At 55.0% G+C, this 70,081-nt stretch overlaps 3 protein-coding genes across 5 annotated transcripts; 1 reads left to right on the plus strand and 2 right to left on the minus strand.

Annotated features, from left to right (window-relative positions):
• Nucleotides 1–3,968: 3,968 nt before the first annotated feature.
• On the plus strand, nt 3,969–29,369 carry LOC122370299 (repulsive guidance molecule B-like). Of its 2 annotated transcripts, none has more exons than XM_043345768.1 (4): nt 3,969–4,316; nt 10,048–10,169; nt 25,572–26,080; nt 28,170–29,369. In XM_043345768.1, the coding sequence occupies exons 2-4, from the start codon at nt 10,079–10,081 to the stop codon at nt 28,839–28,841; spliced, it is 1,272 nt and encodes a 423-aa protein (XP_043201703.1). In that variant the 5' UTR covers nt 3,969–4,316; nt 10,048–10,078; the 3' UTR covers nt 28,842–29,369. The 2 variants fall into 2 exon arrangements, with proteins under 2 accessions (XP_043201703.1, XP_043201704.1); XM_043345769.1 differs by having other exon boundaries at nt 3,969–4,247.
• Nucleotides 29,370–58,050: 28,681 nt separating this feature from the next.
• On the minus strand, nt 58,051–59,003 carry LOC122370300. Its single transcript, XM_043345770.1, has 2 exons — nt 58,532–59,003; nt 58,051–58,458 (listed from the first exon to the last, which is right to left on the minus strand). Exons 1-2 carry the CDS (start codon nt 58,938–58,940, stop codon nt 58,175–58,177), a joined length of 693 nt encoding a protein of 230 aa, XP_043201705.1. The 5' UTR covers nt 58,941–59,003; the 3' UTR covers nt 58,051–58,174.
• A 1,821-nt stretch (nt 59,004–60,824) lies between these two features.
• LOC122370301 (TIMELESS-interacting protein-like) lies at nt 60,825–68,748 on the minus strand. 2 transcript variants are annotated; one of them, XM_043345771.1, is made up of 5 exons: nt 68,616–68,748; nt 67,907–68,068; nt 64,330–64,604; nt 63,057–63,263; nt 60,825–62,759 (listed from the first exon to the last, which is right to left on the minus strand). In XM_043345771.1, exons 2-5 carry the CDS (start codon nt 68,058–68,060, stop codon nt 61,788–61,790), a joined length of 1,608 nt encoding a protein of 535 aa, XP_043201706.1. In that variant the 5' UTR covers nt 68,061–68,068; nt 68,616–68,748; the 3' UTR covers nt 60,825–61,787. The 2 variants fall into 2 exon arrangements, with proteins under 2 accessions (XP_043201706.1, XP_043201707.1); XM_043345772.1 differs by having other exon boundaries at nt 68,585–68,736.
• Between the last annotated feature and the right edge of the window lie 1,333 nt (nt 68,749–70,081).

Here is a 70,081-nt window from a genome sequence, read left to right on the forward strand (position 1 = left end):
GGGTCAAGGTGGGATGGTCACCTTAACAGACGGGTTTTAGTCTCGCAAAACACTTCCATGGGCGTCCAATATTAAAATCAGCTTGAAACAATCACATAAAATGTGTTATACTTAACAGTAATGGAAATAATTATGTCACGTCCAAACGCGTCTCGCCGCGGTATCTAATAATCTAATATGTAAGGAAGGTTGAAAATGCTCGCTGAAATCGAATAGTGTACGAAAATATGTGTGTAGGCATTAAAAAAAAAAACAGTCGGAAAAAATAATAACAGTGGAAAAATAATAAGCACAAACGAGACAAAAGAATCTTAAACGGTTCAGCGAGCGGAATTAAGACCATGGGCTCCACCACCGGGGGGGGGGGAAGGGTACGGGGGACGTGTCCCCCAATATTTTACATTTTTAACATTGTGCCTATGGATGCTGCATGGAAAGAATCGACTTCAAACAACCTTCGCCCCCCCCCCAAAAAAAAAAACATCGGGTCGTGACGGAGGTAAAAAGGGTCAAATGAACGTTCTTTTAGGATAAGGACAACATTTTCCCACAAACATGTTTTTTTTTTCATTTAAATATAACATAACTCACCTCTTCTTTTTCGAACTATGCCGGGTAGGTATCCCTCAGTTTCTCGATCGATCTGCTCCGCCGTTCACGGTTGGCACCGACCTCCTGACGCCGGCGGGGAATGTCTGCTGGTCCATCAGTTCACCTCCCTGTTCTCCGCGGCGCATGCGATTGATAAAAGCTTCATCGACAATCACCGAGCTCTTCACAGATAACTTACCCGTCCCATCCTTCGCTGCACGCCTTCCCCGCTCCTGCACTCTCCTGCACAATTTCACAATAGCCTCAACAATTCAATGTGAACTACGCGAGTCACCGCGCCACAACGGACTGAAGCGCGCGCCGCGGTTTTCGAACGCAACGGCTATAATACTCATCACGCGAACTCACGCATCACGCAGGAAACTCACCCTGCCGCGCATGCGCGCCTCTTCAAGCCGGGGGTACCTCACGCACAACTGCACGTGAATTCGCGAGAACTCATGCATTGCGCAGGAAACTAGATTTGCCCAAGGCCCTAAAACATAAGGTTGGACGAAGTTTCCTACCAACAAGGTACTAGAATTTGTCGTGATATTTCGTCCTTGCAGTTGTTTCTTTACAAATATAGAGCAAACAAGCATGTTTTCTAATAGTATGAAAATTTGAAAGGAAATAATAAGTCACTTTACATTTGATTCACAAAAAGCCATTTCGAAATCAAATTCAGTGTAGTTTTGACCAAACTCTAGTCGACTTATCCAGTATCTACTTAATTTTCCAGATGCGTGGTTCAGACAAACACGTTGCTATGGGCGGTTGCTAAGGACGCTATCTCGTATTTGCAGATAGTTTTGTTGTTATGAAATAGGGTAAAACAAGCTCTTTGGATAGTTTCCTGTATTTCGGGGCTCATCTAATTTAGCTAGCTTTGGCATAATAACTTATACGGCCTTGGGCATAATATTTTTACTTTATCATATCATGGTTCCAGACACAGGTGGTTAATTTCAGCGCGTAAAGAAATAAGAATAAAGACTTATTATGATATACAGAATGCAAGTCGCCAGTCCCTGGTGGTAAAGTGAATGATACACAGACTATCTGTTTTTATCCCGGTAGAAGCATCCTTGTGATCTAAGTGTGATCGATCATAAATTGTCTGAGAATCAGAAGTTTAGCTATAAGTCAAGAACCTTGAAACAACCAGCTTATAGCTGGTGGAAGACTGAAGAGCCGCCACTCAGAAGCTTTCAGAAAACCGTGAACGGTTGAGACAGCCGACAGGTTGAGAAATCAAGAGACCTGAGGCGCCAGAGAACCAGAGAATGCCTGGGAACTTTAAGGAACCGCTGGCTACCAGATCTTGACTAGAAACCAGAAGCCATGAAATGACCATTTCACGATCTAAGATGCAGATTCTGGTGCCTGAAAATCGTGTGAACACACTTGACATTCCAACAGCAGCTCATTTCGGTACCGTTATAAGTCCAGGGCTGCGCAGTCGATGGATTTTCGGTGACTCTGACTCCGACTCCGACTCCGGCTTCCAAAAACCAACTTCGACTCCGACTGCGGGCATACATTACCTATCGACTCCAGCCGACTCCATTTCCGACTTCGACTCCGCAACCCTGCCTGGTCTGCGGAGTCGATTGATTTTCGGTGACTCCGACTGACTCCGGCTCTGGTTTCCAAAATCGACTCCGACTCCGACCCCGGTCAGAACTGTGGTTATAAATAACATGTCTGTGAATAAAAGCAGTTTCGGGTGCAGCCACCACCCCCCCCCCCCTTTGCTTTTCACACTCAAAAGCTCGTCCAAAACAGGAAGATGAACAGGAACTCAGCTTAAACATCGGTCTTGGAAAGGTCACCGAACGTAATATTTTTCCGCAAACAGACGAAGATCACGAATTTGAGCAATGACATGTCGATTAAGACTCTGAATCCGGGCAAAACTGTCGACGGGCGATCGACTCCGACTCCGACTCCGCAGACCTAAACTTTATTCAACGGATTTCCGTGAGACTTTACGCCGGCAAAATGCAGATAAACGTGCTCCTCTCGTCAATACGCGTCAAATAAACTTTGAATTGACCACAAAAAGTCATTTCGACAATTTTACCTCATTTCCAGGTCATGTCCTGACCGGAAAATGCCGTAATGCATATCAGTCGATCTGTACCTTTGGGCTGAACACATCTAATGTATTTTTGTTGCTGTTTAATCAAGAATCATATCTCTGTCAAAGGTTACGGTAAAACAAAAAACTGCTGGAGACCATTCTTGACCTGAAATGACCTTAGGGACAAAAAGAGGGGTCACGGGTGCAATGCTGCGCCTCTTGGGGCACCATATGCGATGAGATCGATGCGTGGCGACTGGCGCACACCTCGCTGTTTCTGCCTTTGAACAATTTTTGTCTGCTTTATCTGCTAAAAACACAATTAGCACATTATCGAGCGTAGAAGCATGACTCTTTTGTTACGTACAAGCTTTGTTCAGTTTGTCTGTAAGCACCATCAAATATTGCAAGCTTCAAGGGGTCAATGCCCTGGGGCTGTGACGTCACGCTGGGGATCGTGACGTCAGCCGTGGGGTTGCCAGTCTAGTATGAACTAGACTTCGACCCCCCTGGATTTGCCCAAGCAAAACTCATTTCGCTCATTTCCGACTCAGTTCGAATCAAGTTCGAATTCACGAAACTAAGCACTCAGAACTCACGCATACCGAAGTCACCCTGGTGATGTGAGTTAGATCAGCCAATAAGTGAGCACCACTATCGTATTCACTGAGTTTCTTCATGAGTTATTACTGAGTAATGCCTGGCCTGAGTATTTTTTTTTTTTTCAGTGCAGTCCCCAGCTGTCTGGCCGGCCGACAGTGACACTGACACGCCGCCCCGCGCCGATAGCCGGGCCTCATGTGCCGCGCCAGCAGTCACGCTCGCCTCATTTACATCGGCCGAGCCAAACGCTACAAATGTGCCAGTCCGGCCGGCCGGCCGCGCCGTACCGCGCCGAGCGCTGGTCAGCACAGCACCGTGCACCGGCGCCAGGTGCCAACCCCACTTTGTTATTAAACCAGTAATCCGACTCATAATGACGGGCGCGGGCACTGGGGTGCGATCCAATCTCCGCGCGCCGTGTTCTTGCACGTAAACAACCAGATGATGGGCGCCGGTCCGCTCCCCTCCCCTCGGCGCGGCGCTGGCCCCGGTGCGCGCTCCCCTGTTGTGAACACCGGCGAGGTGCCGGCGCGCGGCCCTCCGCCCGCCCCACCAGCCTGTTTTTCATCTTGAGCGGGCGTAGACTCGCCGGCGCGGCGGCGGCTCTAGCGAGCGGACCGCGGTGCGCAGCTGGCGTGGGGCCGGTCGGGGCCGGCCGCCGGGCGGCAGCGGCGGCGGCGCCGGCGCCGGCGGCAGTGGTCGACCGACTGGCGCGGTGGTGAGAGGGTGTCCCGCAGCTCCCCGACAGTGTTTTGTGAAGCCCCGGCCGCTGTTGGCGAGGCGCCGCTGCTGTGCGAGTGTGTGATGTGCGGCTGATCGCCGCGTGGTGAGCGGGTGTGAAGTGCGCTGCCGCTGTGAGAGCGCTGCTCGGCGGGAGAGTGTTCTCACCTGGGACGGCGGACCGGCCGGCGCGCACCAGTCACCTCCGCGCGGCGGCTGGAGTTCGCGGAATTGGCCGCCACTATCAGTAAGGAGCCGACTGGGGCCTGGGCGGCCGGCGCGGCTCGCTCCGCGGCCACACGCGCTCTGTTCTCAGGTGAATAAACATCCCACTGGCCCTGGATCACCAGGCCTCAAAGGATATGCTTAGCCTGGCATCTCACTTTCGCCCGTCACGAGTCCGTTTTCTTCTCTCGGGCGTGATTTCAATGGGCTCATTGAATAGTATCTCCCAAAGAGCTCAGTTTACCGAGTGTGTTTTTCTAGCCTGGCGGCTGTTAATGTTTCCGATAGCGTTATCTGGCTGCCACTGACCCGGCCCGCGGGCTATGCGGGGCCGAACAGACGGGCAGACGGAAAGACTAAAAGACGGACAGACAGACAGACAGACGAACAGACGGAAAGCCGAACAGACGGACAGACGGACAGACGGAAAGCCGAACAGACGGACAGACGGCTCGCCAGCTGGGGCATTCCACGTCAAATCAAACACCGAAATCCGTCATCCCCTTCGATTTTTCTGAAAATTTGTAGGCAGACTGGGCATGGTTCAAAACTGAGTTACGTATAATATTTTCAGAATTTGATAACGTATCGCTGAGATATAGGTCATCGAATATAGCGAAAAATGCCACACATCAATTTTTTAAATGGCTATAACTCTGGTTCCTTTTCTGATATCAAAATGATATTAACAGGGTCTTATAGGCAATTGATAAGGCTTTGATTTTTAATTATAAAATTAAATTGAAGTGACCTTGAAATGCATTTGACCTTGAATTAAAACAGAAAAATTTAAATAGCAAAAAACACGTCACCTTCGATTTGGGTAATTTTTACATATTATGTCCGTCACAATGTTCCTAACCATCTGTGAAAAAATTGGAGTGGGCCATTCATAACTTTCGCGGCAAACGCCGTTTTCATGCATCAACATCACGCAACCGCGCGTGACCTTGAAAGACAGAGTCAAGACATGCTTGCTTGTGTACACTTTCTGAAATGAATGATTGCTGATTAGTGATATCACAAACTCTGCGAGAATGGAAATGCATAGTCATCGTAGTCAAGCATTCACGTTCCATAGTAAAAGTGTCTCAGGCAAACGGTATTTTGCGGTGAATTTTGAGCCGTGTGGAAATGCATCATGAAGTAAATTCAACGAAAACATTATCACGCTACGATATTTTCACGTCTTTTGATCTGCACTTTACGAAAGAACATACATTTTTTAGTATGTATGGGGAATTTCTAGTTAATCCAATAATAAATATGGCAGTTAGAGGCCTGCTAAGAGTAACATGTCGCCGGCTGAGGCGGGCTCGGCCGATGCGGGAAACGCAGCAATCACAATTTTGTGTTTACACGTTCATATTTCAATTGTTTACCAACCGATTTTCAAAATTCTTTCACCATAAGATTGCCTGTACATTTCTTAGTCTTCTCACAAAATTTGACGCGAATCGAAAGTAATCAGCGGTAGGGAGCGCGATGTAAAGACGGAACCGTTCCGTTCCGTCCCGGCACAGTCTACAATTCAGGCGGCGCGTAGCGGTCGGCGCCGGCTGCCGAGCCGCCGCGTTGCTGCGGCGACAGGATGTTCACTTTACACCGCTATTACTAGAACATTTGTGAACCGATTTTCTTATTGCTTGCACGATGAGATGCCCAATTCAATTCTTGACAGGTAGCCATAATTAATTTCGCATCAATCTTATGAGATATTGGCGAAAAACAGGAGGGGTGGGCGAAATTCGTTCTTCCCCCTCCACTGCGCGTGCTAACATACGTTTGCATATGTGCAATTTTCTTCAAAACTTATGAATGGCCCACTCTAATTTTTTCACAGGTTGTTAAGAATATAGAAGGCAATAAAATATATGAAAATGAGCCAAATCGAAGGTGACGTGTTTTTTGCTATTTCAATATTTGTGCTTAAGAACAGAGTTAAGCAAATTTCAAGGTCATATATTTAAGTTAGTGCAATTCTAAACAAATGCTTAAGAAATTACCTAAACAGTAAGGTTTATTTCATTCAAATCAAACAAGTACAACCAAAGTTATGGTCGTTCAAAAATATAAAGATGCAACATTTTGTAAAAATTTTATGCCCTATATTTAGAAGACCTGTGGTCAGAATGTGCAAAAAAACATCAATGTAATGTCCGGGGCCACACAGGAACTCGCTCACAAATTTATAATGAAATCGCTGATGGTAAGGTGCAAAACAGCCGATTTTTGTTCGATTTGACGTGGAATGCCCCAGCTGCGCCGTCTCCTGGCCCCCGCCCGGTCTGCCGGACCCCGGCTGTTTTCAGCAGACATGTTGTTGAGAGGCGTGTTGTCGAAGCGCGTGTTGATTGTTTTCTTGCGCCGCCTTCTGGGCTAATCTGCGGCCCTCGTGTTGATGCGCGTCGGTGCCGAGGAGAGGGCGGCAAACCGTCGCGTCGGGCAGCTGGGTCGGGGCTTTTGTGATGGCCCGCCGGCCACCGATCCGCCGTGCAGCTGGGTCAATGGCCCTGACCTGAGCCGCCGGATCCCTGACCTGACCGCCGTGCACCTGTGTGGGGGCCCCTGTGATGACCCGCCGGGCAGCTGAGTCCAGTCCCTCCAGTCCTGTGCCCGGGCAGCTGGCCGCGCCTCTCCATTGACGAATATGTACAGCACCCGCCGGCACTGACCACTGTCCATCGATTCAGCGGATTCCGGGAAGGTCCGAAATGTATGCATCGAACCAACACATTGAGGCGGATGGCGCCGGTGTGCCTTTCCGGGAACCTGGAGCTATTCGTGACGGCCTGTTGTCAGTTTGGGTGCACCTGCCGCCGGCCGGACGGATGGTGCAGTGATTTGCGACACGAACCGACGGCACTGTCCTGCTCCACTCGGCTCGGCCGGAGCCTCCGCTACAGACGCTTGCGAGTTCAAACAATGCCATTGCGGGACATTACCAGTGACGCAGAACACGGGACGTTCGGTAGCTCCTCCGCTGCCGGCCTCCGTCCCCGCCCGGGGAGCTCCGCGCTCCGGCGACGGGCCGCCGGCCGGCGTCGAGCCGTCGGGACCGACAGAGGCCCGAGCGACGTCCGACGGAGCCCCGAGCGACGTCCGACAGAGGTCCGAGCGACAACGTCCGCGCGCCACGCGGTCGCCAGCTGTGCTGGGCCGCGGGACGGCGTCCGGCGCGCACTGTATAGCACAGGGCCGCCGCTGTGCGACCCCGCGCCCCCAGCCTCCGTCGGCCCGCGGCGGGATGTAAGAAATAGCCTCAGCTCAGCAGCCCTATATGACATGTGTGTGCCGTGCGGTGTGGTAAGACGCGGTGGGATCTAATGTGGCCACCCTGTCAGTGGGGTCAGCGCGGTGCACAGGCTGATCAGGCCGGCCGATCGCCCTGTTAGGGAATTCAGCTGCTGGACCGGCCGAGGCCAGACTGGCGGCCGCTCCGATTCCCAAACAGACGCCTTGTGCGCAGTAATTAGCGCAGTGAGAGGTCGCGCACTTAGGCGGTGAGTCACCTCATTAAGCGCCGAGTCGCCACCGCACTGTCCCGGCTCCACGGCGCAGGTACGCTCGGCCAGACTTTCCTGGGACGTGCCATGGGAGTTTCTGTTTACGTCAGCTGAAAGATACTGCGAAAGCCGGCCTAAATCAGAGTTTTCTGTTTCGTTTTGTTATCGACGCTGGGTAAAAGTGACGCGAATCTGATAGCGCGCTAGTTTGGAAGGGCTCCTTACTTAGCGAACCCACTCTTGTCCGAACCGGGCCGGTGAAATCGCTCGCGCCTGGCCTACCAACACAGCCAGCGCTTCGTCCGGATGCATTCCATCGGTGACCGGGCTCTGGCTATCGGAATAGATTCATGTGAATATTCACTATCCAGTACAATGGTTTGGCCGTAATCCTGACACGGGCACTATGGCCTTACATATTGATGAGCGCTTTAGCTATACATGAATAGGTAGTATACGTTCTGAGACGCATTCTAGGGCGGTGAGGTGAGGCCCATGCCCGAGCCGCCTGGATCCCATGCTGCCGTGTTTTGAGTGTGTAACTCCACTCGTATTTCCCCCGACATGCATACCTCGCCCGGGACTAGCTCCAGTTGCCCGGCAGGTGTTTTGTGTCGAGCACGGTCGAGCGGGGCCCCCGGAGCTCACCATCTGCGGTCGGGTGGACCGACATTGGACTGTGCCCAGTCATCGGGCCTACGTTCTCTATCGCTGCACGGTATTGGTTACAGCACCGCGGGTCCAGTCTGTCACATTCCAGTCCGCTCTGTGTCATATTTCAATCTGGGCTGTGTCAGATTGAAATATGACACAGCCAGTCAGATTCCAGTCAGATTCGCATCACATTCCAGTCCGGTCTGCGTCACAGTCCATTCCGATCTCTACCAAATTCCAGTCCGGTCTGCGTCACAGTCCATTCCGGTCTCTACCAAATTCCAGTCCGGTCTGAGTCTCATTCCAGTCCGATATTTTTTTATATTTCAGTATGGTCCGTGTCACATTCCAGTCCAGTCTGTCACATTCCAGTCCGGCCCAGGCGTCACAGGGCGTCACATATGGCAGTCACAGGACGCTGTCATATTGCGCTGTCACAGGACGCTGCCATATGGCACAGTCACAGTGTTACAGGGCGCTGCCATATCGCACTGTCACAGGGCGCTGCCATATCGTTTTGTCGTGCTGCTGCCTGCCACACAGGACCGTCAGCCCGGGGACACACGGCCACCCGTTATGGGGCGCGCCGGGCTCAGTGCTCCGTAAATCTGATTTAGACCAGCTGACGGGCCGGACAAGGTGCCCGAACAGAACATCCGTCATGTATGGTCGGGCGGACCGAGCCGATTCACATCCAGCATACCGGGCATGCCTGCAGCGGCGTATTCAAATCGCACTCGGCGTACTCGCTCCGCAGTTTATGCTAACAAGTTATGAACTGGATTTTACTGCGCTGGGTATGGTAACCAGTATCCGGACACTCGCTTTAAATAGCTGAGTGATGTTTAGTGGCCATTTTGTAGCCATTTGTTCCATTCAGCCACCATATATCCATCGACAATGCATGGTAATGTTGGCTGCTAACATGCGCTCAAAGTCGGGGAGGGAATGACGATTTGATAGTTGCAATTCTGTCCTGTATTCTCTTTGACTCAATACAGTTTTCCTAAATTGGGTTTTCGACATCCTATTTTGGCGCGTTACTTCTCTGTATCGTTCCTTTGTTGTGTAGTGCGGACTGATGACATTTTTAGGTGACCCGCTCCGCTCAGCCAGACCCACGATAAGCGGATCCGTCTGTCCGTAGTAACGTCTATCCATCTGCCCGTCGCTGTTTGTCTCTGTTGACGCGTTTGATCGTCTCTGTCGTCTTACGTCCGTTTTACCCTCCGACGTCTGACCTTCTGTCCGTCTGTCTGACCGTCTGTATATGTGACCTGGCCGTCTGTACGTTTGACCGTCTGGCCGTCTAACCGTCTGACCGTCTGACCGTCTAATCGTCTGACCGTCTGTGTGTATAACCGTCGCTGACTTCCTGTCCGTCTGTTTTCGCCTGACCATCTGACCGCCTGACCCTTCGTCCGCATCTGTCTGACCGTCTGTTCATCTGGCCGTCTGACTGTGTGACCGTCTCTGTCTGTCTGTCTGTCTGTCTGTCTGAGACCGTCTGACCGTGTGACCGTCTCTCTCTGTCCGTCTGTCTGTCTAACCTGTCCGTCCGATCGTCTGCCCGCCTGTGTCCGCCTGACTGTCTGACCGCCTCTCTATCTGGCCGTCTAGCCGTGTCTTTCTGCCCGTCTGACCGTCTGTGTCCGCCTGCAGGCGAGCTGGCGCACGCGGACGGCTCTCTGCCATGCAGTTTCTGAGTCCGTTCGACCCGGGCATACGGGCCGCACCGCTGCTGCTGCTGCTGCTCTCACTGCTACTCACCGGACTGTCTGCAGGTGAGCTCCATCTCACAACGCTCACCCGGCGCGTATAGCTCACAGCTCACGGCGCCTCCTGAGAGCCTGACAGAGGTTGTCTGTCCCATTGAGAAACATATCATCCGCGTTATCTGACCGCGTACAGTTGCGCGTCATTGTATCATGTGCTGGACCGCACGGACCAGTCTAACGCCGGGGATGGACAATCCAAACCCCGCTCGGGCACCTGTGTCCCTGCGCAGTGGTGGAGCTCCGGAGCGGACAGCAGCTCTGAGGCTCTGCTCCCCACTGATGTGCCGTCCCATTCGGCCTTTGAACGTAACCCGGTGGCCAGTCAGCCGGCCCCGCGGCAGCTGAACGCCATCATTATCGTCACCCTTATACCGGCCCTCGATCGAATCACAGTGATCCCAGCCGGGGCAGAACGCGGGGCAGTGCGCGCCGCACCGCACCTCTCAAAACCAAATATCCGCCCAAGAGCCCAATACGGCAGCGTCAGTCAGTGGCTCGCAGCTACCGTCTTAGCTGTAATAATGTGATATAGCTGAACTCCGTCGAAGGGCTCGCGGTGGTGTTCCACGGACCGTCCTGTAACTGCTGCAGGCCGCCCTATAACTGCCCCGAACCACGCTCTGACTCTGCCCCTGACCGCCCTGCGGCTGCACGGACAGTGTGGAGTGGAGGTATGCCCGTCGTCACCGGCGGCGCGGCGGCCACTGCCGGCCGCTGACGGTCGGGCCCAGCCGTGGGCGGCATAAGTGGCATGTCCTCACCTGGCCCAAATCCGGCTCACCACCTGGTGGTGCATCAATGGCGGCCGCCGCCGACTCGGTGCACCCTAATCGGATGATCCTAACGGAGAGCCGGCGCCGGGCCCGCGGCCCGTGCGGCCAGCGGCCAGAACCGCACGGCCAGCGCCAGCGGTCAGCGGTCAGCGGCCAGCGGCCAGCGGCCAGCGGCCAGCGGTCAGTGGCCAGCGCCAGCGGTCAGCGGCCAGCGCCGTCAGTGGCCAGCGGTCAGCACCGCGCGGCCAGCGCCAGCGATCAGCGGTCAGCACCGTACGGCCAGCAGTCAGCGGCCAGAACCGCATGGCCAGCGCCCAGCGGTCAGCGGCCAGCGGCCAGCGCCGTCAGTGCTGAGCTGAGGAAGCACAGGACACTGAACAGTCAGTGCTGGGGAGCCGTCAGAGTCTGGACGGCTGGTGCTGAGGGGCTTTCGGAGTCGACAGTCTGCTGAGGGACTCCCCGAGTCGGTGATGGCTGCTGAGAGGCTCCCTGAGTCGTTGCTGAGGGGCTCCCTGAGTCGTTGCTGAGGGGCTCCCTGAGCCGGTGGTCGTTGCTCAGAGGGTCCCTGGTCCTGAGGTCGCTGCTGAGGGCTCTCTGGGTCAGTCGCTGGCTGCTCCGTGCCACCTGATGGCGTGCCGCTGCCGGGTTCAGATGAGGACGTGACGAGTTGCATGGTGTGCTTCATGCATGCGGTTTAGGTATCGTGCTTTATAAGCATATGCGAATACGTCATTCCTCCTCGTCCACAAAAAAGAAGGAGGCCCACAAGAGAAATTCCTGTTGACTCAAGCGCTTGGATTCTTATGCCATTGACTAGCTCTACGTCATACTTGCGGCTTTCAGCAGTCCATCCTTTTACGGTTTGAGTTTTTTGTTTTAGGTAGTTAACAGTTATGAAGAATTATTGCTTCATAATAGCTCAAGCCAAGTCACCAATTATAATCTAACGGAGCAAAAATATTGTAATGATGATAAATTACTGTCATCATCACGGTACTGGTTAAAACCTGCATCGACACAGAATAAATACCTACCTACCTAAACGGCAATGGCCATGGGCTGTCCCGTCAGCCCGAAAGAAGACTTGGATGATAAGTTGGTATGATGGAGGCTGGAGCCCGATATGGTTGGGCCTGGTATGACCCGCCCCTATATCGGCTGTCGGCCCGGTATGACCCGCCCCTGTATCGGCAGTATGATTCGGTACGAACCGCCCCTGTATCGGCTGTCGATCCGGTACGATCCGCCCCTGTATCGGCTGCATGACCCGCCCCTGTATCGGCTGTATGACCCGCCCCTGTATCGGCTGCATGACCCGCCCCTGTATCGGCTGCATGATCCGCCCCTGTATCGGCTGTATGACCCGCCCCTGTATCGGCTGCATGACCCGCCCCTGTATCGGCTGCATGACCCGCCCCTGTATCGGCTGTATGACCCGCCCCTGTATCGGCTGCATGACCCGCCCCTGTATCGGCTGTACGACCCGCCCCTGTATCGGCAGTTCGATTCGGTACGACCCGCCCCTGTACCGGCTGTATGATCCGGTATGCACTGGCCTGTGCCGCTGTTGCCGGCCGACCGGCCGCGTGCGTCCGGTCACGTTCGGTGGACTGCGCGGCTGTGCCGGCGCCGCGCCCTGTCCGCGCCAGTCCATTGTGTCGGCGGCGGCGGATCAGCTTTCACCGCCGACACCGAGCAGAGAGCTGAGCGGGCAGGGGCACCTCGGACCAGCAGCGCTGGACAGCTGAGCGGGCGCCCCGGAGCAGCAGCCGACACCGAGCAGAGAGCTGAGCGGACACCCCGGAGCAGAGGCCGGAGAGCTGAGCGGGCGCCCCGGAGCAGCAGCGCTGGACAACTGAGCGGGCGCCTCGGACCAGCAGCCGACACCGAGCAGAGAGCTGAGCGGGCGCCCCGGAGTAGCAGCCGACACCGAGCAGAGAGCTGAGCGGGCACCCCGGACCAGCAGCCGACACCGAGCGGAGAGCTGAGCGGGAGCCCCGGAGTAGCGGCCGGAGAGCTGCGCGGGCGCCCCGGGCCGACACCGAGCGGAGAGCTGAGCGGGCGCCCCGGAGTAGTGGCCGACACCAAGCGGAGAGCTGAGCGGGCGTCCCGGACCAGCAGCGCTGGACAGCTGAGCGGGCGCCCCGGACCAGCAGCCGACACCGAGCAGAGAGCTGAGCGGGCGCCCCGGACCAGAGGCCGGAGAGCTGAGCGGGCCCCCCGGACCAGCAGCCGGAGAGCTAAGCGGGCACCTCGGACCAGCAGCCGGAGAGCTAGGCGTCCCGGACCATAGCGGCGCGCCCCGGACCAGCAGCAGCGGGCCAACTGAAGGGCGGGCCTCACGGCGCTGACCCGACCGCTGACGGCCGCCGGCCGACCGGACCGCTGACATTGTGAATCAGCGCGGTCCGTGCCGAGCCCTGAATCACGACCGTCCGTCGGCACTCGGCAGCCACCTGTGCAGGCCGCGCCTTAGTCACAGGTGGGCGAGTGCTCCGATACCCGGCGCGCCTATCAGCACGGCGCACAAAGGCCCGATTGCTGACAGCTCTCGAGCTGAAGCAGCTCTCCGGTGGTGGCCGACTGCCCATCGACTGTTCTAGTTGTGCTGCAGTACGCTCCGAATGGCAACCGCCTGGGAAACTCGGACCCGGGGCCGATCCTTGCACGGAATCAGGCGATCGAAGCACGCTATTCAATTTACACTGCCCTCTGCCGCCGAGCTCCCATTTCCGTGTTGTATAACAAACCGCTCCCGAGTGCCCCGAGCATCAAGCCACTGTCCGTAACAAGCTGACCGTTCGATTCGCTATCGACGCCCGCTGATTCACGGCCATCAACGGCCGGCTCGATCACACGCCAGAGCCGCGCGATCGACCGCGCCGGGCCCCGGCCGTGCTGGGAGCCAGGAACCGCCCCCGGCGGGGCAGGGACGGGATAGGCACATCGCCGGTGCCCTCCGAGTTGCAGCTGCTGCTCTGTTCACACCACGCCAGCGCACCTCACGCGTCCGCTCAGGTCAGGTCGCGTCAGGTCGCCGCTGCTCAGGGCAGGTCACGTCAGGTCGCCGCTGCTCAGGTCACACCACGCTAGCGCCCCTCCGACGTCCGCCGTCACTTAAATGGGTGTGTCCGTGGCGGACGAGACGCCGAGCTGCGGTACGCGTGGCCTGACCTCTGGGACGACGCGCCATGACTATCTGCCCGGTAGGCCAAACCCACCCGTCGCCGCTCCTTCGCTGCCGTGTGTGCAGCGGAGGCAGCCCGAGCCTCCTGATATCCCTGACATGAGATGTAGCTCCTGTTTAACCGAACACGGACCTGCCCTCATAAAACTGAGATGCATGACGATTGACGATCGCCGCGATTGAAGGCAGTGAGCTGCAGTGCGGCTGGTGCCGCCTCGGCTGTCTGCTGGGGCGCGGCTGTCCAGCGGGCGCCGCTGTCCAGTGTGCGCCTGTCCAGCGGGCGCGGCTGTCGGTAAGAGCGGCCTCTTCCGGGTTCCGCCCGCCGGCTGAGTGGCCAGAGGTGCGCTCGCGGCCGCCCGCATCTCTGATTGTGCTCAGCTGCAGCGGCGGGCGGCGGGCGTGGGCCGGCTGCAGGTCCGGCCGTCTCCGCCCGGTGACGGTGCGCCGCCGCCCGCCGCCCGCCGTAGCCCGCCCGCCCAGTGTGCGTGAGAGCCCGCTGCGGGCTGCCACCCGCCCGGCGTCCTTGAGAGGAGCAGGAAGGTGAGGCTCGGGCGGGGGCGGCGGCGGCGGCCGACCCGGCTGATCACCGCCAGACGCAGCCCTGGGTCCGCGCTCCCCCTCAGCTGGGGGGGGGGGGGGCGCCGGCGTCAGTGCCACCTTCGACAGGTGTCTGGGAGGCGCGCCAAGCGGACCGTTGGCCGGCCGAGGCCCGCGGTGGTCCGGACGCGGCGCTCCCCACTGACACCGGCCGCCGCTCCGACCCGCTGCCAACCAGATCCGACACGGCCAGCGCCAGGTCAGCTCCGACAGCTCCGACACGGCCAGCGCCAGGTCAGCTGCGGCTGCGCCATCGGGCGCGGCCGCTCAATGGAAGACGGCGCAGCAGACGGGGCCAACTTGGGCCCGTTTGTAGTCAAACCCCCGCCCGGAGCGTTTCGGGCGACCCGGCGGTGGAGCGAGCGGGCCGATCTTTACGGGCCGGCCGGCCGGCCGGCGGCGGCCATTGGTCGGTGCCGGTCACGTGACGGCGGTGCCGGTCACGTGACGGCGGTGCCGGTCACGTGACGGCAGTGCGGCGGCGCTGGCCCGCGCCGGCCGCCTGGAAATAGGATGATTGGCGCGGCGGTCGAAGCCGCTCATTATGGGGCCTGTTACATCGATTGGTCGCCGAGGGCCGGTGGTTTGCGGGTCGGGCCGCGCGCGCCGGACGCCGGCTGTGGGTAGGGCCAGGAGGACCGCTCGATCCACCTGTGCCACCGCGCGGCGCGGCGGCTGACAGAGCGGGCTTTGTGCCGGCCGTGGGAACATCACGGCATATGTACACCGCCAGACTGTTGTCGGCCTACTCCACCAGGGCTGCAGCGAGAGACTTCTGTCGGCACAGGCGACCATGGGCTGCAGCGAGAGCCTGCTGCCGGTCTGATCCACCGGGACTGCAGCGAGAGACTGCTGCCTCTCCCTAGAGGCTGTTATTTATTGACTAAATCACAAAGGTGCAATGGCATAGGTAAACCGGCACTGATGAAATTATTATGTATTGATGTCATTAATTGTTACATCGCCTCCCCGTCATTACCCCTATCGTGGTAATATTGTATGGATCATGGGTAGCGACTGGCCTAGGTCAAAGCTCTGAAAGTGACTGGCGCTTTCTTTCTTTTGTAGAGTAGATATGTGCTGTGGACCAATGACTGGAATTTTGTCATTTAGGTATTATTTTATTCAAATGGTCCGTAGGTTTTTAAGAGAGGAAGTAGGTCGCTATTTGTTCGCGAGGCGCGAGCCGACCCTTGCACAGTCGCGCGGGCGCTGACGTGTAAAGAAGTCTGGTATACGTGCCAGAAGTCTGTGACAGAAGGTTCATACTTACCTAGTAGGCATATTAGGTATCGGTACATAGGTAGGTATATTTAGGTACATATGGCCGCCTTTTTTTAGCAATTTGTGACGAATTCAGAAGTTTGGGTGACGTTTTGCTGAAGCAGCCTTCGCACGAGACTTTGACCATCGATTTATTCGATTTCGTTTCTAATTACCATTCTGTCTCCTAATAACTATGCAGATGATCAATGATGTCCGTTTGGGCTCCTTTATCGGTTCTCGCGTCAGCCGCATCCATGGCATGGGATGCTTTGCGGCGCAGTATAACTTCAGGCGTTTTACAGCTATTGCCATCTGGTGGCAAAGAATGTCACTGTCAGCACCGGAGGATCCAGGGGCCGGGGGAGCATTCTGGGCAAATCCTCCCCCGCAGCGCCCGAAATCGACGAAAAATTGCGGTATTTCGAGAATATAACGAAAACTTATCAACTTTTATGAGGAATTATCAACTTTTATGAGGAAAAGTTTGTTTTAAACTGCACAACAGTGTGTAAGGAATCGAAGGAATTTTTAGATACTTTTTTGAGGTATGCCCACCTCAGCGTCCAAGACCGCCTTTCTGGATCGCCAGTGAATGCGAGCTGTCAGTTTTTCAACAGTAATCGCTAAGCAGCAGCCACTGTCTAAACACCGATGTGGCAAACGAACCTGTACTGAGCCTGTTTTTCGAGCCAGTCTATCGAGCCTTTCGATCAAGTCTTTCTATCGAGCCTATCTAGTGTCTATCGAGCCTTTCTATGGAGTCTGTCTATCTCGGTCCAGCGTCAGTCAGGGAGGAGGGTCTCTGGTCGGCAGCCGCACATAAGCTGTCGGTCCTTGTGCCAAGCGCGTGTGACCCACACACCTGACCACATCATTCCCTCGGCAGTCCCGAGTCCGGCTCCGGGTCCGGCTGAGTCCGGCTCCGGCTCTGTGCGCTGCAACACCGCTGTGTCGCCTGCCGCCTGTCGGCCTCGGTCGACTGACGGCTCGCCTCGGCGGTCCGACGGGACGCACAGAGACTCCCTCCTCGGCGACCCGCGACTCTGCTGAGCTCAGCTCAGCAGAGCTTCTGCTTGGGAGCTCAGCGGAGCCACTGCTCTGGTGCTCAGCAGGCTCACTGGTCCTAGTTCAGCAGTCTCACTTCTCTATTATTCTGAGCTTAGCGTACTCTGTTCTTAGTTCTATTATTCTGAGATTAGCGAACTGTTCTGCTGTACTGGGCTCAGTTGTGAGACTGTTTGCCCGGGCCATGTGCTGAGCTCATATGTGTGCCGAACTCATCTGTGTAGCCGGCGGCCGGGCCGTGAGCTGAGCTCAGCTGTTTGCCCGGACCGTGAGCTGAGCTCAGCTGTTTGCCCGGACCGTGTGCTGAGCTCTGCTGTTTGCCCGGGCCATGTGCTGAGCTCTGCTGTTTGCCGGGGCCCTGTGCTGAGCTCAGCTGTTTGCCCGGGCCGTGTGCTGAGCTCAGCTGTTTGCCGGGGCCGTGTGCGCTGGGGCGGCGTGGGCTTTGATAGGCGTGTGAAGTGGACGTTGATCTGTAACGGCTGTGTTTCCGCTGCCCGCGCCTTGTTCCCTACAAATGAAACATACAAAGGTGGAAGTCAAACGCGATGAGGTACAAATTACCCTAGCGGCCCGTTTCCTCCCATTGTCAATTGCTAATTGCCTTCCATCACTGAAGTATCACATTTCGCTGGGCAGCGGCGGCTCGGTTTCCTGGCAGTTCCACCCCGTTAAATCCCAGTGAGCGCTGAGCACCGCCTTCCCGCTGCGGCGGCCAGGTGTGCGGCCGAGCCGGTCCGGTCCCACGGCCGTGGCCGCGCGGCGGGCCGGCCGGCCGGGCGCGCACCCCGCCCCGCCCGCGGCCGCCATCATAGCGCCCACTGCGGTCATCAGCAGCCGCCATACACGGCGCCGACCGCCAAACCAGCGCCCTGATTGATGCCGGCCGTGGCCCGAGGTCGACTCGCTGTCTCGCCGGCAAACTGGGAGCAGGCTGCAACGAGAGTCGATTGCGCCGGGCGGGCCGATGGAGCGCCGGTCGCCGGGCGGGCCGCGGCCAGTGGCGACTGGCCGGCCACCGGACCGGCCGGCCGGCGCGGCGGCTCGGCCGCGCCATTTTTGTCGCCGGCGCGCCGTTCGCATGACGGACTCGGGCGCTGCGAGGACGCGGCGCCGCCAAAAATGCGCCGCCGTCCAGCGGCCCGGCTGCGGGCTGACCGCAGGTGCAGCGGCGCCGGCCCGCCGCATACTTGGATAGTAAGTTTTACCGGCGCCGTTCCACGAACGCCGGCCGACTGGAGGCGCCGGCTGCAGCCAGGCCTGCGCCGCGGGCCGCCGCCGCTGCTGGCAGTCATAATGGAGGCGCTGGGCGGGCGAGCGGGCTCCGCTGCCACTGAGCGACCGGGCGGCCCCGCTGCCAGCTACAGCCGCTGAGCGACCGGGCGGACCCGCTGCCACTGAGCGGCCGGGCGGGCCCCGCTGCCAGCTACAGCCGCTGAGCGACCGGGCGGACCCGCTGCCACTGAGCGGCCGGGCGGACCCGCTGCCAGCTACAGCCGCTGAGCGGGCGGGCGGACCCCGCTGCCGCTGAGCGGCCGGGTGGACTCCGCTGCCACTGGGCGGCCGGGTGGGCCCCGCTGCCAGCTACAGCCGCTGAGCGACCGGGCGGACCCGCTGCCACTGAGCGACCGGGCGGGCCCCGCCGCCAGTACAACACGGCGTCCGGGCGGACTGAGGAGCGGCACTAATGGGAGAGCAGCAGTCACCTCCCGGCTCCGTCCGGTGCGGAGAGCTCCCACCCCCGCCCGGTGCGGAGAGCTCCCGGCTCGCCCGGTGCGGAGAGCTCCCAGCTCTGTCCGGTGCGGAGAGCTCCCGGCTCGCCCGGTGCGGAGAGCTCCTGGCTCGCCCGGTGCGGAGAGCTCCCACCCCCGTCCGCTGAGCTGACGTCGCTCCGAGTCTGACATGGGCCAGCACGCCGTAGCCATACAACCACCTGATGACAAATGAGGTATTATGGAGCTGCAAACCCAAACATTAAATAAACGGGAAGCTGCAAACACAAACTTGCGCACCAACCAATTCATCATAATAATCGCGGTAAGACGGATGCCCACGGTGTTATTTGGGTATAGCTCATTAACGACACTAGGGTCGCATTAATCAGCTGCCCTTGTGCAAGTAAGATTCTAAAAGTCATCGTGCTGCTCCCTGTATATGTCCCATTAAGTTAACAGCCCGCGTCACATCTCCGCTCGCTCCCTCCAAATCTAAACAGAATGTGCACGTGGAATTAGGCGGCGCCGCCAACCGTGCCTAATCTGCTGCGATCCTGATCGACCCAGCTGGTGTGTGGGAGCCAGCCGGCCGGCACTGGGGCGGGGCGGGGCGGGTGTGTACTGTATATCGACCCGATCCCGCCGTCCCGCTGTCTGCAGCGGGACACCCCTCCCCCTCCCCGCCCCACCCCAGCTGCTCCCGACCCACCGACGGAGAGAGAGGGGGAGCGAGAGGCTGAGAGTCGGAGAAGGGTAGCAGTGAGCGAGAGCGGTGCCGGCTAGCAGATACCTTCAAACGACAGATCAAGGGGCGTGGCTGCGACGGACAGACCTGTAGAGGGGCGTGGCTCATACGGACAGAGTACCTACCGGGGGGGGGGGGGGCTCCGACGGACATATCTACAGAGGGGCGTGACTCATACGGACAGAGTACCTACCGGGGGGCGTGGCTCCGACGGACATATCTGCAGAGGGGCGTGGCTCAGATAGATAGATCTATAGAGAGGCGTGGCTCAGATAGATAGATCTATAGAGAGGCGTGGCTGCGACAGGCAGATCTTCAGAGGGACGTAGCTCCAATGGACAGATTTACTAAGGGGCGTGGCTCCGATGGATAATGCTACTGAGGGGCGTGGCTCCGACGGACAGACTTCAGAAGGGCGTGGCTCCGACAGACAGATTTACAGAGCGGTGTGGCTCAGATAGATAGATCTACAGAGGGGCGTGGCTCAGATAGACAGATCTACAGAGGGGCGTGGCTTCGACGGACAGATCTACCAAGGGGCGTGGCTTGGATAGAAAGATCTGTTCAGGAGCGTGACCGAGACGGAGGAGACGAGGCTCAGATGGACGGACCCAGGTGTCTCCGCGGGACCGGTCACCCTGGCTCGGGGGCACGATTACGGCCATCATACAGCCTGGTCTGCACCTGTGACTGGATCCGAATACCTGCCGGCCGCCGCTGTTTGTTGGGACGGTGATCCTCGGTCTGAGCTGAGCCGCTGAGCCGCAGACCGCGGTGGGACCGACTGGACTGCGGTGGGACCGACTGGACTGCGGTGGGACCGCTCGGGCCGCCACCAGGTGCGGCCGAGCCACCTGGATGTGGCCTGAGCTGCGGTCGGTGGCAGCTGTGACGGCAGGTATCAGTGGGTGCACGGCGCGCCCCGGCCCGGTCAGAGCCGCCCGCCGGGCTGGGCAGAGCCGCTCGGGCCGCGCGGCGGGGAAACTGTGAGCGGTGCAGGCCGGCCGCGGTCCGGAGAGCTGCCCCGCAGTGGGCCGGCCGCTCCATGTTTGGCCGTGCCCCGTATCTGGCCGGCCGGCCGAGCCAGGTGACCCGGCGGCCGCGGCGGCCCGTTGCCGGCAGCGCGACTCTGTGTGCGGCCCGCGTCGTCGGCGACAAAAACTGGTCCGTCGGCCGGCCGGGCCGAGCGCGCCGGCCTCGCGTCGCTGCCGCTCCGGTCGTCCTAATTGACATGATACCAATGACGCGGATCTGGCGGCGCCGGACTGCGGAGGAGGCAGCGGGAGGCGGGGTCACTGGTGAGCGGTGACCTGAGGTCACACCCACGGACCGGACAGGTCACCGGCTACCGTGGGCCGCCGTTCCGCGGTGATATGTGGATGGGCCGTGCCGTCGGGACGGGGTGTCTCTCGCAGTGATTGGGGCCGCCGGACGGACAATGGGTACCGGTCGCAGTGACCGCCGGACAATAGATGTCGGTCGCAGTGACCGCCGGACGGTGGGTGTCGCAGTGACCGCCGGACGGTGGGTGTCGGTCGCAGTGACAGCTCGCGCTCGGTAACCGAGTACCATCGGGTGCACTGCCAACAATGGCGATCGAGTGTGCCGATATGAGCGTGCGTGTCGTGTTACAGCGTTTGTTGGAACACAATTTTTGTCGCATCACACGTCTGTTAGCCTTATGGTGCGGTAATGAGGGAAATTATACGAAACTGGCTCCGATGTTGTTGTGTCAAACGTTTGAAAACATCGTGTTCCCTGGAAGCCACAGAGCCCAACTGCGCCCTATTTGTAGGAATCTGATCCGTTTCGTGCCTCACAATGGCACGCATTGCTGGTCACTGTTCACAAAGGCATTGTGTGGCGCCGGCCGGGCGTGCTGTATTGAGATGTGACGCTACCTGCGCCCCCACTATCGCCTCACCATCTCTCCGCCGTGTTTTGCGCCAATGAAAGGTTACAGCCGGGTTCCTCTGGTACAATTTACCAGCTGCCCGTCCACCGGCTAAAAGACCGTGGAAGAAAATCGTAAAGCGACGGTCGTTAGGGCGCGTTTAACGGTCGACAGAGAGGCGCTGGCTGAATCCAGTGGTACTTAGAGCCGCAACTGCGCCGCCCAAATCTTGGGTACGGGGGGGTGGACCGCGACGACCGGGCCCAGAACTACGGGAGCTGTACCGCGGCTGACGCCCAAATTCAAGGTTGCAGCAGTTACGGCCCGCGCCGACTGCTGATCGACGATCTGCTGATTGACCATGACCTGATCGACTCTCTGGCCCCCGAACGCACATCTGTCGGCCGTCCTCCCGGAGCTAATCGTTGAGATAAGCTCGTTTGGTGATGAAGTTGCAATAGTGGCTATATGTTCGGTGGACCTGCCGACCTGGCGTTCGTTTGGGAGGGACCTGGCGTTTGCTCCGGCCGGCCGGCTGTGTCGGCGGGTGGCCGGCTGGCAGACTGTGTCGGCGGGTGGCCGGCTGGCAGACTGTGTCGGCGGGTGGTCGGCTGGCAGACTGTGTCGGCGGGTGGCCGACCGGCCGACTATGTCGGCGGGTGGCCGGCTGGCAGACTGTGTCGGTTGTGCTGGTCAGGTGGCCGGCAGACTGTCTGGGACGCCTGGCAGCCGTCCTGGCCGCCGCACACTGGTCGGAAACGCCCTCACGAGAGGCCACGGGCGATTCCGGAGTTTCGGATTATTTTTTATATAGATCGATTTGAAATTGATCAAATTATTATACTTAGGCCAAAAAAACTAATCCGGGTGACCAAAAATAGCTGTAATCAGCCCCCGAAGATGGGGTATCCCAGAACTCGGAAACTGACGCGGAGCAAGAGGTTTCTTGAGCCGGATATTCAGAGTCTTATTGCTGATAGACACCAAATTGAAATCCCACATATTATGCATCAAAATGTTCGTTATGAAGTTGCCGACTGGTCAGTGCAAAATTTTTGGGATACTTTTTCCCTAACTAAGATGTACTATAGCTTTTTTATGAAGGCTCTCCTACAGTGATTCTGGAATATAACTGCAAAGTTTAGGTAAGGAAACAACAGGTAGTCCCATCTAGTTCCACTCTGATTTTTTGTGAGATGAAGTAGGATTTAAATTCACACCAGGGCAACATAAAAGCTAACTGCGCATATTTGCGCAAAATTTGCAGGAGCCGCTCTTCCTACCCAACTACCGCCCGCCCCGCCCCAGTTTCGGCTCGGCCGCCGCGCCCGGCTTACGCTGACCTGTGTGGCCTGCACGCATCCATGCGTAGTTGACTGGTCATTAAAAACAGATGCGCTTGAGTTTATGAATTTTGTGAAAAGCGCGTTTTATGTATGCATTTATGTATGTATTGACATCAAAAGCCTTCCACATATTGCGTGGCGATTACGGCTTGCATTTAGAGACCCTTGCTATTGACAACCATCACTCGGCTGAAGAACGTGGAAATTGAAACCTTCGTGAATATAAGACGCTGCAAATATAGGACACCTGTCACTGACGTCGGGTTACCTTGGGCCGTCTTTTTACATTAGATCACAATTCCGGTATTTAACCCTGGCCGGACCGATTGGTTTTCTACATTGACCGGGGAGGGTTGGTACAACTCCCTCGCCGTTTCGCCTCTAATTGAGCTAGAGCCTCGCGGAAAAAACAAGCTTGTGTGCCGTTATAAGACGCAAAAATTAGGTACTACCCGATTTTAAGGTCTTAGGTCAGCCAGTGACCTCTTAGGTCAGGTAAGTGCCACAAGGCACGGGCTCGGTTTTAGGTTAATTACTTTGCCAAAAATGGTCGCACTGCCGCGATTTTGGCATAATCGTGTTTGTCTAGCTCAGGCGCATTGAATGCTATACTTGGTGTTCGGGTGAAGTCAACTTAACCCTCGCCGGCACAGGCCATTTTGCGTCCTTCGACGGCACAAGGGGGGGGGGGTACGACCCCCCTCGCGTTTGGCCCCTGATCGAGCTAGAGCCTCGCGGAAAAAACGAGCGTGTTGCCCGTCACCAGAGGAAGCCGATGATACCCAATTTTAAGGTCCTAGGTCATCGGGTGACCTTCCAGGTCAGGTCAATGACCCGAAAACCGGGAAAATCGGGACCTGTTAGAAAGTCGTAAATTGTGGCTGCTATGTGGTTTTCCGGGGTGCTGATCACGAATATCGTATTAGTTTTGATCAGAGATGATGTCTTTAAGCATTTAGACCAGGTCGGGTCAGGTCAGGTCAGATCAACCGGTAGGGGTTGTGACGGGTATTCGTAATACGTGTCAACCGCCTCTGACAGCTTCGTAACATGTTACGAAGGCGCCAAAACTACTTCGTAAATGTTCAAATGGTTGCTAAATTAGAATTCAGCTCCAAAAACTAGCCTAGAAACATGTAAAACTCGAAAAAGTGAACCGAGGTCACCCGAGGTCACCAAAGGTCAATGACCTGACCTGACCTTCAGGTGACCTTGACACCCATCCTAATGTATGGAAGCAACATCAAATCACATGTTTGAACGTTTGAAACCACGAAAAGCTTGCAAACGCGCGGCATGCGAGCCGACATACGCCGAATCGCGATTTCGGCCAAACATGGTCACGGAAAAAAGATCACAGGTCAAAGGTCATTGGGGTCAGGGTCATGAAATTTTCAGGGTAGGTGTAAAATTGATGAATGCGAGGGTACTGAAAGTTTCGTCGCGATTGGCCGCTTTTTACGCGAGTTATTCGCGAAAAACCTTAGGGGGGTTGCATCAACCCCCCTGTGCCGGCGAGGGTTAAGGTGTTAACCTCGGGTCAAGGTCAGGTCGGAGCCCCTCAGGTCACGAAAATGGTTGAAGGAGGTCATATCGCATATCATTCGATTCGGCAGGTCTTCCTGAGTCCAATGGTGGCTTTCCCGACTCTCTAGCTCCATCTGATCAGGAGTTATTGACGAAAAACTTACATGGCCTTAGTGACGTCATAAATGACGTCACGCAAAGTCAACAATGCTAAAGTCAAGCACTGGACCTTGCAAGGAGTGCATGAAACCATTCCCGGTGCCCGGATAGCAGCTCCCAATTTCCCTTGTTGACTTAAAGTGGTGCTAGATCCTGTATTATACTCAATTATGACGTCATAACTTAACAGATTCACGTCATATATTTAGTGCTTGACATCCAAATGATAGCTTACATATGACAGAGAAGGTATGCAAAGTTTTATGAAGTTTGCTTCACTAGTTGTGGAATAACAAGCAAAAAACTTTTGCGGAAATGCCGCTGGCCTCTCGCTGGAGCGTTTCCGACCAGTGTGCGCCGGTGCCGCGTCACGGCCCGCCCGCCGCCCGCCGCCCGCGGCCGTGTCCGCGTGTGACCCACACCAGGAATAGCCGACTGGTCTGGGCCGGCCGGCCGGCCGGGCGCCGCCGTGCCGTGCTGTGCTGCGGTGACGGCTGAGCTGAGCTCGGCGGCTGTGGCAGTGGGGAGGCGGTGCCCCCGTCGACCCCTGCCCACGGTCATGGGACGCACTGTGTCCACTCAGCTGCGCCGCGCTGGCTCAGCGGCCCGGTGTGTTTGTGTGCCCGCCCGTCCGTCTGTCCGTGTGTGGAGGGATCGGGTACAAAGCGGCTGGCTGAGCCGGCTGGTAGCCTGTTTGCCGACTGGCGTCTGTTGGCTGAGGGGCGAGTTTCCGCGAGGGTCCAGCGCCTGTTGTTGGTCGCAGCGCGCCGGCCGGGCACCGAGGCCAGCATCGGTCGCGCGGACCGTGTGTGAATGTCACTGGGACCGTGCGTGACCGGGGAGACGCACTGCGCTCAGTCGCCATCCCCCGCCTGTCTGTCCCTTCTCTCCTTATTTAGTCCCTTCTTCATGTGTCTCTGATATACATATAGACCTGGATATATATCTGGTGCCACCCCGTGTCTCTCCGACGTCTCTCCATCTCTGATCTCTCCGTTGTCTGCCCGTGTATCTGTCTGTGTCCCGCTCTGACGGCCGGCTGTCTCTGCAGACAGCCGTACACGTCATGTACGAGTATGTGCGTGTCTCTGTATCTGGCCCATGTCCCACTCTGACGGCCGGCTCTCTCTGTTGCAGCGGCTGGCGAGTGCCGCTCGGAGCACTGTAGCCGGGAGTACGAGCGCAGCCGGGAGCGTCTGCAGCTGGTGGAGCGGCCCGAGCCAAACACGTGCCGCCTGCTCGGCGCCTTCAGCGACTGCATGCGCAAGACCAAGCGCGCCTGCCGCGGCCACCTCTACTTTCACACCAACATGGGCATCGTGGAGCGCACGTTCCGCAAGTACGACTGCCGTCGCATCCTGGCCGAGGCGGCGGCGGCGCCGCCAGTGACGCGCGCGCCGCCGCCGCCGCCGCCGCCGACGGTACCGGCGCCGCTGGACGCCTCTGTGTGCTCGTACCGCGGCGCCGCCGCCGCCGAGCCGGTGGTGTGCAGCCTGTTCGGCGACCCGCACGTGCGCACGTTCGGCGGCGAGTTCCAGACGTGCCGGCTGCTGGGCGCCTGGCCGCTGCTGGACAACGCCTACCTGGCCGCCCAGGTCACCAACAGCCGCGTGGGCAGCGACGAGTGCGCCACGGCGCCCACTAAGGTCAGTCAGTACTCGCCGCGCGGCCGCCGTCGGCCTTTTTGTGGCGGCCGAGAGACCGGAGGGAGGGTCGGCCCGGCCAGGTTTTTGTGGGTGTCGTGTTCCTGTCTGCCCTGACACCTCGGCACGGCGCAGACCGGAGCCATTCGGCCGCGGATGGCCCCGGCCTTTTGTGTCGAGTACAGCCAGTTAGTGAGAAACGGACCTCAGTCGAGCTGGCCTGATTAGAACCGAAGCATTCGTCATGCTTTTTATTTCGAGCTCCAAATTTTGCCTCTATAGCGCTGACTGTTTTATATGTGAGCTTTCTAAATGAAATTGTCGAAGAGCGAATGACGCCTACATATTTTTACTTCTTATTCATTGATTATCGTGTCTAACGAAGGTGCAGAAAGTGCTGCTTCTAGAATGTCGGTCTGAGCCGACCGACCGTGTTCATCACCCGTGTTGATTGTGATCGCCGCGGGCCTGGCGGCGCCGGTCGCGCGGTCTGCCGTGCTCGCGTTGCCGCCCCGGCCGGCGACATTGAGCGGGCGGGCGGGCCGGCCGTGACGCGCGGACGCCGTCACGGTCTGTAGCGCCCCCGTGACGGCGTCACGCTGTCTGTGCCGGCCGGCCGCTGACGGCATGGGCCCGGCCCGCCATCGGCAGCCATGCACGGCAGAGCTGCGGCGTGCACCGTGCAGTGATAGTGGGGCGCTCCCTCGGGAGGGGAGGACCGAGCCGGCAGCTAGCACCACCGTCACCTCCCCAGCCGCGCTGGCCGACCCCTCCGCCCGGACACTCCGCTCCTATCAGCCCTGGTGTTTCTATTTTATCGCGTTCGCTCCCACTGCCATTTAGCCCGCGTCATTCGAAAGCGGCCTCTTCCCGCAATGTCCGTGGCCAATCCAGGCTGAATGCAGGTTCGCCGCTCGCCCGGCCTTCGAGCGCCGGGTGCGGACGGTCCCGCCGGACCCACACACGATCCCCGAACCCACAGTAGGTCCCTGGGCCCACAGGCGGTCCATGGATAGTCTCTGGACCCACAGGCGGTCTTGGGTCTGTCCCGAGGCAGCTCACAACTGGTCCCAGGGATCAGTGATGTTCGCGGACCCCTCACAGACGGTCCCGGCTCGGACAGATGGTCCTTGCGGTCCACAGACGGACCCTGGTCGGTCGCGGGCCTCGCAGACGGTCCCAGATCTCTCACAGGCGGGTCTGGGTCTCACTGATGGTCCCGGGTCTCGGGAATGGTCCCGAGTCTGGCGCTGTTTGCCGTGGTCTGCCGCTCGGTACGGCAGTCGGGTCGGAACGGTCCCTTGCAGACGCTGGACCGACCCTTTACATCCATCGCCGGCTGACAGAGCTCGGTAATACCGGCAGCCCTTCTCTGGCTGGGAACTCCGGTATGGCCGTGGTGTGACCCGGCGGCGCTGCTCCGGCCGGCCGGCGGCGTTTCTGGCGCGGCTCCTGTCATGTCTGGCCGTTCTCCGCTGCCGTGCCATGCTCGACATTCGGGCCGTGCAGCCGTCCGTCGCGCCGGTGGCATCCAATGGGGCTCGGCGCCTTCTGTGTTACTCCGCGACGTGGCTCGGTGGTCGTCAGCCGGCCCGGCGCTGTCTGGGACCGCGCTCCGTCTGGGACCGCGCTCCGTCTGGTCTCAACTGTCTAGGTCCTCCCTCTGACCGTGACCGTTCTCTGGCCGCTCTCTGAGCGCTGTCTGACAGTGACCTCACTGACCCTCGTCCTCTCTGTTCCAGCTGGCAGTGACATGTCGGTGATCTTTCTGAGGTGACCCGTCCGACAGTAACCATCTTTCTCTCTCTGTTCCAGCTACAGTGACCCTCTTTCTCTCTCTGTTCCAGTTGACAGTGACCTTTGCTCGCTCTGTTCCAGCTGACTGTGACCCGTGTCGGTGATCACTCTGAGGTGATCTGTCTGACAGTGACCCTCTCCCTCTTCTGTTCCGGCTGACAGTGACCCTCTCCCTCTCTCTGTTCCGGCTGACAGTGACCCTCTCCCTCTCTCTGTTCCGGCTGACAGTGATCCTCTCACCCTCTCTCTCTCTCTGTTCCGGCTGACAGTGACCCTCACCCTCTCTCTGTTCCAGCTGACGGTGATCGTCAAACACAACGAGCCGTGCACGGGCCAGCTGACGTACGAGGCACGCGCCAACGAGTCGCTGCCGCGCGCCTTCGTCGACGGCGCGGTGTCGTCTGGCGCGCGCTCGCAGCACAGCGCGGCCGTCACCACGCTGGTGCCGGGTCTGCACGTGGCCATCACGGTGCGCCACATCAACGCCACGCTGGAGATCCGCCGGGTGGCCGGCCACCTGTCCTTCTCTGCCCGGCTGCCGCGCGAGCTGGCCGAACAGCCCGAGGCGCGCCGCGGCCTGCAGCTCTGCAGCCGCGGCTGCCTGCAGCGCGAGCGCGTCGACTACCGGCGCGTGCTGAGCTCAGTGGGCCGCGTGGACGCCGTGCACGCCGGCCGGCCGGTGGTGCTCACCGCCGAGCTGGTCACCGACATGTGTCGACAAAACCGCGTCATCGGACCCTACCTGGACGCGTGCGTGTTCGACGCCCTCTCCACGGGCAAGACAGCCTTCATGGAGGCGGCGCGCGAGGCGCAGCGCGACCTGGAGCGGCTGCTGCCGCAGGCGCTGCGCCAGCTGCCCAACCGGACTCGGCTGGGGTCGCCGGTCGGCGGCGCGCCGGGCCGGCCGGCGGCCGCCGCGCCCCTGCTGGCAGCCGCCGCCGCCCTGTGGGTGCTGCTGCGCCGGTGACGGCCGACGGAGGTGTGAGCCGTCCAGTGCTGTGTGGGGCCGGTCGGAGCGGGATCCCGTCCAGTGCTGTGTGATGGCCGGTCGGAGCGGCCGCCACCGGACGTTGTTGCGTTGAGCGTGTTTTGAGTCAGAGCTGCGTTGGCTCACCGTTTTATCAGTGGACTTCGTTTACCTCACCCCGAGTGTGTTGTCTAGTCAATAAGTTGCTTTGAGAGAGGGAGAGATTCAGAGAGCTGTATGTGCACGTCGCTACAATGAATGTGCACACACACGCACATACACACAAACCTTATCTGCGCCGCGCGGCGGCGATGGAGCCGATATTCGGCTGTGTCCGCCGCGCCGCGCCCCAACTGGTTGTGATCATCTGGGCTTATCTCATGTGGGTTGTGCGGCTGGCCGTGACCTGACCTCGGCCGGGTCGCCGGTCTCGGCTCGCTCCCTGCTGTGTCGTGGGACGGGCCGCCCGTTGTTTCGTTGGTGTGAGCCAACTACTGTAAGATGATACAAATATAACATCACATTCTAGCACGCTGGCAGCCTGTGGCCGATAGTGGGGAAGGCGCTGGTGAAAGGAGTCGACAGGATTGGCTGTGAAACGAACGGTGCGTGTGAGCGTTATCTGTGTATGGTCTTACGATTTTACCGGCGCTGACTACAAGCAGACGCGGATCCCACTAGGACTCTACGCCGGCTGTTAGCACAGCTTTCCTTCCCCGGACTATCCTCAGTATATCCTCAGTCCGTCCTCAGTCCGTCCTCAGTCCGAGGGCAGTCCGCGCACTCAGTCCGCCCTCAGTCCCTCAGTATGTCCTCAGTCCGCACTCAGTCCGCCCTCAGCCCCTCAGTATATCCTCAGTCCGAGGGCAGTCCGCACTCAGTCCGCCCTTGGCCCCTTAGTATGCCCTCAGTCCGAGGTCAGTCCGCACTCAGTCCGCCCTCAGCCCCTCAGTATATCCTCAGTCCGCACTTAGTCCGAGGTCAGTATATCCTCAGTCCGAGGTCAGTCCGCACTTAGTCCGCCCTCAGCCCCTCAGTATATCCTCAGTCCGTCCTCAGTCCGCACTTAGTCCGAGGTCAGTATATCCTCAGTCCGAGGTCAGTCCGCACTTAGTCCGCCCTCAGCCCCTCAGTATATCATCAGTCCGTCCTCAGTCTGTCCTTACTCCGTCCTCAGTCCCTCAGTCTATCCTCAGCCCGTCCGCAGTCCGCACTTAGTCCGCCCTCAGCCCCTCAGTCCGTCCTCAGTCCGTCCTCAGTTCGAGGGCAGTCTGCGCACTCAATCCGCCCTCAGCCCCTCAGTATGTCCTCAGTCCGAGGTCAGTCCGCACTCAGTCCGCCCTCAGTCTACCCTCAGTCCGTCCTTACTCTGTCCTCAATCCGAGGTCAGTATATCCTCAGTCCGAGGTCAGTCCGCACTTAGTCCGCCCTCAGCCCCTCAGTATATCCTCAGTCCGTCCTCAGTCCGCACTTAGTCCGAGGTCAGTATATCCTCAGTCCGAGGTCAGTCCGCACTTAGTCCGCCCTCAGCCCCTCAGTATATCATCAGTCCGTCCTCAGTCTGTCCTTACTCCGTCCTCAGTCCGAGGTCAGTCCCCACTCAGTCCATCCTCAGTCCATCCTCAGTCCGTCCTCAGTCCATCCTCAGTCCGTTCTAAGTGAGCTCTCGTTCCGATTTTAGTGAGCTCTCAGTCCGTGCTCAGTCCGTCCTCAGTCCGTTTTCAGTCCGATTTCAGTGGGCTCTCGGACCGTGCTTAGACCGTCCTCAGTCCGGCCGGACCGTGATCAGCCCGTGAGAAGTGGCGACTCGGGGGGACAGGGTGCCGGTGCTGCAGCACTCGCGACCCGGGGAATGTGAGTAGGTTAGCGCGTGAAACGCTGCAGGAGGAAGGAGGGGGAACTCGGACGATTTCACCCGCCGTCAGTGGTGGCGGGTCCTCCGAGGTCTGCGTGCCGGAAGCGGATGGCGGCACGGTGCAGGCCATGTACTGGTTTGCGGGGTGGTTGTGGCCTTGCCCGCCGGTGTCTCGGAGGTCCGGTGCGGGCCCGTTTTCCTGGAGGCCGGGTTCCGAGCGGCTGGGGTCGGGCGGCGCTGTGGGTCATGTGGGAGCCCGGACTGTTCCGAACGGCTGGGGTCGGGCGGCGCTGTGGGTCATGTGGGAGCCCGGACTGTTCCGAACGGCTGGGGTCGGGCGGCGCTGTGGGTCATGTGGGAGCCCGGACTGTTCCGAACGGCTGGGGTCGGGCGGCGCTGTGGGTTAGAGTGTGAGCCCGGACTGTTCCGAACGGCTGGGGTCGGGCGGCGCTGTGGGTCAGGTGGGAGCCCGGACTGTTCCGAACGGCTGGGGTCGGGCGGCGCTGTGGGTCAGGTGGGAGCCCGGACTGTTCCGAGCGGCTGGGGTCGGGCGGCGCTGTGGGTTAGAGTGTGAGCCCGGACTGTTCCGAACGGCTGGGGTCGGGCGGCGCTGTGGGTCAGGTGGGAGCCCGGACTGTTCCGAGCGGCTGGGGTCGGGCGGCGCTGTGGGTCATGTGGGAGCCCGGACTGTTCCGAACGGCTGGGGTCGGGCGGCGCTGTGGGTCATGTGGGAGCCCGGACTGTTCCGAACGGCTGGGGTCGGGCGGCGCTGTGGGTCAGGTGGGAGCCCGGACTGTTCCGAGCGGCTGGGGTCGGGCGGCGCTGTGGGTTAGAGTGTGAGCCCGGACTGTTCCGAGCGGCTGGGGTCGGGCGGCGCTGTGGGTCAGGTGGGAGCCCGGACTGTTCCGAGCGGCTGGGGTCGGGCGGCGCTGTGGGTCAGGTGGGAGCCCGGACTGTTCCGAGCGGCTGGGGTCGGGCGGCGCTGTGGGTCAGGTGGGAGCCCGGACTGTTCCGAGCGGCTGGGGTCGGGCGGCGCTGTGGGTCAGGTGGGAGCCCGGACTGTTCCGAGCGGCTGGGGTCGGGCGGCGCTGTGGGTCAGGTGGGAGCCCGGACTGTTCCGAACGGCTGGGGTCGGGCGGCGCTGTGGGTCATGTGGGAGCCCGGACTGTTCCGAGCGGCTGGGGTCGGGCGGCGCTGTGGGTCAGGTGGGAGCCCGGACTGTTCCGAACGGCTGGGGTCGGGCGGCGCTGTGGGTTAGAGTGTGAGCCCGGACTGTTCCGAGCGGCTGGGGTCGGGCGGCGCTGTGGGTTAGAGTGGGAGCCCGGACTGTTCCGAGCGGCTGGGGTCGGGCGGCGCTGTGGGTCAGGTGGGAGCCCGGACTGTTCCGAACGGCTGGGGTCGGGCGGCGCTGTGGGTCAGGTGGGAGCCCGGACTGTTCCGAGCGGCTGGGGTCGGGCGGCGCTGTGGGTCATGTGGGAGCCCGGACTGGCTGCCGGAGGCCGGCGAGCATCGGGCGCCGCCGTGCTGCAGCCGCACTACAGCCGCGCGCCCTGCGGTCCGCAGAGAGCGGCGAGACGGCCGCCGCCCGCCCGGCGACTGCAGCCGGCTGGGATTTTCCGGACGGTCGAACCGCTAATACCCGCGGCCGCAGCCCGTATTCCGATCGACAATAAAAACACGCCGCTCCAGAGAGCGCACCTGGCAGCTCCGCTGAGCGCTCCTGCAGATCTGCTGAGCGCTCTCTGGTCATACTGAGCGGTCCTTGGTCTGCTGAGCGCTACCAGGTGTGCTGAGCGCTGCTGCTGCCAAAGTTACCGGGCTGTATCACCAGGTGTTGCGGGGTGCGTTGAGCTTTCCTAATCGTCTGCTGCTAGCACTCTGGATCTGCTGAGCCCTCCTGACCGTCCCCTGAGCACTCTGGGCCTGCTGGTCGCCCCTGGCTGTCCGCTGATCGCTCCTGGCCGTCCGCTGAGCGCTCTGGGTCTGTTGATCGCTCCTGGCCGTCTGCTGAGCGCTCGTGGTTCTCTGGTCGCCCCTGCCGCTGTCTGGCCGCGGCTGCCGTGTGCCGTCCAGCAGCTGGCGTCCCGCGGCCCGGGTCACGGGGGGGGGACGGAGACAGGGTCACGGGGTGGGGGACAGGTGACGGCGGTGACCTTTGGCGGAGCCACACCGCGCTACAGGTGCACCGGCCGGCGGCCAAATATCGCGACCTTTTCATTTGAGCCGATGGGCTTGCTTTAACAGCATTCAGTTGCCAGTCACAAAAACTGACGCTGCCTTTGTCGTTTCTCTGCCCGGCTACGCGTTGCGCAAAAAAAAAAAAGACTACACACTTACCATGAGATTTAATTGTACCTAATGGTCTAATCGTATTGCGTAACGAGCTCCATTCATCGTGAGCTGCTTTATCAGCGCCATCGTCCCAGGCCACGGGAAGTGAACGAACGACCCGATTATCAAAAAAATAGGCATAAAAAGACGTTTATAAAGCTCCACGCGACTGTCTAAACTTGTGGGTAAACGAAATAGCGTGCATTACTCTGAATGAGTAGGTATGTACATGGGTAAGCAGCGCAATATATTTAGGCGCGGAAGGTGCCATGTTTCTCATGAAGTCGCCACAAATTATGGGGGAATGTGACCTACGTCCGGCGACACTTAAAAGGCGTCAGTACTAGGGGCTGTCCGCTGCCCAGTGTTCAGTGTCCACTCACAGAAAAGACCAAATCAGGTAGGACTTGTTAAAAAAGCAGACACTGCCAGGTGCATACACTGACAGTTAAAAGCAGTAGCGGCGGAACACTTTCAATTAAGGGGGGGGGGGCACTGCCGACTTTTGGTCCCATTCTTTCCATGCAACGCCCATAGGGCTAATTTTAACCCTATTCCGGGCGGGGGGCCTTTAAGACCCCCCCCCCCCTCCTTCAGGTTTTTCTTGTGCCATTGCCAAACGCCGCAAACGCCTCATACTCGTTGACTTTTTCTAAACATTCATTGCGCACATTTTGACAAAAAAAAGTTGCCGGGTCAGGTCAGGTCAGGTCACCAGAGGCGATTTGTTGACCCCACCTCAGGAAAAGTTTGCAATCACGCCAGAGCTAGAATTTTTGACTTATCGATTTCTTCTCTTCAAGTTCTAGTTAGGGTACCAGTATGTGCAGTTTGTATATCTCAGAATTTTTATATCTGTGACCTGAGGTCAGGCCAGACTCGTGACCTTTACATTGCAAGCCTACGGGAAAATATTGAAACGCCTCCTGCTTCGTGTAAACGAGTCAAAACCACCCAATTCTTTCATTATTATGGAAGATTATCTCATCGGTGATGATCCTGGTGCCGCTTATTGACAGGGGCACCGGAAAAGGTCATCTGAGGTCATGTGACTCATAACTCGTTTTCTGTCAATAAATCACGACATGATGGTGCTAAAGACTTGCAAGTGGTACCAAACTGCTCGCCTGGTCAAGGCGCGTCGTTTGGTATGCAGCATGACCATGCACCGCAACCTCATTGGTGAATGACCTGACATTGACCTCAGGTCAAATTTCAACTTGACCTGTAAAGGTCACCGCATACTTAATTCGCATCGCCTCGACGAGAGCAACAAAAAATGTATTAATTTTATGTCTATGTTTCCTAGTTTAAAAGTTATATAAGTAACTAATTCCAAAACATTTTATCGTTGATGACCTCTGGTGACCTCAATATTGACCTCACCCGAAAATCTTTTATATAAAAGTTGTAGATCTTTGAACGACCTAACAAATGCCGTTTGCCGTTTGTCGCTCCGATGTGTTATTTTTGAGATCTGAAGGGCGTCTGCCCCCGCCCAGAATCGAACCTTTCAGAGCCCGCCCGGAATAGGGTTAAAATGCTAAAATCAAAGGAAGCACGCTCCCCCCCCCCCCCCGTTCCGCCGGCTATGGAAATTGCCCGAAAATCTCTCCCCCTAGATCCGCCAGTGTTCACAGCTGATTCAAACCGCCATAATAAATTCGATTTGTGTAAATACATAGATTGGTGAACATGCACCAATCGTAAACAGAACCAGCTAATCCATTTTTGGGAGAATGGTGGATGCGGCCGGGTATGAGTTCCGATTGATTGATATCATGTGCCTTCGAGTTATTCTCGGTTTTGTCGAGAAAAAAAAGAATGCCTACCGCGCAGTGAGACGGTGGCTGTACCTACCTTTATTTGACACCCAGGCCCTCCACCACGCATCCAGGTGTATGTAGGTACACCACAGCATAACTATGGTACCTATTCGTATTTGCCCATTACCGTGGCCCGTCGCACGGCCTATGGCCCAGTCACTGCGACGTCTCTGACTGGGCTGCTCAGGAGTGCGTCTCCGGTGATAGTGGGGGCGGCCGTAGGGGCGCCTTCCCGCGGCCATCGGGCGCCGGTTGGGCCGTATACCGACACGACATCAGCCGGCGCGCTGACGTGCCGCGATGAATGGTGGTGGCTGCCCGGACGGTGACGGCGGCGAGAAACTCGACACTGCCGCTGCCGGCGCGGGCGTTGGGAGCGGCGCGGCGGCCCGGCTGGCTCCCAGGGCAGCGCGGGAGAGTGGATCTGCCGCCGGGACTGGATCCCAGGGCAGCTCTGGAGGAGTGGATCTGCCGCCGGGACTGGATCCCAGGGCAGCTCTGGAGGAGTGGATCTGCCGCCGGGACTGGATCCCAGGGCAGCTTTGGGGGAGTGGATCTGCCGCCGGGACTGGATCCCAGGGCAGCGCGGGGGAGTGGATCTGCCGCCGGGACTGGATCCCAGGGCAGCTCTGGAGGAGTGGATCTGCCGCCGGGACTGGATCCCAGGGCAGCTTTGGGGGAGTGGATCTGCCGCCGGGACGGGATCCCAGGGCAGCTCTGGAGGAGTGGATCTGCCGCCGGGACTGGATCCCAGGGCAGCTTTGGGGGAGTGGATCTGCCGCCAGGACTGGATCCCAGGGCAGCTCTGGGGGAGTGGATCTGCCGCCGGGACTGGATCCCAGGGCAGCTCTGGGGGAGTCAGGATCTGCCGCCGGGACTGGATCCCAGGGCAGCGCAGGAGGAGTGGATCTGCCGCCGGGACGGGATCCCAGGGCAGCTCTGGGGGAGTGGATCTGATCTGCCGCCGGGACTGGATCCCAGGGCAGCTCTGGAAGAGTGGATCTGACGCCGGGACTGGCTCCCAGGGCAGCTCTGGGGGAGTGGATCTGTCGCCGGGACTGGCTCCCAGGGCAGCTCTGGAGGAGTGGATCTGCCGCCAGGACTGGATCCCAGGGCAGCTCTGGGGGAGTGGATCTGATCTGCCGCCGGGACTGGATCCCAGGGCAGCTCTGGAGGAGTGGATCTGCCGCCGGGACTGGATCCCAGGGCAGCTCTGGGGGAGGTGATCTGCCGGCGGGACTGGCCGCCAGACAGCAGCGCGGCCAGACGACATGAGCAGACGCCACGCGATGACACGGGCAGACGCCGCGCCATGAGCGCTCCGCCGCGCCGCGCCGACTGCGACCCTCATACGGTTACACCGTGACAAATCGCGGCGCATCTGTCAGGAAACTGTCTATCAACAGGTGGTACTGGTGCCGCCGCGCCGGGGAGCCGCTAACTAACTCTGCTGGTAGAGAAGGCAAAATTCAGATCGCTTTCATGTATGATAACTAATAAGTCTGTATCAGAGGTTTGAAATATCAAAATACGAAATATGTGCTGCCTTGGTAATGGTAGGTATGGCAAAGTACCCAACTTCCATTGGAGTGGGCCCAATCCGACCTGCCCGGCCTTGCGCCCCCCCCCCCCCCCCGCCGTCCGGGCGCGGGTCCGCAGGTGGCGAGGAGCAGGGAGGGGAGAGACAGGGACACCCGAGGGACAGAAATAGCCTCCGACCAGTCGGGCGGCCGGCCGGGCTTTATTGCCACCCCGGACCGTCCGTCCGACCGTCCGTCTATGGGCGCTGCCGGACGGGCACCGTCCCGGGCAGCGCTCGGTGGCATTTATCGCCGGCCTGTCAGTGTCAATAGTGAGCCGCGTCCCGGGCAGGAGCAGGGGCCGGTCGGTCGGCCGACCCGTCCCTCCCGGCACGGCGGGACCGGGGGACGGGGCGGGGGACGCAGAGGCCGGCCGGACGCCCGACTGAAAAGGTGTTTTCGGCGAGAAATATCGACAATAACACCTTGGATTCATCCGGGGGACGAGGACAGGGCTGTGGCCCGAGATGGAGCGGCAATGTCTCACAGCACTGCGTGGCCTCAGTCAAAGTGACCAATGTCACATCGACGTGGCTGCGATCCGCTGTGAGTACCGTTCTGCCACACGCTCACGGCGACCTGCGCTGCTCAAAGTCAAAGTAAGAAGAAGGACGGCTTTCGTGTCTGAAGAACTCCGCTGGCTGACTACGAGCCTCGATATACACAAAACTTTCGCATTGATTCGCGGGAAAGCTGCTCAGCGTGCCTCGAACAGGCTATCAGTCTTTTCTAACGTCTGCCGGCCAGCCACTGTATCCTCGTATGTAAGTACCGTATGCCGTCCAGCCACGACCTGCTAGATAATGTTCATGAACGTGCTCCTCCCTAGGAGGAGCCGAGGAAGAGCAAAAAAAAAACTTTTTTGCGCTAAAGCCTTTTTAGATTTAATGTTTGTGTAGAGTTCCTAATTTTTCATTAGAGGAAAAATGATTTTACTTGAATGCCAGTGGCTATTCTAAGCTCTAACCCTACGTGTATTATTGGTGGCAAGGCTTTCAAGCGCTGACCCCCTTCCCAGTATGACACTGACCCCCTCCCCAGTATGGCACTGACTCCCTCCCCAGTATCACGCTGACCGGTCAGCCGGCAGGCTCCAGGCCGACACGCCGACTGATCGTATGATGATGATGAGGTCTGACAGAGCGAGTGTCGGACAAGAACTGGTCGCCGAGCACCGCGCCTAGTCACTAATGAAGACCAGCGCCTGGTGTCGGGGGCTCGGTCAGGTCGGTCGGCATGGGGCGGCGCACCGGCCACCGCTCTGACCGGGCGTTCGCCTACACCCGCTCCCGGCACCCACCGTCGGCAGCCAGTCCCGGCTCCCGGCACCCAGCCGCGGCGCGGCGGCGCGGTGGCGCTGCTGCCGGCGGCCGGTTTTTGTGCGCGCCTCGTAATCCATCCGACATTCCAGGGTGTCATATATTCGCCTCCCTCGCTCGGGCTCCCCGCTGCCCGCTGCTCGCTGCTCGCTGGCGGCGCCCCCAGCTCAGCCCGGCGCGGCCCGACTCACACCGCTCCGGCCGCGGCGCCTGCGCTCAATGCGTGCAGAGGTAGGCTGTCGTATAGGTGAACTGTTGGCTGACCGCGGCCGTCAGTGGCCAGGGCGGCTGTCGGAGGTGGGCTGACGGCTGTCGGAGGCAGACAGTGGCTAGGTGAACTGTCGGAGGCAGCCTGTCGGCTGACAGGGCCCAGGGCGGCTGTCGGAGGCATGGGCTGTCGGCTGACGGCGCGATGGGCGGGCGACACGCCGAGCGGCGCCGCGCGCTTCCCCCCCCCCCCACGCCCTCCATTCACGGCACGGGATACAGCTCAAGGACGCGGCGGCCGAATGGGCCGGCCGGCTCCGGCGCACGGCGGCGGACAGTCTCCTTGACGTACCGCCCAGCCTCGCCGACGGTGTTAGCTCTGTGACTCCGCTCGGCTCTCTGGGATACTCCGCCAGCCTCATCCCGCCGGGCGCCGATGAGTGGCGGATGAGCTGCGCGATACGTCAAGGGAGCCTCCTGTTAGACCACAGCCAGCCCCTCGGAGAGCGGCCGAGCCTCTGTGGTCCCCAGAGCGGCGGAGCAGACGTGAGCCATCCCTGCTGGATGGTGTCGGGGAGGCAACACTACCTCACCAATAGTGGGTGGGGCGAGACGCGGCCTTACCTGCCTGGACGCGGCGCCCGCGGTACTGCCGTGCCCTGTGCCTGCCGAGTGCCGACGGTCCCGCAGCCTACATAGTACATGCAGCCCTACACGCTGCTAGTGCAGACACCTGCCGCCGCAGCCAGTCGCGGTCACTAATCACTGCCGATGGGTCCCGCCAGCATCGACTGCAGATCAGGGGCCAGCTGAACCAACAGAAAATCGCCGGCTGCTCTAATTTTTCCCGTCCGACCCTAACTAGGGGGGGGGGGGCAGAGTATGCCCTCCCGTTTTTCGCCAATAGCTTCTAAACGCTTAACACCATCTACCTGTACCTAACTTTTTGTACTTCATGCATAATAGCCGTTTTCACGACGGAATAGCGGGTACCTAATAGATACCTGTTTGGTCCGGTGATACCTCAGGAATTTAGCAGTTCTCACAGCTTTGCGACTGTGAACACATTCTAAATTATTCAACACATTCTGTGAATGATTTAGTCATTTTTACGCGAAAACAAGCTTATAGATATTCGGAATATTGGGGGGTACTGTATCCCCAAGGTAAATTATTAGAGGGGGGTCCGGACCCCGCGTCCCTGTGGCGGAGCCCCTGATATAGGTTTTCCACCCTTCGAATGAGTGGCCCGTTACTTTGCAGTTTTTCTACTAAATATTACGTTAATTTATTTCAGCTAAGGGCTTACCACTCACGTAAACCTAAAGCGTAGGCACATTTACTAAATTCTCAAATATATATGATGCAACTGACATCTTCTAAGAAACAAAAACCGTTTTCACAACGGCCATCTGGTACACATCTGGTGCAGAATACGAACACTTACCTAAGAGAAGCTGGGCCCTCTTGACTAAATGGTACGCTCATTTAACTTCCCGAGTGCGCTTTGCTGGAGCGTGGTCAGATGCTTTCGCAATTCGTCGTGGGGTAAGACAGGGAGCTCTCTTGTCACCATGCTTAACAAGCATGTTCTTCATGCCACTGATTCAGGAGCTTGATGACTCTCGCCTCGGCCCCATCCTGTTCGGTCACCATATCCCAGTAGTGGCATACGCTGACGATATTCTTCTGATGTCCGGTAACACGAGTGATTTGCAAGGCATGCTGAATGTTGTTACTAGCTTCGCGAGCAAGTGGAGGATAGATTTTGTGCACAATTCGCCTAACATGACAAAAAGTCACAGCTTCATTTTCGGCGCAGAGCTCATTACGCAAATACCCCGCTGGCATCTGTGTGGGCAAACTCTCCGATACCAAATAAAGACAGAGCACCTGGGAGTCCAACTGAGCTCGCAGTTACAGGGCGCCAACCAGGTAGCCGAACGAATCCGTAGGGGCAGGGGTGCATTTTTCGGTCTGTCCCCAGCTGGCATGTTCAGTCCGTTTCTACCGGGGGCAGACAAAGCCTTTCTCTGGCGTGCGATTGTGTCCCCAACCATGCTCTATGGCTGCTCTATTTCCCTTTTGAGTTCCGCGGACATCGAACGCTTAGAACGGTGGCAGGCAACTGCGCTTAAGGCAGCGTTAAGGCTACCGCGAAGTGCTCATCACTCAGCGCTGATGAAAGCACTTAACATCCCCAATGTTCAGGCACTGTTGCGCCGCTCGCAATTTGCTGCCCTCAGGGATGCTTTTGATGGGGACCATCGTCTCCGTGACGTTTTGTTCAGTGCATTAGCGCGAATTTTTCTGAACACAAGTTCTACGAGACATACTGGCTCGATTGTAAACCATGTGCTCGCCTTGTGTGATGGAAGCCTTGGTAGCATTGTCAGGATCGCTGGCGGCCACGTATCGCCCGAGTGGGTAACATGTCCTACTGTCCCCTGTGGCCTAACCGACTCACTACGATGGCTGATGGCCCAGAACGATACCTGTGCCTGGAGCCTCGTCAGACTGTTGACATGCGATGCTCTCAATCAAGGCCATTCATAGGCCCCGTCGGCTGAAAAGCTGATCGTACTCGTAGTGTATGTAGGTATAGGTGTGTATGTGTATGTGTACATGTATATGTGTTTGTCCGTCAAGGATGTTGTAATAAATTGATGATGATGATGATAAGCATGCTTTCCACTTCAGAATCTGTCAAATGTGCTTTATAATTTAGGCGCGTAGTTTTATGACAAATTAAAGGCGTAGATAATTTTCACTAAAAATCGTTTTGCAGAGGTTTGAGACATTTATATTTTTAAGAATACTGTTGCTTGTCATGCAAACGTGATGATTAGATCTTGGAGAGAATTGAATGCTCTTTCCAATGATAGCATTTTCAATTGTCAAACGTATCAGGTTAACCCTCGCCGGCCGAGGGGGGGGGCGGGTGCCGCCCCCCCCCCCCCATAGGGTTTTTTCGCGATAGCTCCGAACACGCTGGCGATAGAGAGCTGAAACTTGGCATACCTGACCTTTGATCCAAGCCGCATCTTTTGACACCAACCGCATTTTTGGGTCAGGTCAGGTCACTGACCTATGACGTCACAAGTGAACCTCTGCACGGTCTTCAGATGTCGCAACTTCGCAACGCCCTCACTGCCAGAGGAGATGTCACAGGGAAATGAAACTTGCAGGATCTAGTATCCATTATGAGTCCCACAACTTGTATATCTCGGATTTTTCCTAAAGGTCATATGAGGTCAGGTCATTTTCGTGACCTCACCATTATAAGTCAATGGGGAAAAATTCAAACTGCTATTCTGGCGCCGGGAACGATCTCCAACTATCTCAAGCACACAGAATCGTGATTTGATGCACTCCTTGCAAGGTTAGATGCGTCACTTTTGCAATGTTGACCTTTTGTGCCGTTATTTATGACGTCATCAAGGTCATATTAGTTTTTCGTCAATAACTCTTGATCAAATTGAGCTAGCGAGTCGGGAAAGCCACCAATGGACTCAGGAAGGCCTACCGAATCGAATGATATGCGACATGACCTCTTTCGACCAACTTCGTGACCTGGGGGTGCTGACCTGACCTTGACCTGAGGTCAACACCCCAAGTTGACCTGACCCGGACAAAAAGTATATCATTCGACGCGCCTGAGCGAGGCGTACACGATGCTGCCAAAATCGGCGCTCTGCGGCCGTTTTTGGCGAAGTTATTCACCAAAAACTGAACCGTACCTTGGGGCACTTGACCTGACCTCAGAGGTCACCGGTTGACCTAGGACCTTAAAATTGGGTACCAATCTCTGCGTCTCGTAACGGCGCACACGCTCGTTTTTTCCGCGACGCGCTAGCTCCACCAGGGGCGAAACGGCGAGGGGGGGTCGTACCCCCCCCCCTCGGCCGGCGCGTATGTAGAAAACCAATAGGTCCGGCGAGGGTTAAGCAGCAAAATCCGTGTAATTATTTAGTGGCACATTTTGGACAAATACCATTTAATTCAGCGATTTTTTTCCACATTGTTTTTTATCAATTAGCTTTAACAATTTTTCCATGAGAGACGGTACATTTTTATTGCTAATAGGCGCTGTTTCAACTCATTCCGTCTGACGATCACCTGAAATTAATATAAATTCCAAAATCCGTCCAAAACGTCCATTTTTCAAAAGAAAGTGTCCTCCCCGGTGCACGTGGCGCGTGCCAACCCCTGCACCGCACATTATTCGATAGCCCGTTCGATTCTCTACACGATGCTGTTTTCCCGTACCGGTCGGGCCCACGGTTACCGAGATATTGCACCGGGACCGGACCCGTGTCGGGCAAATTTGGCTGTTTTCGCCCGTTTTTGCCAGCCGATTAATACATGTAAAGTCTATGACGCGAATTTGCACTTTTTGGGCACGCGCCACGCGCTCGCTATCGATCCGATCGAGCTGAGACCCATCAAAGGCACGTTGTCCATCCTTGTTCTATGAGTTGCGCAAACTTCAGCGCGGTAGGTGCAACGGTGTGACCTGTAACCCGCGCTACGTAGCACCATGTCGCGACCTCGGTTACAGACAGAAACTACGTCACCACAAATAGTAATATAGACAAGCGGCTGCGCCACTTGCTTTGCTGCGTGGTAGGAAAAAATTGCGGCACCAGCCAATTTGCCTTCGCCCGGATGGTGGTCAATTCAAATCGATGTGTCGTCTAGAAGCATAGATATGGACGGAAATGTGAAGAGAATTTAAAAAAGAACTGTTCTGAAGGCTTTGTTGGATACCATTTGGCTGATACGGGGTCAAGACGGGTCAAAGGGGTCAGCCCCGGTCACTTTGGGTCAGGCCAGGTCACATAGGTCACCTCTCGTCCAGCTGGGATCAGCCCGGGCCACTGTTCTGCGTTTGCCTCCACCACTACCCCTACCCCTACCACTACCCCTACCACTACCCCTACCCCTACCACTACATCTACCCCTACCCCTACCACTACTACTACCCATACTCCTACCCCTACCACTACCCCTACCACTACCCCTACCCCTACTACTACCCCTACCACTACCCCTACCACTACCCCTACCCCTACCACTACCCCTACCACTACCCCTACCCCTACCACTACCCCTACCACTACCCCTACCAATACCAATAGGTCATGTCAGGTCACAGACTAATTTGATCCAGTGAGTGCTAAACAATCAGACTTTAAAAGTGTTCCCAGCCCTGCTCCTATTCGTGCCATTCCATTACCCTTACTCGATTTTGTCGGAAATGGCGCTTTGTGGCATATGTGGCGCATTGCGACAAACGCGGCGCATTTTCACCCGGCGATTGAGCATGTATCTTGGCACCAAATTGCACCCATATCGGACTATATTTGACAAAACTGTGCGATTTGCAGCAAAAATGACGCCCTGTGACCAATGTGACGCCTTGCGGCAAACGCGGTGCATTTGTATACTCGTATCACAAACTGTACCCATTTAGCGACAATCAACACATTTTTTCGCCACTTTTCATTCAAATTAATAACTTGCCGATCCGCCAATGCGAGGCACTCGCCGCCGATCGGCATGCATTTAGGCCACAAAGTTTGTCGACCCCGGCTCTCAATGAAGATCTACGAACCGATCAAAATTTCATTGGCGTTCTTCCAGCGCGCCCCACGCGCAAACCGTGCACCCCAGCGAGTGGAAACCTAGAAAAGGCGTTGACCCGCTCTGTCACCTAGAAGGTGTGCAAATTTCAACCCCCTACGCCGTACCGTCTGCCCTGTAGACGAAACAAATTGAACCCACTACACGATGTGCGGACACACAAACAAACAGACAAACAGACAGACGGATTCTGTTGGAATAGTAAGTTAGACAAGCGGCTGCGCCACTTGCTTTGCTGCGTGGTAGGAAAAAATTGCGGCACCAGCCAATTTGCTTTCGAATGGTGTTCGTTTCAAATCGATATGTTGGCTAGAAGCATAGATATGGACGGAAATGTGAAGAGAAAAAAAGAGCTGTTCTGGGGGCTTTGTTGGATGAAATTTCGCTGATACGGGGTCAAGATGGGCCAAAGGGGTCAGCCCCGGTCACTTTAGGTCAGGCCAGGTCACATAGGTCGCCTCTCGTCCGATCGGATCAGCCCGGGCCACTGTTCTACTTTTGCCTCCACCACTACCCCTACCCCTACCCCTACCACTACTCCTACCTCTACCACTACCCCTACCACTACCCCTACCACTACTCCTACTACTACCCCTACCCCTACCCCTACCACTACATCTACCACTACCACTACCACTACCCCTACCACTACCACTACTACTACCCATACTCCTAACCCTACCACTACCCCTACCACTACCCCTACCACTACCCTACCACTACCCCTACTACTACCCCTACTACTACCCCTACCCCTACCCCTACTACTACTCGTACCACTACCCCTACCACTACCCCTACCCCTACCCCTACCCCTACCCCTACCCCTACCCCTACCCCTACCCCCCTACCAACACCGCCGGGTCATGTCAGGTCACAGAATAATTGGATCCAATCAGTACTTAAATATCAGACTTAAAGTGTTCCCAGCCCTGCCCCTATTCGTGCCATTCCATTACGCTTAATCGTATTTGTCGGAAATGGCGCTTTGTGGCATATGTGGCGCATTGCGACAAACGCGGCGCATCTGAACCTGTTGGCTGAGCATGTATCCTGGCAACAAATTGTACCCTTATCGGACCATATTTGACAAAACTGTGCGATTTGCGGCAAAAATGACGCCAGTTGTCACCAATGTGACGCATTGCGGCAAACACGGTGCATTTTTATACTTGGTCACCTTTCACGGTGCATTTTTATAATCTATACATTATCTCGCCACTTTTCATTCAAATTAAAAACTTGCCCATCCGCCAATGCGAGGCACCCGCCACCGATCGGCATGCATTTAGTCCACAAAGTTTGTCGACCCCGGCTCTCAATGAAGATCTACGAACCGATCAAAATTTCATTGGCGTTCTTCCAGCGCGCCCCACGCGCGAACCGTGCACCCCAGCGAGCCGAAACCTAGAAAAGGCGCTGACCCGCTCTGTCACCTATAAGGTGTGCAACTTTCAACTTCCTACGACATACCGTCTGCCCTGTGGGCGGGGTTAATTGAACCCACTACACGATGTGCGGACACACAGACTCACAGACTCACAGACGGATTCTGTTTGAATAGTAAGTTAGATGTGAAGATGTTTGTTATAAAAAGAGAGTAGGTGCAGATTTGGTCAAATTAGGTGCGTTCGCCAGATAGCCCGTCGTGAAAACAGCTAAAATGAGCCTAATCTGACCAAATTTTCACCAATCTGGACCAAATATGTACCAGATGGCCGTCGTGAAAACCGCCATTTTCCATCTTTGGTAGACGCTATAGGGTGTGTTTGCTGCGGAAGCTGACTACGCATTGAACAATCATATTACCGCTCCTTCCAACTGCCGGCTGATTGGCTGAGGGTCGGCCTCCATGGGCTCTGCCACGGGCTGCTGCATTCTTGGCATTCTTCCGTAAGGGAAACATTCCTGTCCTGCTGGGAATTATTTCGAAACGATAAAAAGAATAAAAACAATATCTTTGCCTAGCCCTCGCACGACCAGGCCATTTCTCATAACACGAACGACCAGGGGGGGGGGGGGTTGTTACGACCCCCCCCCGGCGTTTCGAAACGGAAGGTCGTAGAGCTTAGCGAAAAAAACCAACGGATTGCTCTCAACGAGATCTCGCGATTGGTGGTATATTTTTTGGTCCTAGGTCAACATTTGACCTACTTATGACCGGTCAAAGGTCAAATTTTCCGAAAAAAAATCAAACTTTTTCAACTTTCCGCGGCGATTGCGGCAAAACGGTGGGAGATATCGACTTGAAACCTTCACTATCGTGTTCCTTGATCAATTCTCTATCGTTTGGTATGTATTTCGTTTCCCTAGCTCTAAAAATGGCGCGTTGGGAGCGCCGGAAGTCGGCAAGGTCACAGTCGGCGGCAGAAATTCGAAAAATCAAAATTTAAATTTTTGAAATCTGATTGTATTTTTGGATTTGGGAGGTCCATTTGCTCCCTATAGAAGCTAATATTGCTGCATATTCCCATTGAGGTGACAAGAATTAGCAAAATAGTGGTTCGGGCGCTTTTCAAAAATAGTACCGAACGCTGTTCCTCTTGTGACGTCATAGCTCCGTGACCTGACCTGACCCGGTCAATTTTCTTGCACCAAACGATAGCCAATGCTTGCCCCAACATGCATGGGAAGTTTCATCATGATCCATCAAACAATGTGGGTATCACCGGCAGAAAACCTAGGGATTCGGCGCACACGTTTGGTAACTGTCGGCCGGAGGCTGTACCTCTTATGACGTCATAACTCCGTGACCTGACATGACCCGATCAATTTTTTTCGGCAAAAGATGCGCAAAGGTTGCCCCAGAGGGTATTGAAAATTTCAGCCCGCTACGACAAGCCGTTTAGCGTGCACTTCGAAAAAACCTCAGGGGGGGGGTTGATACAACCCCCCCCCCCCCCTAGGCGTTCTAGGGCTAGGGCATGATTATTGGGCTGTATACGCTCCTGCTTTTGACTGTTAAGAACAACACTCCGTCTGATAACAGGACCAGTGGCGGATCCAGAGGGGGGCCATGGGGCCATGCCCCCCCCCCCCCCTTAGGCCATCATCACGGAGTTTTTTTTTTTAATTCATCACGGAGGCCACCGACGGGAGCTTCAACCAATCCGAGGACTGAAGAAGCACTCTTCCCGGGTCTGAGGGGGCACCATCCCGAAAAGTAAGTGACCGAAATCCGTGGATTGTTTTAGGGGGTGGGGACACCAAATGCCAGGGGGCACCACAATACCGTATGCCCCCCCCCCCCCCTTTACGAAATCCTGGGTCCGCGACTGGACAGGACCAAGCTTAAATCCTACTACTGCATTTAAAGTATAATTTGAGTCGAAGACACACCAAAGGCGATTAGGCAGATACTGACAGTTTTCGCGTTGTGCATTTTACGTTCCCTCTGTATTTGGGCCGGCAAAGGTGGAGTACCACCTTGATTTATAGCTACAAACATCCGCTTTGTGAGAAAAAAACAGTGACCAAAAACGCCACCAGCCCGGAAACCACAAACGCCAGACAACAACAGTTCTGAGTAACAGAGCCCCCGGAACACTGAAAAAATAACGGTGCATTTAACTGGATTTAAAAATGTTACGGCCGTTCTGTGAGTCTTCGTTTGTATGTAGGCTACAGTAAAACCTCCTAGCGGTCGACTGCTTACGAGTAAAACTGATGGCCGCTGGACACTGGACAGACTGATGGACACCAGACTATTCAATAGACAGACTGGTGGACATCGGACTGTTCAATAGACAGACTGATGGACATCGGACTGTTCAATAGACAGACTGATGGACATCGGACTGTTCAATAGACAGACTGATGGACATCGGACTGTTCAATATGTAGACAGACTGGTGGACATCGGACTGTTCAATAGACAGACTGGTGGACATCGGACTGTTCAATAGATTAATTACTTATATTGATAGAGACAAGTAGAAAAACACGGAACAAATAGTGCATGGACGCGTTTCGATTATTAAATCTTCATCAGCATGACATAATCACAGAGAAAACAAGATATAGCACACAAACATTCGAGCTCGTCACAGTGCAATCGTCTTGATTTTAAAAATTCATGCATATGATATATTCACTACTAATCTGTAGGAGAATATCCACGAAAAAATGATAGCAAAATAGATCACTGACATACATATGACACATGGATAACAACAAATTTATACAGAACGATCATGAACAAGTAGGTAACTACTTATACAAACTAATGACGCGTCTTCTTTAAATTATACATCGCCGCTGGTTTTGCCCATTTCATCGAACCCACCCTAATATTAATCGTTTCGTTCATTGCTATAAATGCCGCCTCTGTCGCCTTCCGATTGTCTTTGTTTTTACATAATGCTATAATTTCCGCCCCGCCCCATCTTGGTAAATGATGTGTTTTCTGAGCATGAACATGGGTGTAACTTTGTTTACTTTCGAGGTCCCATGTGGGACCCCAATGCGAACATTTGGGACCCCAATTGTCATTTTGGGACCCCAATAGTGGAGGCCCCCGAGACGCACCAGCTACTTTACAAATGGAGGTCCGATGTTCATATAGAAGGTTCTCTGTATAAATAGGAGGCCCCCTGGACAAATAGGAGGCCCCTGAACAAGTAGGATGCCCCCTGAACAAGTAGGAGGCCCCCTGAACAAGTAGGAGGCCCCCTGAACAAGTAGGAGGCCCCCCGGAAAACAGGAGGCCCCTGGATAAATAGGAGGCCCCCTGGAGAAATAGGAGGCTCTCTGGACAAGCAGGAGGCCCTAGACAAATAGGGGGCCCCAGACAAATAAGATGCTCCTAGACAAATAGGAAGCCCCCTGGACAAATAGGAGGCCCTCTGCACAAATAAGAAGCCCCTGAACAATTAGGAGGCCTCATGGACAAGTAAGAGGCCCTCTGTACAAATAAGAGGCCCCTTGGAAAAATAGGAGGCCCCCTGGACAAATAGGAGGCCCTAGATCTAGACAAACAGGAGGCCCCTTTCACAAAAGGAGGCCCCCTGGACAATTAGGAGCCCCCTGGACAAATAGGAGGCTCCTTTCACAAAAGGAGGCCCCCTGGACAAATAGGAGGCCCCCTGGACGAATGCAAGGCCCCTGGATAAATAGGAGGCCCCCTGAACAAGTAGGAAGCCCCCCTGGAAAAAGAGGAGGCCCCCTAAAAATAGGAGCCCTCTGGATAAATAAGAGGCCCCCTGGACAAATAGGAGGCCCCCTGAACAAGTAGGAGGCCCGCTGGACAAATAGGAGGCCTCTTGGGCAAATAGGAGGTCCCCTAGAAAAATAGCAGGCCCCTTGGACAAATAGGAGGCCCCATGGACAAGTAGGAGCTAGAGGCCCTCTCTACCAATAGGAGGCCCCCTGGACAAATAGAAGTCTTTCTTAAGAAAAAGGAGGTCCTTTAAAAAAGGAGGCTCCTGAACAAGTAGGAGACCCCTGGACAAATAGGAGGCCCCTGCACAAATATGAGACCCTGGTCGAATAGAAGACCCATGGATAAATAGGAGGCCCCTGGACAAAAAGGAGGCCCCTGAACACGTAGGAGGCCCCCTGGATAAAGAGGAGGCCCCCTGAAAAATAGAAGCCCCTGGATAAATAGGGGACCTTCTGGACAAACAAGAGGCCTCCTGGACAAATAGGAGGCCCCCTATACAAATAGGAGGCCGCTTGGACAAATAGGAGGCTCTATTAACCAATAGGAGGCCCTCTGTAACAGTAGGAGGCTCTCTGTACCTACGTATGTACAAATAGGAGGCCGGCACTCGACCTGTAAAAGCTTAGCTGTATGTACAAAAAGGAGGCTCTCTGTGCAAGGAGTCGAAGTAGGAGGCTCTCTGTACTGCACCTACAAATAAGAGGCCCCGTGGGCAGCTTAAAAGCTACACCAATCGGAGGTCACCTATAAAAAGCGGGACTCTGTTGGAATACTTATTTGAATAAATTGTTTTTCTGATATTAAAATTATTTACTCCTAGCCCGCACATGGTATAGTTTTTCTGTTCTGCACTCAACATTTTGATTGCTAGAAGCCGGATGTTTCGTATAGCTGCTTTTCTATCCTTAACGTCCATTGAAAATTTCAAGTTTCTGTGGTTTTTGGTTCCGGAGATGTGGCCTCACCTTATTCTTCAGGTGATGTCATGGCAAATGACAAATACCCAATAGGTATCTTGCGTTCGCTATGGGTCTTGTGAGCTTTTGAAACCTTGATTTCGGCATTTTTTTGCCAGTCTTTCCTATCATGGAACACCTATCATGGAAAATGTTGTTCGATGATGTAGAGATGCCAGGGTCAGGGTCAAGGTCAACCTAGGTCATCTAAAAATATTGCGCTTTAGGCAACCTGAATTTACTTTCGTGAAGTTTCTTTAACTGTATTTTTGGAAAAAGCTTCCCAGTTCATGATCTCATGCTATAGGGACACATTCACAATCGGTGCACACATCAGTATACTGTGTGACACACAGACACAGACAGACATACAAACACATATCATTGACCTCGACCTAACTTGACATGAAATGACCACAGCCAGCAAAAACCTAGTCGGATAGTGTGACAAAGAGGTTCTAGCTGGCTTGGCACCACAATACGGCAGCGTCATCGGTATATGATGAGCAGCGCACTTGATATCCAACGGTGACCCAAAACAGCAACATTTTTTAGTTTGACCTGACCTGGAAGGTCAATGACTCACCTGAGAAGGTAAAACTGGGTATCATTGGATTCTTCTCTTCCCAAAGAATATTTTGGTCCTTACCGCGAAGCTCTATCTCCAACAGGAACGAAATGGCGCGGGGGGTGACACCCCCCCCCCCCATGTGCGTTCTAGGATGGGAAAATGGCATGTGCGGGTGAGGGTTAAGCTCTAGCGTCATTGTGTGCCAAGTTATTGGCAAAAACGTCATTTGACCTCAGTTGACCTCATTTGACTTGACCCATGGATAAGTACACCAAAAAAAAGAAGCACCAAGTGACATGCTGTTAAGTACTGTGGTTTCCAAGCACAAAAGTTATAAAACGAAGCGGATGTCTCCAGTATTTTCCGAATTGAATATTTTCCCATAGGCTAACATTACGACGTAATGACCTCTAACTGACCTCAGGTCAGTGACATAAAAAACGGACTATATGTTATACAACTCGGCAAATTTGCACATACTGAAAGTTTGAAGGAAATCAGTCCAACACTGTGAGTTGGGCAGGTACATAAAGAAAACTCAAATTGGACCATGACCTTGTACCGATTTTTTCTGACCTGGTGACCTGATCCAAAGTCACCCGAACCTGAAATTTTAAGGTCTTATGTAAAAAGGCTGCCCCATAGGCTGTGCCAAATTTCGCTATCTTTGAAAAACTTTAGGGGAGTTGCATCAACCCCCTAAAGCCAAGGCGAGGGATCATATTAAAAAAATCATGGCATCCGGGCTGTGACGAAAAATAAGTGGCCTAAATCCGATGAGAAAACTGGATTTGGGGGTACCCTAGGTTCGGCTTCTGAGCCTCTGGTTCCCCAGTGAAACTTCCTTTCTTAGAGGAGGCCCTGGCGTGGTTCGGAAATTACCGTTTCCGCAATTGGAGGCCCCTAATTGCTTGGAGGCCCCCACTAAATGGAGGCCCCTAATTGCTTGGAGGCCCCCCTAAATGGAGGCCCCCTTGGACGTTTGGGACCCCAATGGTGATGTCAAAGTTTCACCCATGAGCATGAATTACTACCGCGCTATGTTCTGCGTTGTTTCGCATGTCCCGCTTATGTTCCTTTAATCTAACGTCTAAGCCCCTCCCGGTTTCCCCTATATATGGTTTGTCACAAGAACCACAAGGAATCTTATACACTAAACTTTTTTCTTCTCCATTTCTTTTTGTGTGGTTTTTCAGTATATCCCCTACCTTTGTTCCCGAAGAGAAAGCTATTTTAAATCCAGTCATTTCAATCTGTTTCGCTATCATCTCGGCTGGTTTCGAATTGGGAAGTGTTATATATCGTTCGGTTTTCTTCGTCTTTGTTGTCGCGCTTCGCTTTCGAATATTGATAGCTTTTCTTTTCAAGTTGACTAGAAATCCTTTGGGGTACTTTAATTTCGTGAATGATGCCATGATGTGCTGAATCTCTTCATCTATAAACTCTTCACTACAAATGCGATACGCTCTAAAGAAAAACCCCAACACTATCCCACTTTTAACCCGATCATTGTGTCCAGAATAGAAATGTACGTACGACTCTTTGTTTGTAGGCTTTCGATATACTTTAAATTTTGGCTGACTCCCACGCATGATCACAGTATCAAGAAATGCAATCGTCCCGTTGCTTTCTTTCTCAAGTGTAAACTGAATCTTTTCCTCTACCGAGTTAAGTCTATCAAGTTTGTCCTCTAAGTTCGTTTCTTTTGGCACTACTACGAGAATATCGTCAACATAACGCAACCAAATTACGTTACTGCCCATGATGCCCTGATAATGGTGCTTTTCGAGCCACTCCATGCACAAACATGCTGCCACCGGACTCAGTGGTGACCCCATGGCTAGTCCCCTATGTTGACTATACTCATCAGACTGAAATTGAAATCCCCCAAAGTTAAGGCACATTGCAAGTAATTTCAAATAGTCATCTTTTGGCACAGGTAACTGTTCGGAGTCCATATTCGCTACTACAGATTTGATCGCCTCTAACGCACCGTCTACCGAAACGTTAGTAAACAAAGACTTCACATCGAAACTAGCCAGGAACTTATCTGATAAGTCCATGTCCTTGATCTTGTCCATGAGATCCTCAGTGTTGCGGAGATGTGCGTCACTGATCGTGCCCAACGTGCTTGAAAGAGGCCTGGCCAAGACCTTCGCGAGTCGGTGTGGAGCACTGCCGATCCCTGACGTTATCGGTCGCATCGGAACATTCGTTTTGTGTAGCTTCGGGAGACCGCGCATCCGTGGTGCAGCAGGCGCCTCTTCTAGCAGATGGAGAAGATTTTTCCCTTTTTCGGATTTCTTGAGTACCTGTCTTGCTTCTTGATTGAACTTCTTACTAATTTTGTCCGTGTATCCCGAAGGTTTCTTTTCGTATGTTTCAGTGTCTTGGAGTAGGTCATTCATTTTGTTTGTGTAGTCATCGATGTCCATAATCACCAATCCACCTCCCTTATCTGCCTGGGTGACAATGATGGACGAATCCTTGGCTAATCTTCTCAACGCTTCCATGTATCTCCTTGGCAACTTATCAGCCTCCTTATCAGCTAGAGCTTTACAGCATAACAGCACGCCTTGAATAAAACCCTTTTCTACATCTTCATCGTTCCATCTAGTGTTGCGACGAACGTGATCCACATGATCCACCTCCCTTGTCACCCAGGCAGATAAGGGAGGTGGATTGGTGATTATGGACATCGATGACTACACAAACAAAATGAATGACCTACTCCAAGACACTGAAACATACGAAAAGAAACCTTCGGGATACACGGACAAAATTAGTAAGAAGTTCAATCAAGAAGCAAGACAGGTACTCAAGAAATCCGAAAAAGGGAAAAATCTTCTCCATCTGCTAGAAGAGGCGCCTGCTGCACCACGGATGCGCGGTCTCCCGAAGCTACACAAAACGAATGTTCCGATGCGACCGATAACGTCAGGGATCGGCAGTGCTCCACACCGACTCGCGAAGGTCTTGGCCTGGCCTCTTTCAAGCACGTTGGGCACGATCAGTGACGCACATCTCCGCAACACTGAGGATCTCATGGACAAGATCAAGGACATGGACTTATCAGATAAGTTCCTGGCTAGTTTCGATGTGAAGTCTTTGTTTACTAACGTTTCGGTAGACGGTGCGTTAGAGGCGATCAAATCTGTAGTAGCGAATATGGACTCCGAACAGTTACCTGTGCCAAAAGATGACTATTTGAAATTACTTGCAATGTGCCTTAACTTTGGGGGATTTCAATTTCAGTCTGATGAGTATAGTCAACATAGGGGACTAGCCATGGGGTCACCACTGAGTCCGGTGGCAGCATGTTTGTACATGGAGTGGCTCGAAAAGCACCATTATCAGGGCATCATGGGCAGTAACGTAATTTGGTTGCGTTATGTTGACGATATTCTCGTAGTAGTGCCAAAAGAAACGAACTTAGAGGACAAACTTGATAGACTTAACTCGGTGGAGGAAAAGATTCAGTTTACACTTGAGAAAGAAAGCAACGGGACGATTGCATTTCTTGATAGGTATGTGATCATGCGTGGGAGTCAGCCAAAATTTAATGTATATCGAAAGCCTACAAACAAAGAGTCGTACGTACATTTCTATTCTGGACACAATGATCGGGTTAAAAGTGGGATAGTGTTGGGGTTTTTCTTTAGAGCGTATCGCATTTGTAGTGAAGAGTTTATAGATGAAGAGATTCAGCACATCATGGCATCATTCACGAAATTAAAGTACCCCAAAGGATTTCTAGTCAACTTGAAAAGAAAAGCTATCAATATTCGAAAGCGAAGCGCGACAACAAAGACGAAGAAAACCGAACGATATATAACACTTCCCAATTCGAAACCAGCCGAGATGATAGCGAAACAGATTGAAATGACTGGATTTAAAATAGCTTTCTCTTCGAGAGCAAAGGTAGGGGATATACTGAAAAACCACACCAAAAGAAATGGAGAAGAAAAAAGTTTAGTGTATAAGATTCCTTGTGGTTCTTGTGACAAATCATATATAGGGGAAACCGGGAGGGGCTTAGACGTTAGATTAAAGGAACATAAGCGGGACATGCGAAACAACGCAGAACATAGCGCGGTAGTAATTCATGCTCAGAAAACACATCATTTACCAAGATGGGGCGGGGCGGAAATTATAGCATTATGTAAAAACAAAGACAATCGGAAGGCGACAGAGGCGGCATTTATAGCAATGAACGAAACGATTAATATAAGGGTGGGTTCGATGAAATGGGCAAAACCAGCGGCGATGTATAGTTTAAAGAAGACGCGTCATTAGTTTGTATAAGTAGTTACCTACTTGTTCATGATCGTTCTGTATAAATTTGTTGTTATCCATGTGTCATATGTATTAGGTCGTTCAATAAGTAACGAACAATCTGTCATAACTTCTTTATTTCTTTATTTAACACTTTCAAACTTTCACAGATTATAGATCAAATGTTTCTGAATGTAGCCTTTGCCTCAAACCAGTCACCGCCCGCCTGCACACACTTCTACCAGCGTTCCGGCCAACGCCGGAATTCCGCCCGGAAAAACGCGTTTTCCGTCTTTTTCACCCAGTTCTTGACAGCGCACCTGACTTCAGCGTCGGTCTCGAAGTGTTCACCACGGAGGCCATCCTTCAGGGGACCAGAGGTGAAAATCTGAAGGAGCCAGGTTCGGACTGTAGGGCGGCTGGGGCATGATATTCAGCCCTGTCTCGCGATCTCCTCGCGTGTGGCGTGAGACATGTGCGGACGAGCGTTGTCATGGTGTCATCCTGGTGGGCTTTCTTGAACCTGGGCGGACTATGGACAGCGGGCCGCTACATCACAGTCCTGCAGGAGACTGAGAAAAACAATCCTGAAGAAGAGGCGCGGCTCGGATGTCAACAACATTACCATACACCATGACAACGCCCGACCGCACTTGTCTCACGCCACGCGCGAGGAGAACGCGTGACAGGGCTGAATATCATGCCCCAGCCGCCCTACAGTCCGAACCTGGCTCCTTCAGATTTTCACCTCTGGTCCCCCTGAAGGATGGCCTCCGTGGTGAACACTTCGAGACCGACGCTGAAGTCATGTGCGCTGTCATGAACTGGGTGAAAAAGACGGAAAACGCGTTTTTCCGGGCGGAATTCCGGCGTTGGCCGGAACGCTGGGAGAAGTGTGTGCAGGCGGGCGGCGGCTGGTTTGAGGCATAGGCTGCATTCAGAAATGTCTGATCTATAATCTGTGAAAGTTTGAAAGTGTTAAATAAAGAAATAAAGAAGTTATGACCGATTGTTCGTTACTTATTGAACGACCTAATATGTCAGTGATCTATTTTGCTATCATTTTTTCGTGGATATTCTCCTACAGGTGGATTAGTAGTGAATATGTCATATGCATGAATTTTTAAAATCAAGACGATTGCACTGTGACGAGCTCGAATGTTTGTGTGCTATATCTTGTTTTCTCTGTGATTATGTCATGCTGATGAAGATTTAATAATCGAAACGCGTCCATGCACTATTTGTTCCGTGTTTTTCAGATTAATTACTTATTAACATTGGAATACTGACCAACCAGACTGATGGACATTGGACGGCTGATCAGACTGGTGGACATTGGACTGGACAAAGTGACGACAGACCGTGGCCCCAGTGACGCCAGACCGTGACCTCGTTGGTGGCAGAGAGTAACTCCAGTGACCCCAGTGACGGCCGGAGTGCAGCGGTGGAAATCCCGCCGCCAATCAGTCAGCCGACAGCGGCCGCCGGCCGATACGTTACGGTATACGGCCGGAGGCAGTGAACCGATCGGGCGGACTGGCCAGCTGCGCTCCCGCCCGCCCCAGTCTCCGGCCGCCGCCGCCGCGCTCCGCCCGGAGACCCGCGGGGAGCAGCAGCGGCAGCGCAGCGGTTCGGCCGATCCAACCAGTGCATGCAGTGGCGTATGAGTATTATGACGGAGAGGCGCCCAACCCCGGCCGAGCTCTGCGCCCCCGCCCCGCCCGGCCGCCGCGCCGGTAAGCCGAAACGGCCGGCCCTTATTCATATGCGATCAGCGTAACTGGCATGGCTACGAGGCCCTGCCACGCAATGAATCGCGACAGGGTGCCACCACCCCAGTATAGTGAACAGAAAACGCCCTTTGAATTTAATAGAAGCGGGCAATAAAGAATATATGCATTTAAAACGTGTGCATTTAAGCATCAAAATGCTGAACTGTTCCTGGAATATATTTATTTTATCCAGGTGCAACAGCTGATTCCCGTTGGTGGAATAGTTTACTAATTTAACATGCGATGTTTTCCAAGTAGGTGGGTATTACATCAAATCATAGCGTCTAAAAATAGAAAGTGAGCTCATTTACATGCCACTTTTTACGGCCAGAGTGAGGCTCGTCTCTAGCTGTGCGTCATGGTTATTTAGGATATTGCACACCTATGAGTGGCGGTCATGTTTTAAACATAGTCTGTATTCTGACCACATTAGCTAAAACGGCCGTTCATGGTTGGCTGGACCACGCGATTTGTTCCGTCCACGGTGGAGGGACTGGCGACCGCGGCGGGAGCGAGCGCGCCGCGGGGGGTGGAGCCGAGTCGTCGGCGTCGACCCGGTCAGCCACGAGCCACGTGACCGGCGCGGCGCCCCAGGTCAGCGCGAATGCGCCGCACTGCAGAGCACGGCGGGCTGGCTGGTAATGGGTCATGACGAACGGCCGGGCCGGGCGGCGCCGCTAGCTCGATAAATACAGCGCAGTAACACACTACGACTCGACGCAAACGAACTTACTTTAATTGTAACGATAACATGAATACAAACTCAACAAGGGACGACTGCCGTCCGGGGGCCGAGAGTCCGGCGGGGCCTGCCGGGGGGTCGGCCGACTGCCACTCCGCCGCCACAGAGAACGGTCGCCCGGCACAGCCCGGCACTCGTCTCCAGGAAGAGGCGCGCGCCGATCAAAGGCGGGCACAGTCGAGCTCCTGATACGACTTCATGGGTCAAGTGCGAGATGAATGGCATACCGCTCCGTCAAATATTTAGTTTTCTGGACAATTGGGAGCGCAGGCCATTAGCAGATACAATCAGTGAAAACAATGGACAAGTGTATATGAGCACTTTGCGTCACCGCTATCATAAAACGCAGAAAACATCAGCGCTGTTGAAATTTAATGAAATCATGGCGCATTTATCATAAAATTGGTCTGCCGACTCGGATGCTGCCGTGATCGCGCGACAAACTTGAGCTTGAAGTTTTTAACGACGGTCGACGATGAACTAACTTATCCTGAATGAGTGCTGCTAACTTTAAGGAGCTCAAAGACTGGCGAGAGGAAGAGAAAGAGAGAGAGAGAGAGAGAGAGAGAGAGAGAGAGAGAGAGAGAGAGAGAGAGAGAGAGAGAGAGAGAGAGAGAGAGAGAGAGAGAGAGAGAGAGAGAGCGAGAGCGAGAGAGAGACACCGATTAAAAAAGTAACTTCCTTTATGTAAAAATCCATTTTATATCATTATCCGAGGCATCAAAGGAATGTTTTGAGTGCCTCGGTGTTATTGTCCGAGTCAGAAAAGTAAACGCCAGTAAGGCGTAAGATCAATTGCCAATGTTCGTGCGGAGTTGTCATGCGGGATGAAGGCATCGACATAGAGATCTTATAATATTATATATAAGATATAAGATATCCGTTTTGAAAGGCTGGGACTAAGCGGGGACTTAGAAACATAACACTCAGACGCACTGCCAGTGCCTATATCACAACCAAACAGAATGTGCGCAGAGATTGTATATTGGGCGACTGCCGCCCAACTGAATATCTATACCTACATACTGGACGGCACGTCGCCGACGACACGGTGGAACCAGAGACTAGACAGTGACCCGGTCAGCACGGGCGTCACAGCCGGCCGTCACTGGCGGACGGTGCGCGGCCCGTACAGAAGGCCGTGTAGGATGGACGCGTGGTTGTTGTCCCAGTTGGTCCACAGCGGCTCGTCCAGCGCCAGGTGCGACAGGGTGGTCTCCAGCGTCTCCAGCTGACGCAGGTGCCTCCACACGTCGGCGTTGTCGGCCAGCGCCACGGCCAGCGTGTGGCAGGCCCAGCGCGCTGCCCACGCCTGCTGGCGGTAGTTGTGCACGCACTCGACCAGCGCCTGCACGCCGCCCTTGGCGAGCAGCCGCGCCTGCGCCGGCGCGCAGCTCCAGCACACCTCGCCCAGCGCCTTGATGGCCAGCACGCGGCGCGGCTCGCCGCTCTCGGCGTCACGCAGCACGGACAGCAGCGCCTCCAGCGACTCGTCCAGCACGGAGGTCATCTGCGCGCCGGCCATGTAGAACAGGTGGCCCAGGCCGGTGATAGCCTCGTCTCGCGCGCGGCCGACGGCGCGGCCGCCCGGCCGGCCGGTGGCCACCGCGCCCACCATCGTCTCGACGTTGAGCCAGCCGGGCACGGGCGTGTCGGCGCCGCGGCCGGCCGGCGCCGCGCCCCTGATCTGCTCGAGCAGCTGCAGCACCTCGCGCTTGTTGTAGTTGAGCACGCGCGAGGCGTCATTGTCGGTGTCGAGCTGCGCCAGGTCCGACAGAATGCTCTGATACTGAGCCCTCTTGGCCTTGAGCTGATCGGCGTCACAGGCAAGCGAGCAACGGGCGGTCTTTTTTGGCATGGTTGGTATTAACGGGTAAAAAGGCGAATAAAAGACGTTATATTGTCGCTACAAATCGTTATCAAACTTGTAGTGTGAAAACGCAAGCAGTGGTACGAACACGTGCATTTAAAATTTAACTCCTCCGTATATGGGACATGCCCAAAACAATGCCTATTTTGAAATACCACCCACTTTTTCGTTTGCTTGTTTTATCTTTCACAAATCTAATATCAACCAAAGCTTGTGCAGAGGTTTTGTAGCTAAAGAAAGCGTACCTAACCCTCTCCCGTATGCCTTTTTACAGCGTCTCTAACGTATAAGAGGTGGTCGTAAATACATATTAGGATTCCTGAAAACGTTTTCTAAAATTCCGTTCAATAATAAAACATTCTACGCGCCTCAAGAGAAACACGGTGCGGGAAAAATTATATTCTACTGATATAACATTAATGCAGAGAAATGATTGCTGGACTCGACCACCCTGGGCTGCCGGCACCTTCACAGCAGGCTGAGCGGACCGGGCGGCACCCGCAGTCCGCACCTTCACAGCGGGCGCCGGGCTGAGAGGAGCCGTGGGCTGCCGGCACCTTCACAGCGGGCTTAGAGTAGCCGGGCGGCACCGGCACCTTCACAGCGGGCTGAGAGGACCGGGCGGCACCGGCACCGAGCCGAACCGCCCATCAGCCGTCAATCCCACTTTATTACAGCTGCTTCAGGCTTCCCGACGCCGACGTGACGTTTACGGCCCGTAAATAAGGTGGGACCCCGGGTGGGACCGTCCGTGGCGGCGGGACCGTGGGTGGGACCGTCCGCAGCAGCGGAACCTGAATGGGACTCTGGGTGGGACAGGCCGCTGCGGCGGGACCTGAATGGGACTCTGGGTGGGACAGGCGCAGTCAGCCGGGCCCGGCACTGACTCTGGGAGGGGGTATGGTCTTGGTCACCCAGCACACTGACTGGAGGGAGGGGGGGGGGGTGCAGCACCGATTGAGACCGTGGCAGCCTCAGTGGACGACATCGGACGTGACTGCGGCGCCGACCAAAGCCACGCCACGCCGCACACACTGTCATGGAATGTCAGGCAGGAATTCATTTCAGCGATGAGAGGTTCGCTCGATAAAAAAGGACTTGTAATTGTTTTCGTCGAATTAAGCAGCGGAAAACACGGAGGCCTGAGACACGAATTAAGCTGTACGAAAGTTACTGACCCAGCTATAAAACGGATGTTTCCGGAATGGACCGATGCCACACCATCCCGTAGCTACAGCCTACAACTGAGCCATCGGCCGCGGATCTCCAGCATTACCTATACCTACCCATGGGTGGAGCTTTTCCGAAGAGGTTGGTGGGGAAAAAAGTCGTCAAACCTACAATGTCCCATTGTCAAATTGAATAACATGAAAACGGAATCATTTCCCAACACTACAGATTTAACATTTGGCATTACACAAACATTACAAGGCTCCTCAATGCGAAAAAGATCGAATTACAAAGCAACAAAGTCCTACAAATCAGCCTAAGCTGGTAGGGCAAAACGCTTAGGCATTGGTGGGGCAAAATGGCAAGTTGGTGGGGCACCCGCCCCTCCAACTGTATAGGAAGCTCCGCCTCTGCCTATACCTCGCAACCGATTTCCAAACGCACTGTGAGAGCTGGGCGGACAGGAGGGCGGTCTCGACACTCCCAGCACCCCTGGCGGAGGATCAGTGAACGTAAGCTTCCGCTGCTAACCACTGAACGTCGCTACGACTCCGGTCCCTGAACAGGTGGTCGCTGCCAAGTGCCGGCCTTTAGTTTCACCACCGTAATCAACGGCTCTTTTGCCAGGGCTAGTCCCGCCCCGCCCATATCGCCATAAGTAAAAAAAAAAAAAAACTTCCCCAAAATGATAATAAAAAACGATTGATAAAATGACCTAGTATTTTCTATACATTTCAGCGTACAATTGCGCGATGAGGATTCTCTGGCGCACGTCAAGGTGGATCCATTGCACACAGCAGCGCCAGTCATCAGCTGCCGCGCACCCGTGACTCACAAATCCAGGGCAGGCAGCGACACTGGAGACACTGAAACTACGCTCGGCAGTTACTGTGCGTACAGAGCGGCAAACGTCGCCCCTTTACACCACCCGGGGCTCAGTTCGCACCAACGGCGCCGGGCGGAACCACGGAGATCGACTCGGCGGCGGAGGACGGATCACGGAACAGCGGTCCGCAGCCGACTGACGGGCGGCACACAGTCGTATTGCGGCACACCACTGCCGGACTCAGCAGCAGCCGTCTAAGGGGCGCCGTTTGTGGTACCTCCGTGGCGGAGCCGCTTCAGCGAGCCAGCCAGGCAGCCGGGTGATCAGGCCACGCCACCGTGCGTCAGCACTGCATATCGTTAGAGTAGGTGTCGCATCACCAGCAAATCAGTCTGACCATTCGATACGGACGAAAAACAGGGACACGTTCCACTGGGTTAGGCGAGCGCGTCAGATTACCGGTACCGTTTCACCCTGCCACCGCTGCGTCAGGTCGGGAGGCAGGGCTCGGCTCTCTGAGTGTCCGCCTGTACACTGAACCCGACGTCCAGTCTGTACTCTGAACCCGCCGTCCGCCTGTACACTGAACCCGCCGTCCAGTCTGTACACTGAACCCGGCGTCCAGTCTGTACTCTGAACCCGCCGTCCAGTCTGTACACTGAACCCGGCGTCTGCCCGCACACTGAACCCGGCGTCCAGTCTGTACACTGAACCCGCCGTCCAGTCCGTACACTGAACCCGCCGTCTGTCTGCCGCCGTCTGAATCTCACACCAGAAGCAGCGGCGCCCACCCAGTCGAGATGCTAGACTTGAACCGCATGTCGATCCTCATTCACCATTCACCGCTCATCGGACATCAGCACCGCGTCTTCGTCGTCTGTATCGTCGGCGATGACGATGACGTCTGCCCGCGGACCGTCAGCGATGGCATCTGCCTCTGAATCGTCAGCGATGACGATGGCGTCCGTCTCTGGCTCGACAGCGATGACGCCTGTCCGCGGACCGTCAGCGATGACGTCTGAATCTGAGTCGTCAGCTATGACGATGGCGTCCATCCGGCGCCGGTCTGGCGCCGCCGTGACGGTCTCCGTCTCGGTCTCCCCAGGTACGGCCGTCATCTCAGTGTCCGCGGGGGTCCTCTCAGTGTCCAGAGCGGTCATCTCAGTGTCCACGGCGGCCATCTCAGTGTCCGCGGCGGTCATCTCAGCGTCCGCTCCACCATCCGCCGGTACGGCCATCGACTCGGACATCTGATGCAGGTGTCCCAGGCGGTCGGCGCGCGTCCGTTCCTCCTCCGTCCGGGCCTCCTCACTGACCGCTGTGTCTGCGCCGGCCGGCGCCGTCTCCGACATCTGGTGGAGCGCCCCCAGCCGCGGCACCAGGCCGGTCTCGGAGTCTGCCGGGTCTGAGCCGTCCCCACCGCCGGCCGGCGCCGTCTCAGACATCTGGTGTAGCGCCCCGAGCCGCGGTACCAGGCCGGCCTCGGAGTCACCCGAGTCGGAGCCGTCTGCCCCGGACGGAGAGGAGGACCGGCCGTCACTGAGGGTCCCACCGGCCGGCGGAGAGCGGCCGCCGACCGGCTGCGACCGCTGCGGGGAGGCCGACTGGGGGGAGGTCGGCGCCGAGTGCCGGCCGGGCCGGGGCGGGGTCTGCCACTCAGACTGCGGCTCAGACTGCGGCTCAGACTGCTGCTCAGACTGCTCAGACTGCTCAGACTGCTGCTGGCGGCTGAACTGGGCGCGCATACGGCGCAGCTGAGCCGCCTCCCGGTTCTTCCGCATCCTCTCCTTCTGCTCCTCAGTCAGCGAGCTCTGCCAACGACAGCACGATGGCCGGTCAGCAGACAATGCGGGCAGGACACACACAGTGACTACCTATTCAGCGGTCAGCTCAGTGACAAACCGAAAAACAATATAAGGCACAAAGGAAAACAGTGACAAGCATGATAACCCATTAGAAAACTAGCGAGCTAAAACAAAGACCAGCCATTTCATTCTCTAAACGGCATACTCGCAAGCATAGCCAGTGGAACTCTATCCCCGGGCACGCGGAGTGCGCAGAAAGCCCGGGCACGCAGAGTGCGCCGCGCCGCCGCGCCGGCTGCGTACCGCGGCGATGTGCTGCTGTGACTGCGGCGAGGGCGGCCGCTCGGCCGGCGCCGGGGAGCGCGGCGGCGCCGGGGAGCCGGGCGGCGAGCCGCCGATCAGCTCGTCGAACACGTCTCGCTCAGGCTCGCCGCGCTCGGTCGCGTCCCGCTCGCCGTCCACCTCCGTCGGCAGCACGTTCAGACCCATCCGCAGCTTCCTCACGTTCACCTGGAGATTCAGCGAGTCAGCGCGAGATTCAGCACATCCAAGCGACAGCACCATGAGAAGGAGTGGAGCTAATTTACGAACATCAGCGGAGAACCCTACGTCCAGCCAGCTGAAAACTGGCGAGAAAGATCGACGTCAGAACCCGAAGCTCGTATCACCTTACTGCGGTAGGTACATCAAACTTTCGGTAATTACGGAGCGAGCGAAGCGAGCGGAGTCTTACGTAGAATAACGGAAATTTCTGAGTATGAGCGGCCGGCCGGCCGGCCGGCCGTGGTCACGATTCTGCGACGCTTATATCTCAGCAACCACTTGACCGATTTACATGCGGTAATTTTTGTAGGGTAGCTTCATTCCTTCTACCAAGTATTGGACTATTCCCGATGCATGTGGGTGACCCCTTGTGCACGTGCCACGTGCATAACGAAGAGGTGTCCGTTTTGTAATTGTTGCAATATCTCGGTAACTACTTGGCCGATTGCGCTGAAAGTTGGCATGTAGGTAGGCACCCACTAGGCAATGTATATCCATGCGTCAGAGTTGGGGTGCTGCTGCACGTGCGCACGTGCAGGGGTCGATTCCGGATCTCGAGAACGGCTGGACCGATGGCGCTCAAATTTGGCACATGGTTAGGGACCGGTTAGTAGGGTGCCGTGCAAAAGTCAGTTGGGACCCATTTTGCACGTGCGCACGTGCAAGGTGCCGCTTCCAGATCTCGAGAACGGCTGGACCGATTGTGCTCAAATTTGGCACATCGCTAGAGACCGGTTTAGTAGGGTGCCGTGCACAAGTCAGCTGGAGGTACCCCCTCGAAATTTCGCACGTGCAAGGCTCACCCTCTCGCTCGCTCCGTTAGTCGCCCCAAAAGGCGTTATGTATACTGGTAATTAACACTGGTAAACTGGACATGGGCAGGGTCGACAATGTGCCCCTGGCATCATTGACGAGCCCTGTTCAGCGTGATATCGAGGCCATAGCCACATACTCGACGATTTCGTAATTCATGTTTTATCCAATGCCGGCCGCACGGTGACTCACAGCTGCCAGAGCGCACGGCGTCACCCACCTTGACCTGCCTGCCCTTGCCCAGCTTCTCTATCTGCTCTATGGTCTGGTCGAACGGCCTCCTGGGGAAGAGCCGATGCGCCCAGTGCTGCATGCGGCCCATGAGCAGAGCGAGGTCGCGCCGCTCGTGGCCGCGGCCGGCGAACGCCAGGTCCGAGAAGGTCTGCTCCATGATGCCGATGCCGCGCGGGCCGCACAGACGGTCGGCGTTCAGCTTCGGCTGAGGCCGAGAGACGCGCTTCTTCTTCGGCTTGGGGTCCGCCGCATTGGCTTCATCTGAAGAGAGATTGTTCAATCAGTTAGTTACAGAGTTAGCGGTAGGTTCCTGCGATTCTACAAAAGGTGACTTTCGTTACCTACTCTGCATTAAATTATAGGGTAGTGTGGGGTAATTTGAACATATTTTTACGTCTTCTCCGTTGTACCAAATTCCAGCTCAACCATGGATGAAGAAAAACTGCTTCAGTAGCGCAAGTGTCACTTGCTTTCACCATGCAAGCCTCGTTTTTGGACGAGCCGAGCATACGTTGAATAGCATAGCCTCACTTCTCCACCAAGCCACGGTGTGTTCAAATTGCCCCACCGTGGGGTAATTTGAACATACTTCCTTTACCTGTCATAAAAACGATAGCCTCGCCAGCACTGATGTTGTCTGACCCATAAACAAAATAGGCAGAACAATTCTAAACATACCTGATACCTTCACTTGAAAAATCAACACAACGACAAAAATAACAGTTGCAGAGTATCAATATCTGCACGATGCACGCCGGTCAGTTGACAGAATTCGCTTCTCTTCAATTAACCGAGAACGTCTATCATTTTTGTTCGACAAAAACTCTCCCAATCTTACTGCATCTGCTATAGTGGTGCCAATCGAAACCTGGATATTTAGAGTTCTGATTTTGTCCAATGTCCAATTCGGAATTGGTTGGACAAAGGTAGCAGACTGGACAACATTGGACGATGGCTTGCTACACTTCAGCGCTTTTGATAAAGTAATCGTGCATAGTTGGCGAATGGAAAGCTTGTTAGGCTCTCAATATAATGAACACTTTTCGGCTGGTAAAATTACATTATAAGCAATTTAAATGACAGTTTTGAGTGTTGATTAATGCGTGATTTTTTGACATATTTGGACAAATGGCTGACTTTAACATTTTTTAACGGAAATCAACGAAAATGCCGGACATTAGACGGATATTAGACGTAAAGTTTATAAAACTGGCATCACTAATCTGCTACTGCTTTGGCTCAAAAATATTGGCAAAAAAAAAACTGGGAGCGTTGTTTTTTTCGGAGCTATCCCTGTCTTCACTGAAATTCTCACACTATGTTCAAATTACCCCACGCTAAAAGTTATTTTGCCATATTTAAAAACAGGTATCAAAAGCAAATTTCTTGGATTGAAGGAACTGATTAGGTCATTGTACAACAAAAGCCGTGGCGTATTAGGCGCTAGCAATGCAAGATTTTGCGCTGCAATGAAGATGCAATGACGTGTTTTTAGGCATTTTTACTTGCGAAAATGATTTTTTACAGTGTGCGTCAACATATTCATTCCCTGAAACTTTAAACCCCGTTCATATGACAGTCCTTTTAGTTAGATAATTTCCCTCATTGGTCTTATTGTCATGCCACTTATGGATTTTCCGTAATTTTGTGTTTTTCACACTATGTTCAAATTGCCCCACATGTTCAAATTACCCCACCCTACCCTATAGTCCAGTACCCTGTCAGGACAGATCAAACACACTATAATGGTGTATTTGACACTTCTTTAGACCGAGACGGACAAGGAGATGACCCGCTGAGACGGCGGGCCGCCAACTGAATCCGCCGATAGAGCGGACCGCCAACTAACACCACGGAGTCGACTCCGGTGAGTTCACTATAAAGGTTAGTTAGACACTTGTAGTTGGCTATCCGGTCTCCAGTAAGCCGCCAACTGAGGCCTTGACGGGCATCCGCCGTGCTGGGCCCAGGGGTCGGTAAGTTGGGATAAGGGGGCAGGAAGGCTGGGACGATACTGAGAGACCACCCGCTGAGATGACAGTACTGTCCGGGGACGGGCGTGCTGGACGGCCAACTGACGGCCAGCGCTGTTGTCGAGTCATAACTTCGAATAAACCGGCATAAAAGGAATTTGCTGCTTCATTGGTACAGTGTACAACAATAGCTGGAAGTGCATAGTTATTGCTTTAGACCAGTCACCTCGAATTATCCAAAGCAACAGTGAAAAACAGGGGCAGAGAAATAACTTGACTGTAACAGAGAAACACACTACTGGTAAAGCAAAGGCTAGTTGGCCATTACACTTTTGATTTAAACCAGTCCATTCCTTTGGTTCTGAATACTTTTAAGTGATTTGGAATGGAAGAACAGTTTGCTAGTCTACCAGCATAAGTATCATTGGTCATCACAGGTCAGTTCTCCCATTCTGAACCATACCTACCTTACTACCTATGCTAATAGGTTAGCAAACTGTCACAAATGTTGAAAACTGATGATAGCTGTAGCGATATCCATTACATCAGACTAGAAGAGGCAAGTAAAAAACAGGTACATATTATTCATGTAAATACCTAATTGACTTGAACAAACAATGCTCGCTCTACAGCCTACAGCTTCCATGACTTGGAAATGGATTAACCCGGCAGTTGCTGGGGTATTTCGCCACCCACCGTTTGCTGGGAGGGGGGGGGGCGTTAAACGCCCCCAGCCGATAACTCGAGAACCAATAGGCGCAGCGAAACGCACGAGGCGGCAAACGAAAGAGCGCGACGAGACGCTTCAGATGAGTACTTAAAAGTTGAATTTTGAGGTCACAGGCCGGGTCAAGGTCAGGTCAAACACCTGAAATCGGGCTTCAGTAGCATGGACTTCAGGACTTCGCAATGGGCGCCTCTCGCCATAAACTCTGTCAAAACGGTGCACAATCCATCTTATAAGGCCTACAAGAGTGTCAGCCCCATATAGGGGTCAGTCAAGCATAGGTCAGGGTCAAGGTCAGGTCAACCGGGTAGGCACATATCCCCGAAAATCAAAACTGATATTCGCAGCCTGTGACACATGTTTTATAGGTAATTTGGGGCGTAGAACACGATGGTGACATTCATTTTATCATATGTGTACGTGTTTGGCTCAAAAAGCTCAATTTAAGAAATTCATGTATCATGGTCACGAAAAATTGCCAAGATTCAGTTCAAGATTTTGGAAAATGCGGAACGATAATCAATAATTGAAGATAGCCATTTGATTGACCATGGTATTGGCAGTCTAATGGCGTTTACGGCATGTCTGTATGTCTATTCTGTGATTTTATATGATTTTTTTTTAACATATGCCGTTTTTGGTCAAAAACTCAGAAATCATGACGTCACTAAAACCTCGATATCTCAAAAATTTTCCGACCGATTTTTTTTTTTGAAACTTTGTCACAATAAACTTCAATCAATTCTCTACAGGTACCCAAAATTTGGCGCGCCTGCGGCGCACCGTTTTTATGCTATGGCCCGGCGAAAAAAGTGGGGGCATTTAACGCCCCCCCCCCAGCAACTCGCGGGTTAAAGACATACCAGTTTGCTTTTGAGCATCATCTTGATTTTCACCCTCAGCATTATTGGCTTCATCATTGCCATCATCATCAGAAAACAGTGGTTCTGCATGTTCCTCTGTAGGCCCATCCCTCACTGGTTCAGTGTCAAACAGGTCATCAATGTCAACATCCATTGTTATACCTGGTGAAAGAGAAAAACACGAGTCAGGTACTACAACATCTTAAGAAATTGAACTGCAAACATTTGAGCTGCTTGATTAGAACATGTTTACATGAAACCAGCTTTGTAATGAATTATAAATGACATTCAGGTTTCCTGAGTGGAAATAAGCAATAACTAAACTCAACAAACGAGGAGGGGTGATTCAAATACAGGATTACAATGGATGAAACATGCAGCAGTGAGCGTCCCTGAATGATAAAAAATAAGAGAAAACAACACAAGTTTAAACCATAAAGCTTACAGAATCCTAAAGGTAATTTACCACCTGTCAGAATTTGAAATAATATTATTAAAAAGTGCCACAATATGTGTTGCTGTCTCAAAATATGTGCCCTCTATTAGCCTTCCCCGAACGTCCACCCATTAGAGCAATGAACATTTCCCAATCCTAAGCTATACGTGAACCATCCTGATCCAGGCACATCAACAAGCTCAAGCTCATGCCAGTGAGCCATGCCTCATGCTTGCACTCACTTAGATGAAAATATAAATTGGTGTTTCTTACCGGTTTGCCAAAATACTCGCGTTTTTTTCAATTATAATCACTGACAAATTTCCAAAGTGTATAGTAGGGCTCTCTCTATCGCCTGGATAAAAATAGGCCCCGCCCATCCCAATCAGCTGCTGTATGACGAGTTGATGACGACAACCACTACTTACCAGCAACCAATCTAGGGATAGCGTACGTGACAGTAATGGTGCAGCGGTTGCAAAATATCACATTGTTATTCAAACGGTTTTTGCTTTTAGGGCCTTGTTGTTTAACCCATCTGTGTTTGATTGTATTGAGATATGTGATTTTAGTAGATGAGGTGTTGATAAAGGCAGGTATTTTTTAAAATATTTTTTTGACAACTTTTTGCCCTTGTTCTACGGGCAAAAACCCGGGGAACCCGGGGCCACCTGAAGTCTAAACCTTATTTATATAACATGTCGATGCTGATGCTGTCTTGAAATGTGAAATTTAGACAATGGTAATAGGTATAATGAATAGCAATTTCACCAACAACTTGTTAATCTCTAGTAAGTGCAATTAAAATTAAAATCACTGTCTGCCACACTGCTTCGATCCTGGTCATGCAATGCAACCAACGTTCATGGGTGGTGTTTCATGGCAGAGCGCTGCAGTGCGCTGCGTGTGTCAGAGCATTGGGTTTCCATGGCAGTGTCGACAAACTTCACTGTGACGCTAAGCTATGACAGCATCCCAGAACGTTAGCACGCTGCGGTACCAGCACCAGCAGCATGCTAGCAGTATTTGAACTCAAACCTCTGTTTTTGGTACGGTTTTTCAGAACCTCTCACTCTGTTCCAAACGCGATTCACCATAAACTAAGAGATCACATGCAACGTCATGGAGTGATGCTATGGTATGCCGTAGCTACCAGTGCACACAGTGTCTGGATGGTGAAACAGGGCCATTATTAATCACAGTTGTTTGCTTTGTTTCAGCAGAAACCTGTCTGCACATGGGAGGAGCGCAACAAAAGCCCATCAAGTTCATGCATGGCAGTGGATCTCAACAGGAGAAAACCAGAAAGAACATGGATGCTTGTAGATTGCAGTTGTACACTGCTGTTATCACCTGATGTGCGTGGCTGGCATTGCTCCTGGCAAGAACCACCTGCAAGTGATGAGATGGTGCCTCAGTCGTTGAGTGTGCTGCAGTGTGAGAGGCGCCCTGATCTCTACTTTGTGATGGGTTTTCATTGGAGGTTCAACTGAGAAGTGAGAACTGACTGTGACCATGCTTGAGCATGCCAGTGGAGCTTTACATGCTTAGGGCAGCTTTTGAACAGATGCTGACCATGGCATGTCCCATCCAGTTATCACGTGCACAGAATGGTGGGGGGAGGGCAACTCTGGGCTCTTGAGTCAGCCCTACTGCACAGGGGGTACAGATGGCCGCTTACTTTGGTGTGTCCTGCACTGCATTATCAAGCCCAGTCTGCGGCCACAGGCAATGGGTCG

This window comes from Amphibalanus amphitrite, unplaced genomic scaffold (genome assembly GCF_019059575.1).
Source record: "Amphibalanus amphitrite isolate SeventyFive unplaced genomic scaffold, NRLGWU_Aamphi_draft 001120F_arrow, whole genome shotgun sequence".
Classification (NCBI taxonomy): Eukaryota; Metazoa; Arthropoda; class Thecostraca; order Balanomorpha; family Balanidae; genus Amphibalanus; species Amphibalanus amphitrite.

Excerpts from the sequence above, each read along its gene's own strand:
- LOC122370299 (XM_043345768.1), top strand. The coding sequence starts at position 10,079 with ATGCAGTTTCTGAGTCCGTTCGACCCGGGCATACGGGCCGCACCGCTG. Across the intron at positions 10,170-25,571 it reads ACTCACCGGACTGTCTGCAG|CGGCTGGCGAGTGCCGCTCG; the intron begins GTGAGCTCCATC and ends TCTCTGTTGCAG. Across the intron at positions 26,081-28,169 it reads GCGCCACGGCGCCCACTAAG|CTGACGGTGATCGTCAAACA; the intron begins GTCAGTCAGTAC and ends TCTCTGTTCCAG.
- LOC122370300 (XM_043345770.1), bottom strand. The coding sequence starts at position 58,940 with ATGCCAAAAAAGACCGCCCGTTGCTCGCTTGCCTGTGACGCCGATCAG. Across the intron at positions 58,459-58,531 it reads CGTGCTGCGTGACGCCGAGA|GCGGCTGCTCGCCAAGGGCG; the intron begins GCGGCGAGCCGC and ends GCCGGCGCAGGC.
- LOC122370301 (XM_043345771.1), bottom strand. The coding sequence starts at position 68,060 with ATGGATGTTGACATTGATGACCTGTTTGACACTGAACCAGTGAGGGAT. Across the intron at positions 64,605-67,906 it reads TGATGCTCAAAAGCAAACTG|ATGAAGCCAATGCGGCGGAC; the intron begins GTATGTCTTTAA and ends ATCTCTCTTCAG. Across the intron at positions 63,264-64,329 it reads GCAAGGGCAGGCAGGTCAAG|GTGAACGTGAGGAAGCTGCG; the intron begins GTGGGTGACGCC and ends CTGAATCTCCAG.